The sequence below is a fragment of the Hevea brasiliensis genome, chromosome 17, assembly GCF_030052815.1.
Source record: "Hevea brasiliensis isolate MT/VB/25A 57/8 chromosome 17, ASM3005281v1, whole genome shotgun sequence".
NCBI classification, from domain to species: domain Eukaryota; kingdom Viridiplantae; phylum Streptophyta; class Magnoliopsida; order Malpighiales; family Euphorbiaceae; genus Hevea; species Hevea brasiliensis.
The window spans coordinates 56,443,541-56,515,629 of record NC_079509.1 but is presented as its reverse complement, the minus strand read 5'-3'; the positions used below and the strand labels follow the sequence as shown (position 1 = coordinate 56,515,629).

General features: G+C 31.3%; 2 protein-coding genes across 9 annotated transcripts; both read right to left on the bottom strand.

Moving 5' to 3' along the window:
* Positions 1-13,559: 13,559 nt before the first annotated feature.
* LOC131169230 (disease resistance protein RPV1-like) lies at positions 13,560-27,455 on the bottom strand. 8 transcript variants are annotated; one of them, XM_058139252.1, is made up of 4 exons: positions 26,725-27,455; positions 26,193-26,633; positions 25,359-26,095; positions 13,560-14,035 (listed from the first exon to the last, which is right to left on the bottom strand). In XM_058139252.1, the coding sequence occupies exons 1-4, from the start codon at positions 27,451-27,453 to the stop codon at positions 13,642-13,644; spliced, it is 2,301 nt and encodes a 766-aa protein (XP_057995235.1). In that variant the 5' UTR covers positions 27,454-27,455; the 3' UTR covers positions 13,560-13,641. The 8 variants fall into 8 exon arrangements, with proteins under 8 accessions (XP_057995235.1, XP_057995237.1, XP_057995236.1 ...); XM_058139254.1 differs by lacking the exons at positions 25,359-26,095; positions 26,193-26,633 and adding exons at positions 15,352-16,082; positions 16,180-16,578; XM_058139253.1 differs by having other exon boundaries at positions 26,752-27,455.
* On the bottom strand, positions 27,453-29,125 carry LOC131175362 (TMV resistance protein N-like). Its single transcript, XM_058139260.1, has 2 exons — positions 28,426-29,125; positions 27,453-27,819 (listed from the first exon to the last, which is right to left on the bottom strand). Exon 1 carries the CDS (start codon positions 28,892-28,894, stop codon positions 28,433-28,435), a length of 462 nt encoding a protein of 153 aa, XP_057995243.1. The 5' UTR covers positions 28,895-29,125; the 3' UTR covers positions 27,453-27,819; positions 28,426-28,432.
* Between the last annotated feature and the right edge of the window lie 42,964 nt (positions 29,126-72,089).

The window sequence follows — 72,089 nt, the reverse complement described above, 5'->3', positions numbered from 1 at the left end:
TCTTTCTTAGACAATTTTGAGAGTGTATGCATGCTTGCATGTCCTAATCTTCTATGCCATAAATAACTAGAATTATCAAAAGATACTAGACATGTACCATGATTAGTTTTAAAGTTATTCATGTCAAGCAAGTAAACATTATTAGATCTATTGGCGATGAACAATGTGTCATTATCTAAGTTATTGATTGTACAAAGAGAAGAAGTGAACTTTACCTCAAAACCTTTATCACAAAGTTGGCTTACACTTAGCAAGTTGTATTTCAAACGTTCAACAAGTGACACATCTTCAATACAAGGTTTGGTTCCAATTGTGCCATTTCCAATTATTTTTCCTTTTCCTTTATCTCCAAATTTCACATGTCCTCCATGTACCATTGTGATTTTTGAAAACTTCTCCTTTTCACCGGTTATGTGCTTTGAACAACCACTATCTATATACTATTTTTCACTTTCCTTCATCCCTTTGAAGCAAACCTGAAATTTAATCATTTAGCTTTAGGTACCCAAGCAACTTTGGGTCCTTGGGGGTTAGTGACCTTAGGTAAGGTTCCCTTTGGCACCCATACCTTCTTTACCTTAAGAAGGCCCTTCCTAAGTGCACAAGAACTAATCATATGACCTCTTTTATTGCAATAATAACATGTGACATTAGGCAAGGAGGATGTAAATACTTTAATGAAATGATTCTAGTATTTATCATAGTTCATGAAACCATCAAAACCAATTCCATATTTTTCATTTGAAATTCTTTGGTTTCCAAGAAGTATATCTAGAGTTTCTTTTCCTTTTGTAAATTTTGCCAAATCATTTGTCAAAGATTCTATTTTAGCTTCAAGAACCTTATTTTTCTCAATGAGCTTTCCAAGAAGCAATTTGTCTTTTGTAAAATTCATTTTCTTTATACACATTGGACATGGCAATATTTTGTGATCTCAATGATTCAATTTCTAAATTCAGTTTAGTGCACTTTCTCTTATAATTTCTATACTCATCATATACTTTAACAAATGCAAGTTCAAGTTCCTCTACATTAGGAGATTCAAGAGAGTTTAGCTCATTATCACTTTCTTCTTCCTTTTGTGATCTTTCGACTTTCTCTTCAAATGCCATCATACAAAGGTGAACAGTCTCCTTGTCACTTGATTCATTATTTGAAGATTCTTCACTGTTGCTCCATACTACTTTCATAGCTTTCTTGCTCCTGTCTTCTTTTCCTTTTCTTCTTTTTAAGCATGAACATTTGGGCTTGATGTGTCCTGGTTTGTGACACTCATAACATACAATTTCTTCTTTTGAATCCTTGAAATGTTTATCCTTGGGAGTATACTTTTTCAAAAATTTCTTGCATTTACTTCCTCCCTTCTTGAAAGCTCTTTTGAATTTTCTTGCAAGCATAGTCATTTCATCATCATCATCATCATCACTTGAAGCACTTGAGTTGTTACTTAAGTCAACTTTAAGTACAGCTCCTTTCTTCTTATCTTCATCCTTATTTGACTTGAGAGTAATGCTTTTCTTTTTCTTTTGCTCATTTTCAACTTCATCTTTCTTATATACCATCTCATGTGCAATGAGAGATCCAATGAGTTCATCATAAGTGAATGTTTTAAAATCCTTGGTATCTTGGATAACTGTAGTATTTGCTTCCCAAGATTTTGGAAGTGATCTAAGGATTTTCTTCACAAGTTCGGCTTCCTCAAATCTTTTATCAAGTGCTTTGAGAAGATTGACAAGATTGGTAAACCTTGTACTTATATCCGCAATTGATTCTCCTGGCTTCATTTCGAATAGCTCATAATCTCGGATAAGGAGGTTTGCTTTGGACTCCTTGACGACATCCATTCCTTCATAAGTGACTTCAAGCTTATTCTAAATTTCCTTAACAGATTGACATCCTGAAACATGATTGTATTCATTAAGGTCAAGTGAGCAATGCAAAATATTAATAGCTTTAGCATTTACAGAAATTTTCTTTCAATCATTGTCATCATATTCATCTTCATTTTTAGGAACTTTTGTATTTCCTTGACCATTCTTTTGAGGAGCATGTGGACCATTTTTAATAATTCTCCATGCATCAATATCTACAGATTGTATGAAATTTCTCATTCTCACTTTCCAAAATGAGTAATTAGTGCCATTGAAGAGAGGTGGTCTAGTAATTGAGTAACCTTCAGCTAGTGGTGCGGGTATATCGGCATCGTTGCTAGATGAACCAGCCATTAGGGATCACTCCAAGGTTGTGACACCTTAAGCAAGAGAGACAGGCTCTGATACTAATATGTTGTCCCAAAATAGTCCAAGAGGGGGGGGGGGTGAGGGGTGTGAATTGGACTTAAATAATTTTTCGGCCCTTGCTTGTAGCCTAATAAAAAATTATGACTTTGTTCAACTAGGTGCTCCTTTGTATATAATGAAAGTGATATGTGTTTCAATAATGTGTCCCTATATTGCAATTCAAGCTTCAATCAATATTTATAGCAATTTTTAACATAACATGCATCACAAAATATTCAATTAATTTCTCAACCTACTCAATATATCCTCAAGTGTATCAATTCAATCTATTCAATCAACATTCAATATCATGCATAGAAATTAAATTACACAAAAGTAAAGAGATTAAGGTTAGAGAGAACAAACACAATGATTTTTATAGTGGTTCGGCTTAATTAGCCTACATCCACTCTTTCAAAGAACCCTCTTTGAGTCTTCTCTCTACTATTTGCTCTTTTAAGGGCAAGAGACCAAAAGCCCTTTACAACTTTTCAACACCAAGCTTTTACCAAGGTAGCTTGAACCCTTGACAAGTGCTATCTCAAGCACTCATACTCTCAAGCTTCAATAGGTGCTTGTACAACCTCTCTTAAATGCATTTTAATGTTTTAACACTCACTCTCACTCAATACAAATCAAACTATAAAAGAAGAGATGAGTTGATTTGTCAATGGTAGGTCAAACACTTTAAAGCTCTTGAATGAAAGCAATAAATGAAAAATCAAGATTGGAGTGCAATTGTAAGCTTTCATCAAGTGTAAAATGAAGTAAAGAAAGTGTATTTACAATCCCAAATCATTTTAAACCGTTTGTACAAAACTAGTTAACCAGTGAAAATTTAGTTAACTATTTTTATGATCTGACCTGACTCAACTCTGCTGCACGACTTTTTAAGTAATAACGGCTAGTTTTTTGAAAATTAAAGAGCTGTTAGACACACTCTCCAGCAGATGTTTTTGGCAATAAAAAGCACCTATAAAGGCATCATTTACTACAATTCTAACTAATGAAAGTGCTCTTATTCATAGTGAATTTATTATGGTATTTTTAAAGCTTTCATTCAAATACTCTTGAGCTTGAGTGGCAAATGTTCTCTCTCAATCTTTTAGCATTAAATTATGTATCTGAGAGTTATTGAGAGTGATTTCTTCTACACCAAAACCTATTTAAGGTTGTGTAAGTGTGAGGACACACTTGTGGAAGGTTTTCAAGCACCTTGTGAAGCTTGTGGGAGGTTTTCAAGCACCTTGTGAAGCTTGTGGTCTTATGTGGGAAGCAAAGATGTTGTAAAGGTCCTCAAGCACTTGGGAAGCTTGCTTAGATTGTAAAGGCTTTGAATCTTGCTTGTTGAAAAGATCAAATAGTGGAGTGACTCTCAAATTGGGACTTTGGGAAGAGTAGATGTAGGCTAAGAGAGCCGAACCACTATAAACATTGTGTTTGATTCTCTTCTTTCCTTAACTCTTTAATTTTCAGTACTTTGATTCTCTGATTATATATTGAATGTGTTGAGAATTTGTTTTATTGAGTTAATACTGAGGTTGAACAATTAAACTTGCAAACTCTGAGTTTTATGTGAGAAAATACACTTGATATTAAGTAATTATTTTGTGTATGAGCTAGTATTTGTCCATAACTTGATTGATTACTTAAATTACATCCTAGAAACAGAGTTATACACATACATAGAAGTGCAAAGCCTCAATTTTTCATTAAGTCTTGAGCAAGGACTGAAAAATTGTCTAAAGTGTCCAATTTACCCCCCTCTTGGTCACTTTCTTTGGGACAACAAATTGGTATCAGAGCTTGTCTCTCTTGCTTGAGGTTTAAACAACTTAGAGAGATCCTACAATGGCTGGCACATTTAACACAGCTGGTATCCCTGCACCTTTAGCTGAAGGACACTCTATCACTAGACCACCTTTGTTTAATGGTTCTAATTATTCTTTCTAGAAAGTGAGGTTGAGAAACTTTATTTAATCTGTTGATATTGAAGCATGGCAAAGAATTGTTAAAGGTCCTGAAATTCCATTAGAATTCATGCTGATGGTTATAGAGAAAAACTAGAAGATGAATATAATGAACTTGAGTGGAAGAAAGTTTCTTCAAATGCTAAAGCTTTAAACATTCTTCATTGTGCACTTGATGCAACTGTGTATAATCGTATTTTAGGTTGTACATCTGTAAAAGAAGTGTGGGATAAACTTGAAGTCACATATGAAGGGACTAATCAAGTGAAGGAATCAAAAGCAAATAGGCTTGTTCAGGAATATGAACTATTTGAGATGAAACCTAGAGAAACCATTTCAAAATGAGCACAAGATTTACTGATATGGTGAATGTTCTCAAAGCTCTTGAAAAAGAATTCGCTGAAGAAGAGTTAGTCAATAAAGTCTTGAGGTCACTACCTAAATCATGGGAAACAAAAGTTACAGTGATCTTTGACACCAAAGATTTCTCCAAATTCACTTATGATGAGCTTATTGGTTCTCTTATTGCTCATGAAATGCTTTATGACAAGAGCAAGAGCAATGTAGATGATGAAAAGAAAAAGAGAGGAATTGCCTTAAAGTCAAACCAAGAGGATGAATTAAGGAAAACTATAGCTTTTAAGGCTACCTCAAGTGACAGCTCCAATAGTTCAAGTGATAAAGATGATCTTGCCATGATTACAAGAAGATTCAAGAAAACATTCAAAAAGGGAGGTTCGAAATATAAGAAATTCCTAAAGAAGTATTCTCTTAAAGGTGAAACAAGCAAGGATCAAAGTGAGATTAAATGCTTTGAATGCAACAAACCTGGTCACTTCAAGCCAAATTGTCCTAAACTGAAAAAGAAGAACTCAAAGGACAAGAGCAAGAAAGCCTTGGTTACAAGCTGGATGGATAGTGATGATTCCTCAAGTGATAACTCTAGTGACAAGGAGGTTACACACATTTGTCTCATGGCTCTAGAAGAGGATAAACCAGAAAGTTCCCAACAAAGAGAAATCAACACTGAGGTAAATAATTCTGACTCTCTTAGTATTGAGGATTATGAAGATGCATTTGCCAAATTATATGAAGAATACAAAGTTTATAAGAAAAAATGTTCTGCTTTAAACAAAGAAATTGCTTCCTTAAGAGCTGAAAATGATTCTATAAGCATTATTGTACAAGAAAATAAGTTTTTATTAAAATTAAATGCTCTTGTTTGTGAGTTGAATAAGGAGTTAGAAGATTCAAAAATTGCTTGTGAAAAACTCATTGAGAAAAACAGGATTTTAGAAACTAAGGTGGAATCTTTGACAAATGATTTAGCTAAATTCACAAATGGCTCACAAATTCTTGATACGTTACTTGGTTCTCAAAGATTATCAAATAAAAAATCCGGTCTTGGTTATGATGGATTCATGCACTATGGAAAATACAAAAATTTCTTTATAAAAGCTTTATCTCATTCATTATCAAATGTCATTTGCTTCTATTGTAACCAAAATGGTCATATGGTTAGTCATTGTCCCATAAGGAAAGGTTCCTCAAAAGTAAAAAGGATATGGGTGCCTAAATGAATAATTCCTAATGTCTCTAACCCTCAAGGACCCAAACTTGCTTGGGTACCTAAGAAATAGCCAATAAATTTCAGGTATGTCTTCGAAGCAAGCAAGAGTGTGAACAATGGTATGTTGATAGTGCTTGCTCAAGACATATGACTGGAGACAAAGAAAAATTCTCAAACCTTACCTTGAAAAGTAGTGGACATGTGAGATTTGGTGACAAAGGCAAAACTTACATCATTGGAAGTGGCTCTATTGGGAAAAATCCAAGCATAAAGGATGTCGCATTAGTTGAAGGTTTAAAATTCAATCTTCTTAGTGTAAGTCAACTATGTGATAAAGGTTACAAAGTTATTTTTAATTCTACACATTGTGAGATTGGAAGTTTGCATAATGATCATACATTATTCATTGCACCTAGAAGTGAAAATGTATATTTGCTTGATTTGAATATTATTGAAAATGGAAATGAAAGATGTCTTATATCTCTTGAAGAAGATAGTTGGTTGTGGCATAGAAGACTTGGTCATGCTAGTATGCATGTGATTTCAAAACTTTTAAGATATGACTTTGTTAAAGATTTGCCAAAAATTAACTTTGAAAAAGACCATGTTTGCAAGCCTTGTTCTCTTGGGAAACAAACCAAAGTTTCTTTCAAATCAAAAAATGTTGTTTCAACATCTACACCTCTTGAGTTATTACATCTTGATTTGTTTGGTCCTATTACACCTATAAGTCTTGGTGGTAAAGCGTATACTTTGGTCATAGTAGATGATTACACTAGGTATACATGGACATATTTTTTTGCACATAAGGATAAAACTTTTAGTGTATTTATATCTTTTTGTAAGAAAGTACAAAGTGAAAAAGGCTTACCCATTTCCTCCATTAGAAGTGATCATGGGAGAGAGTTTGAAAACCAATCTTTTGATGAATTTTATTCAAACAATGGCATTTTTCATAACTTTTCAGCTCCTCGAACCCCACAACAAAATGGAGTTGTAGAGAGAAAAAATAGAACTTTACAAGAAATAGCAAGAACAATACTTAGTGAACACAATCTTCCAAAATACTTTTGGGCAGAAGCCATAAACGCTGCTTGCTATATCTTGAATAGAGCAATGATTAGGCCAATCTTAAAGAAAACCTCTTATGAATTATGGAAAGGGAGGAAGCCTAATATTTTTTACTTTCGTGCATTTGGTTGTAAGTGTTATATTTTGAACAACAAGAAGGATAACCTCAAAAAGTTTGATGTAAAATCAGATGAAGGTATTTTTCTAGGATATTCAATGCATAGCAAAGCTTATAGAGTCTTTAATAGGAGAACTTTGTTAGTTGAGGAAACTATTCATGTTGTATTTGATGAAACTAACAACTTCTTAGAAAGAAAGATTGTTTGTGATGATGATGAACTAGGTAAAATTTTTGGAAGAAAAAAGGATGAGACTCAAAAGCAACAAAGTCAACCTATTGAGCCCCAAAGTGCAATTGGGAATGATGTTGTTAATAAAAATGCTAATGAGAAAGATCAAGAAGGTGATCAAGAAGTATTACCCAATATTGAAGAACTCCAAATTGATGAACCACATCATGATGACCTACCTCAAGAATAAAGATATCATAGAGATCATCCAAAGGAGGACATAATTGATAGCCCTTCACAAAAGATGATGACAAGAGCTCAACTTCGAAAATACTTTGGTAACGTTGCATTTGTTTCTCAACTTGAACCAAAGTCTTATAATGAAGCTCAAAGTGATGAGAGTTGGATTCTTGCTATGCAAGAAGAACTCAATCAATTTGAGAGAAATAAAGTATGGAAACTTGTTCCTAGGCCTAGAAATCATTCTATCATTGGTACTAAGTGGGTTTTTAGGAACAAAATGGATGATAAAGGACATGTCATTAGAAATAAGGCTAGATTAGTAGCTCAAGGATATAATCAAGAGGAAGGTATTGATTTTGATGAGACTTTTGCTCCGATTGCTAGAATTGAAGTTATTAGAATGTTGTGCGCATTTGCATTTTATAAAAATTTTATGTTATATCAAATGGATGTTAAGAGTGCATTCTTGAATGGTTATATTGATGAAGAAGTTTATGTTGAATAACCACCAGGTTTTGAAAACTATGAATTTCCTAATCATTTTTATAAACTCACTAAGGCCTTATATAGATTGAAGCAAGCCCCTAGAGCTTGGTATGAGAGGCTTAGTAAGTTTCTTTTAGATAATGGTTTTCAAAGAGGAAAAGTAGACAACACACTATTCATAAAAACACATAAACATGATATGCTTATTGTTCAAATTTATGTTGATGACATTATTTTTTGTGCTACTAATGCTTCTCTATGCAAAAGCTTCTCTAAGATGATGCAAAATGAATTTGAGATGAGCATGATGGGTGAACTTACCTTTTTCCTTGGACTACAAATTAAGCAAGTCAATGGTGGCATCTTCATTAATCAATCCAAGTACATCAAAGATATGCTAAAAAAAATCAAGATGGATGATTTGAAGAGTATTGGAACTCCTATGAGCTCCACCATCAAGTTGGAAAAGGATGAAAAAGGTAAAGATGTTGATCAAAAGCTATTTAGAGGCATGATTGGCTCACTTTTATATTTAACTGCATCTAGACCTGATATTCATTTAGTGTGTGTTTGTGTGCTTAGTTTCAATCATGTCCTAAGGAATCTCATCTAATTGCTGTTAAAAGGATTTTCAAATACCTCAATGGCACACACTCAATTGGTTTATGGTATCCTAAATGCGACACATTTGATCTAGTTGGATACAGTTATTCTGACTTTGCTGGAAGTAGATTGGATAGAAAGAGTACTTCGGGTACTTGCCAATTCCTAGGTCATGCCTTAGTGTCTTGGCATAGTAAGAAATAAACTTCCGTAGCTCTTTCTACTGCTGAAGCAGAATATATTGCTGCAGGAAGTTGTGTTGCTCAAATTCTATGGATGAAGCAACAATTAGAATATTTTGGCATAAAGGTTGATCATGTTCCTATAAGGTGTGATAATACTGGTGCCATCAACTTAACTAAAAATCCAGTCCAACACTCTAGATCAAAGCACATAAAAATTAGACATTACTTTATTAGAGATCATGTTCAAAATGGTGACATTTAATTAGAGTTTGTTCCTAAAGAACAACAACTTGCAGATATTTTTACAAAACCACTAAATGAGGAAAACTTTTGTAGGATTAGAAGAGAACTTGGTATGAGTGAAGCTATTGAATGATATTTATTGCATTTGATATGAATTTGGTGCATAAATTGGTTAAATATGTTGTTAGTGCTATATTCTGCGTACATGTGTTTTTAGTTAACTACTTTCTCACTGCAGTTGTCTAGTTTTATACCTGTATAATATTTAGCCAACTGGGTTTCAAAATTAGTCAACTAATTTTGCTTCTGTGTACATTTGAGAAAACGCCCCTGATTTAAAATTACTTTCTTTCTAACGGGTATTTTCGCTCTCTTTATAATCTATTTTGACAAATATACCCCTAAGCACAGTTATGCTCTTTTTATGTCTTTAAAGGGTAAAATTGGGTTTTGGCAAAAAGGGATTCTCGGTTTTCCATGAAACACTATATACAATTTCAAATTTTGAAATTTTTTTGTAACTGCTACATATCACTTCAATCAATCTAAAACTCCCTCATTTCTCTACTGCAAGTTGATTCTCCACTCTCTTAGAAACCCCAAATTTCTCTCAAAACCAGAAATCCCCAATTTTCCTTCTCAAAATCCCTAAACGGTAAAATCCCGTTCTTCCTCAAGCCGTTACTTCTCACTGAAATTTTTCAAGAATCGATGGCAAGGGTAAAACAAGTGGCTACCAAACCTCAAAAATTCATGGGTGATGCTATGAAAGCTACTGGCAGTTTCGAAAAGGAAAGAGAAGAAGGAACTGAAGTTGAGAACAGTAATGAAGAAACAGAGACAGTGGCAGAATGAGCAAGACAAAGAAAGGGAAAGGGTATTACTGGGTTAGAGCCTTCTGAGAAAAAGAAGAAAATGGAGAAGGCCCCTACTTCGAAACCTTTTGTGCAACAAAATATTTTCGAGCCAAGGTACATTAAATGGGATTCATTTTCTGACTTGCCTTATGAATTTGAAGATTTATTTACTTTTCAAGGGTGGATGGAATTTTCTGAGTTGAATGAATATTATTATCCTTATTTGATTCAAGAATTTTATGGAAGTATGAAAGAAGTTGTTAAAGGAGAAAGTTTTAGTGTGAGAGTTAAGAAGAAAAGTCAGATTGTTGATGTTGATTTCTTAGCCTCTGTTTTAAACCTACCAAATGATGGAAATAGGATTGGAACCTTCAAAGACTCTAGGAAGCTTGAAGGATATGATGAGAAGGCATTTCAATTGTCAATTTTTCCGGAGGGTACACCTGAAAATGAAATGACCAATATCAGTTTAGTGCCTCAAAATTTTAGGATTCTACAATCCTTCATTCGACATTTGCTCAATCTTAGAAGTGGTAGTCACTTATATGCAAATAGCCTTAATTTATGCATTATGTGGCACTTGGTTAACAAAATCAGATTTAATTTGCCATTTTTTATTTTTAAAGTGATTGCTAAGTCTAGTAAGCATAGAAGGTTGCCATATGCTATGCCTTTGACTCTTGTATTTCAAGCTATGGGAGTTGATTTGAGCAAAGAAAAGAAGTTTAGCAATCCTGTCCCCATTAAGGAGATATTCAAGGCTGATGATGGTAGGAAAAGGAGTAAGAAAGAAGAGAAAAAGCAAGAAGAAGAGACTGAGATTGAGATTGAATCTGAATCAGAATCAAATTCTGAATCAGAATCAAATTCTGAAACAGAATCGGACATCCCAATAAGCAAGTTGAAAGAGAAAAGTTCTAAGATGGATGAAGGAGAAAGCTCTACGAATAAAGAGAAAATGAAGCTAAAAATGTCAGATTTTGTGAAAATAAGTAAAGCAAATCTGGACATGATGAAGGAAATCAAAGAAATGAGTGGACTGACCTTGAGTATTTTAGAAAAATCTCATGAATTGCAGAAGGGAATTATGGCTGAGCAAAATGCAAAGATGGATATGTTGATTAATAGATTGGATAGATAAGAATGGTTCATGAAGAAGATGGCTCAAATGCTGTTTGGTGAATCTTTTGGAAAGTTTGGTGATTTTGGAAGCTACCCACAGGGTACTGCTGGTCCTAGCAATGCAAAGGTTGCTGGACCAAGTGGAGTAAAAATTTCTAAAGTGGAAGAAGAAGAAGAGGAGCATGTAGATGCTGCTGAAAAGGTGCAAGAAAAAAGTAAGCTAGTTGAGGTTGAAGAAGTAGAGAAAACTGATGAGAAGGAAGAATCTGTAGAAGAGGCATCAGAACCAGAACAAGAACCTGACAAAGAAAAATTAAGAGAATCCTCCTCATCTCATACTAAAAGCAACAGCAGTAGTGAAAATGGAAAAAGTGAAGGCATAAATGGTTCAAGACAAGAAGAGGAGAAAGAAGATGCTAACAAAAAGAAAGAAGAGTAGTCACAAGACCCATCCTCTGATGAACCAAACCCTGTCCCTACTGCCTCTCAACCAGTACCTGAATCAACCATCTCTTTACCCATGCAATACGGCCCTAGAAGAACCAAAGCACAAGCCAAAAAATCAGTTCTACCCATTCCTCCAAAAATCCAAGTAACCATACCTGAAAAAGAACCCCCAAAGAAGAAGAAACAAGCCAAACTTGTTGATCCCACTCACCTTAGGAGAAGTGGCAGGATTCTTAGCAGCAAAGATAAACCTTGAGATTTTTGAAATATGCTTTATGACTTTCAAAGTTGTGTCTTTTTGTTTTTCTTTTTAAACAGGGGAGAAAATAGGAGAAAGCCTATCTTTTTGTTGATGTCAAAAAGGGGGAGAAATTAGGAGAAGATAGGAAAATATTTCAACTGACAGAATGTTTTTAGTTAACTGGGTACATTTTTAGTTAACTAATTTTGTTCAGTGGCTATATGGTTCATATTCTGATATAGATATTTTGGACTTATTTTGGAAAGTTATTGAAAATATGATGATGATATTTTATGATTGACTTATGGTTCATATATCTTATGTATGATGATTGAATTGATCTTGGATGAATTAATCTTGGAAATTGCTTAACATGTTACTTATATTATTATCTTCAAAATGCTTTGAATATCAGATTTAGGGGGAACTATTTTGTAGCTTCTCAACATTTTTGCATTTTGAATGACTGTGTGCATACATATAGGGGGAGCTTGTCTAAAAGCAAGTTCTTGCATACATGACATATGTAGATAGTTATACAATTGAATTTTTATGATCTTCATAGATTCATTAAGTTTTGACATCATCAAAAAGGGAGAGATTGTAGGCTCTGTAAGCTATAATGAGCTTGATTTTAATGATAACAAAACTTAATGAAATATACATTAACCCTTTGTGTATAAGTATTTGAAGTGATTTTATAGGTCATGATATGCAAAGACATTAATGGAAGGACTATTCTATTGACATGGTTGATATAAAAGGAGATTATCATCTTGTATAACACAAGACGAATCAAAGTCCATGAAGAAATAGGATAGAAATTAAGTTTTTAGGTCGATTGTACAAGATTGGAGAATTTATGCTATTTAAGACCTAAAATCAATTTTGTTTTTAGATTCAAGAGTTTAGAAAGTGTTTTTATATCATTTTTAAAGTTTTTGAATGGTCAAAGTAATTTTTACAACCTTCCTTCAAAAACTCAAAATTTCAAAATTTAAGTTAGACAGTAGCGAAATTAGTTAACCCGTTGCGAAAATTAATTAACTAGTTTTGATGTCTAAAATTCTCTATCTTACAAAACTAGTTAACCAATGAAAATTTTGGTTAACTATTTTTATGATCTGACCTGACTCAACTCTGCTGCACGACTTTCTAAGTAATAACGGCTAGTTTTTTGAAATTAAAGAGTCGTTAGACACACTCTCCAGCAGACATTTTTTGCAATAAAAGGTACATATAAAAGGCATCATTTACTACAATTCTAACTAATGAAAGTGCTCTTATTCATAGTGAATTTATTGTAGTATTTTTAAAGCTTTCATTCAAATACTCTTAAGCTTGAGTGGCAAATCTTCTCTCTCAATCTTTTAGCATTAAATTCTGTATCTAAGAGCTATTGAGAGTGATTTCTTCTACACAAAAACCTATTAAGGTTGTGTAAGTGTGAGGACACACTTGTGGAAGGTTTTTAAGTACCTTGTGAAGCTTGTGGGAGGTTTTCAAGCACATTGTGAAGCTTGTGGTCTTTTGTGGGAAGCAAAGACGTTGTAAAGGTTCTCAAGCACCTGGGAAGCTTGCTGTGATTGTAAAAACTTTGAATCTTGCCTGTTGAAAAGATCAAATAGTAGAGTGACTCTCAAAGTGGGATTTTGGGAAGAGTGGATGCAGGCTAAGAAAGTTGAACCACTATAAACATTGTGTTTGATTCTCTTTTTCTCTTAACTCTTTAATTTTCAACACTTTGATTCTCTGATTATATATTGAATGTGTTGAGAATTTTTTTTATTGAGTTACTACTGAGGTTGAATAATTAAACTTGTAAACTTTGAGTTTTATGTAAGAAAATACACTTAATATTAAGTAATTATTTTGTGTATGAGTTAATATTTATGCATAACTTGATTGATTACTTAAATTATATCCTAAGAACAGAGTTATACACATACATAGAAGTGTAAAGCCTCAATTTTTTATCAAGATATTTTTTAGAAAATCTTAATCAATACTTGAAAAATTGTCTAAAGTACCCAATCAATCAAGGTACTTTTCAAGGTACTTTTCAAGGTCTAAAGTACCCAATTCATCAAGGTCTAAAGTACCCAATTCATCACCCCCTTCTTGATGGGACAACAAACTTTCAATGGGAACTTCCTCGTCAGCCAACAATCTCCCGATCTTCATATATCCCTTGTCCACCTTTGCTAATTTCTCCTTACGCATATCCCAAAGAAGTAAGCTCGGATCAAGCACAGTCTGACGCGAAGGACCCGAAGTATTCTCCTGTAGTATTACACGTGGCCGAGGACCATCCTCCAGATGCATGTGGTACCAATCATTATTGTTCATGATAATGGTTTTCACCAGGATATGCGGCCAATCCGATTGACCAGGCTGCACAACATTTTGAGGGAACGATTCCGTGAACCTAAAGCCAAAGTCATGGTAAAATGGAAATCTAATAAGCACAAAGATTTGGAATTTATTTAGTTAAGTTGAAAATGAAGGATAAATTTCTTTAGTACTCACTCAATTTTATTAATTATTTTAATTTAATCATTATATTTTAATTTATTTTAATAAAATTACTTTTTTTTTATTTTTTTTATTAGCAACCTTTCATACTAAAATTTGATAGAATTTTTATAAAATTTCTATATGTGTCTTATATGATTTTAAATTATAAAAAAAATTTCTCCCTTATAGATCATATTAAAAAATAACAAAAAATTATTTTTATACTGTTTATTATATTTGTTAATCCCTATTTTTAAATTCTTAAAAAAAATAAAAAAATAAAAACAAATTTCAATTAGACTCAGTGCATATATAATTTCTCTTTTTATTATTTAAGTCCACATAAATCATGCCACATATGAGTTGTACCAGAGATTCTCTCAAAACTTGGCCTAAATGAAATAATAATCACTAAAATGAAATAATTAATAAATTTGAATGGCTATAAATAAAATCTATCCGAAAAAAATCTCTTTAAAATTTTTCATAAAAAAATTCACTTAAGATGTTAAGATATAAATATATAAATTCTGTTTATTATACTTTCATATATATATATATATATATATAGATCGAGTTAAATCTACACAAAAATTTTCCATAAAAATAAGGTTTATTTTCATCTTATAAGAATTTATTTTTATATATATATTTTATCAGTATATTATTATTTATTCTTTATATTCACATTCAATTTATATTTATTCCTCGTATTTGTTTTCTTTTTCACATAAATTTTCACAATTTTTTTACAAGCCATTCTTAAAACATTCAGTGACAAAACTTGCTCATAAAGTTTAGGGACTAAACTTAAGTGTATTTTTATATTATAAAAAATAAATATAAATATAATTGCATATCCTTCTTTTTAAAAAACAATCCAAATTTTTTCATTTGTTCAAAGTTATAAAAAAAAAAAAAAAACAAGTCAAATAAATTTTTGATAAAAATAACCTATAATTTGTTAATAAGTTAATTTAAAATGATAGAAGAAATTACTCACTTTTGGCAAAATTTTTTAGAAGGGAGAAGAATATGGAACTCACCCTCTTAAATCAAAATATTTTGAACGCTATTTTTTAAAGCTTCCAAATATTTTAGAAATTTTCGTCAGACCAACTGAGTCCACTTGAAAGTATTTTAAATAAATTAAATATAAATATATTGAAAAAGCTATATGGTAGGCAAAAACCTAGTTAAAAATAAAAACGGAGTTGAGAAAATTACCCTTCTTCACGACCACTGGAGATGTCCTCTGACCCAAAACGCAGCCAGCACGACAGACGTGTAAGTGACCGCCCTATCCGATTCCGTTCCTCTATACTAGTAGGAACCTTTAAAATAACGTTGGAGTTGTTGCACTGCGTTATATCAAGATACACGAGTGAAGGGAGCCCAGGAATTTCAGCCGATATAGTATTAAGTGGGTTATCACGCAGAACTAAATATCTCAAAGAGGTCAAATGAAGATCCGTGATAAATTTACCATCTGATAAATTGCAGTTTGTAAGGATTAAATGGGTCAAAGAACGTGGAAGAAATGCAGATGAAAACATAGTGGATTCTGGACCTTCTCTGCCTGATAACCAAGACCAAGCCCCCCTTACATCTCTCGAGCCAAAGCTTAATTCATTCAAGGTAATTCCACCAGCCAAAAACACCTTCAAGGATTCCATCAGCACTTTGGGTAGCACTTTAAGTTCTGAGCAACCAGTCAAATATAGTTCTTCAAGTGATTTCAAATCAGAAATTGTCTTTGGAAGCTCCTTAAGTTTTACGCAGCCTTCAAGATTTAACAAGACAAGTGCCCTTAGGACTGCAATAGAATCGTCAATCTTGACTAAGTTTATACAATCTTTAAGCAGCAAACTCTCAAGACCAGGTAGTCCCGTGAAGTCAGGGGTTGTAGTGAGTAAATGAGAGTGACTTAGGTCAAGGATCTTCAAGCATGGAAAGGACTGAAAATTTAGTGGAAAAAAAAAATCGGCTTCAATAAATTGTCATATAATTTGATAGATTATAAAGAGAAAAAGACAAGAAGAGTGAGTCACACACCTTTCCCTGCCAAGCATGTTTTAGCCTGCTATGCCGCATATCAAGAACAACAAGTTTCTCCACATTTAAACACGTTGGCATAGAGTTCAAAGGGAATCTGAGCCAACGCAAGCACACCAAGTGTTTTGGAAAATCTTCATATCCTCCATCAAGCTTAACATCATTGAGCAGGAGCACATTTAATTGGCGCATGTTTGCAAATGCCTCTGTTTTTATCACATCTGCGGAGGTAGATGAGGTTTTTGGGATATTCCCAATCCGTTGGCAAACGATGCCAACAAGACGATTAACCATTGAAGGACTATCTTCACAACCAAGCACTGATTCCTCCACCGAATTTTCATTCTCTTCTCTTAACATATGCATGTCAAGAATGAGGCCCCTAATTGTCTTGGTACCCTGCATCAAACCAAGAAACACACACAAAAAGAGTTACAGGAGAAGCACGTAAAAACCAAAAACAAAGATGTGTATGAGAAGTGTAACTCACGGTTTTTTCTGTCAACACCGTAAATACCTCTTTATGATTACATATTCTACTGCGCTCCCCCGGTTCATCAGGAGATTCTTGGCGAACAACTTCCCTACCCATGTCTCTAACCATCTGATGCATCGCTAGGTTGTTTCTTTCATTGATTTCAATGAGACATCTATCCAAGAGATGTTGAACTCCAATTATTGCTTCGAAGCCACAGCCTTCTAAAATTTTAACTACAACATCTTTATCCCACCTAATAAAGAAAAAAACTATGTGAAGAAATATGCTTCGATGACGATCGTTATGTTCTAATCAAAGCTTTTTCTGAGAATCTTTTGAATTCCACTATCAGGAATTTTTTGCAGTTCCTTAATCTCACTTTTCCACTCTTTTACATTTCTGCGATGAAGAAAGGAGCCTAAAACACAAAGAGCTAATGGAAGACCATCACAAAGGCTCACTACACGTTCAGAGTGCTCATCGAAATTTTCAGGAGGATCTTCTCGTCCAAAGGCATGCAAGGCGAAGAGTTTATGTGACTTTTCAACACTCAATGGCTCAATGTGAAGTTTCCAACAACCTTCACTTAACAAACACTTCAATGGAGTTGTGACGATGATTTTACTTCCCCACGACAGCCACTCTTGCTCACCAATAATGGATTTGAATTGTTCTGAATTATCCACATTATCAAGAATAATGATAACTTTCCTGCAACACATAGCATCCTTGATCTTCATAACTCCCTCATCTACATTATATATCTTTACTGATTCCCGCTTGTGGATATCTGAAAGAAGCTGTTCTTGTAAGCTATTCATACCTTTTGGCTGTTCTGATGTTTCAGCAACGTCCGCAAGAAAGCAGCTCCTTTCAAAGTTGTCAGCGTTCTGGTTATAAACAGTCTTTGCAATGGTGGTCTTTCCAACCCCACCAATCCCGTAAAGTACCAATATCCTAACATTTGTCGACTCATCTTGCAACCACTGATTAATCCGGCCTACATAATCATCTATTCCTGTTAAGTAGGAACCCACATGCAGAAGCTTGCGATCCAATTTATTCGCAACGAGCTTGACAATGTTTTGAATGAACGGTGCCTCGTACCTAAAAGCCAAAGCCATGGTTAAAAAGAAATATAATGAGCATATGTAAGGATTATCATCCTTCTAATACAAATAAATTTATGTAATTGATTTAATAATACTAAAATGGCAGGAATTTGAGTTGTCGAAAAAAATAATAACAATTTCAACTTTAACTTTGATTTGGATTATAATTCAATTAACTGCTTCAATTCAATTAGAATTCAACACCTTCAACATCTGTGTTATTAGTATTGTAGTAGTCCTTGGAGATTGTAGTAGTTTAAATAAGTGGTTGTTTGGTTGAAATGAATTTCACCAAATTTTGTTAGCATGTAAAAATTTTAGGATTGGATTTCATAAAATTATTAAAATCAATTCTCATCAAATTTAATGAAATTTCAAATGAATTGGATTTAAATGCTCTTATATTTCTTACAAAAACATATACCCTCTCTCTTACCTTTCCTACTTTTCTCTACCATTATGCACCTAGATAATAAAACTATTTGTTAAACAGACCTCTCATATAAACTGAATTCTGCATTTTAGTGAAATTCTAGTTAAAATGAATTGTATTTTCGGATTAATTTGAACAAAACACAGAGGAGTTGAGAAAAATACTGGTCTTTTAAAACCTCCCCGCCCAGATCTGCAACTTCTTTAAGAGCTGCCCTCCATCTCTCCACCTTGTCTATCTCCTCCTTTAGTTGCTGTTCATGTCTATCAAATGCTTCCTTGAAGCTTCCTTTCTGCCGCCTGACTGCACTTGGATCGACATGGTAAAAAATTGGCAAAATATGCATACCATCAGATTTTCTACGCTCATTGAACATCAAAAGCTCATCAAGGCACCATCTTGAAGAGGCATAGTCTGGGGAAAACACTATTACTGCTACTTTTGATTTTTGTATTGCTTTCTTGAGTTCTTGCTCAATGTTTTCTCCTCTCTCTATTTCATCATCGTCTCTGAAGGTGTGAATCCCAGCTTGAGTCAGAGCTACATAGAGATGATCTGCAAAAGTCTTGCGAACGTCTTTGCCTCTAAAGCTCAAGAACGCATGATAAGAACAACAAGATGATGATGATGATGAAGAAGAAGAAGAAGATGCTTCAGCTTTTGAAGCCTTACGGGTGGTTTTGCCTCTAAAGCTCGAGAACTCATCATCAGAACAAGAAGATGAAGAAGATGAAGTTGCTACAGCTTTTGAAGCAGACATTATAGTGAAAACTTCCAAGCCAAATAGATGAGTAAGGAGATCCAAAGCAAGGAACAGAAGATATGAGCCACCAAATTTCTAAACACAAAACCATATGAAGAAAAAAGAGAACTTGTTCATGAGACTGCGAGTCTTCAGCCTCCCATAGAGCATATCATTCAAGTTAACCAAGAAAACCAAGAGCAGAACTACCAGATCAATGAAAATGGGAGGAAAGTTCTGGGAAGTTTCGCTCTAGAAAAGCCACTTGACTTGACCACTAATATTAGTGTGAAAATATATAGTAGGAAAAACTATTATTGAAAGACCACATGATTAATGGCCGAAACATTATATATATATACATATATATTTAAATCTTTCTAAGATTTTTCCGATTTAGTTAATTAAAACGCTTTAGTTTTATCAATTTAATTCTTAAATTTTATATTAATCTTAATTTTAATAATTAGTTTAATTAAATAATTTAATTAATGAACATAATATAATTATTTTCCTATATTATTACTATTAGCTAATTTTTTTAATTTTTTTTTATTAATTTTAATAATTATTTTCAAATTGATAAAATAGTATTTTACTAAATTAAATAAAAATTTATTTTTAACTAATTTCGATTAATCTTTATATATGAACTTATTTTAAGAATACATATTGTTTTAAAAATTACTAATTTTTCATGTCATTATATTCATTATACATGTTCGTGATTTAATTTTTTTAAATAAAATTTTATTATTTTTTATATATAATATAATATTATCATAATATTATAAATATTATATTTAATTATTTAAATTAAAATATTAATTTTATTTTCATTTTAATTAATCAATTTAAGATTATTATTTTTTATTTGATTATATTTTTAGGAAAGTTATGTATTGTATTATTAATATATAATATTAATTTAATTATAAACTTAAATGTAAGATAATAATAACTTTTAAAAATATAAATGGATAAAAATATTTAAAAATTAAAATAAATTAATAATAAATATAAATTAACTCATTAAATTAATTTGGTTAAAACTCTATTATTTTAATTTTTTTTAAGTTTGATTTACATATATTTTATTTTAATTTTTTATAATTTAAAATAATATTAACTTTTATAATAAGGTTGCATAATTAGATTAATGTGAAAGATAATTATTTATAAAATTAAAAATAGAATAATTTTTAAAATATATTTTGGTTTAAAATGTATTTTGGTTAGTTTGGGCATTGTCAGTATAAAATTTTTATTTTTATTATATTGATGTTTAAAAATTTTATATTATCGTATCGTTTAATATAAATAATTTTAAAATATATTTAACATATTAATTATTTAATATATTTAATAAGTATTTTTATTTTTTTAAATTATAAATTATGTTATATATGTTATAAATACATCATTGAGTAAAATATAAATATAAATTTAATTATACATTTTAAATTATTTCATATTAATCATATAAGAATACCCTTCTTTTCCTTTTTTATCTTCCTCTCATTTTCATTATTTTTTAAAATTTAAAACATAACAATTTAAAATTAAATTAAGATAAGCATAACTTCTCACATAAATATATGCAAAAATATAATTAGACTTTCTTACAATATCATAGTTCAAATTAAAAATTTAGTTAAGATTAATTAATAAATTAAAAATTAAAAAATATGATAATTCATATAAGGATATTAACAAATTATAATTAATCTACAATTAAACTAAGCAAACTCAATAAAATTAAAATCTTATACAATAACATTTAAAATGCACTTTTTTTTACGTAAAAATGATATAGATAATCCCAAATATTTTTTGATTCATCAATATTAAATATGAAAAAAAAATCAATCTATTTTAATATATATATATATATATATATATATATATATATATATATATATATATATATATATATATATATATATATATATATATATATATATATATCATTGAATTTTAAAGTATATTGGTTTTATTTAGATATAACAACGGATTGGATATTTGCAAATACTCAATCTGGCAGAACTGAAATATGATGGATTTAGATAAAGCATAATCGAATTCAATATGAGTTCAGTTTTAAAAGATTAAATTGACAAAATTAAAATGTTTGCCTATATTTGAAAAACTATGTTTTGATTTCTTTTTAATCATTTAGCCATTAAATAATAATATAAAATTTATTTAAATAGATAAAAAATTGAAATAAATGAGTATCTAAATTTTATATTATGATTTTTTATTATATTTTAATAAAAAATAAAAATTCATTTTTGTTTTAAATGATTAATTATCCAAATAGAGTCTAAATAATTTTTATGAATACTATTTATTTTAAATTTTAAATAAATTTATAAATTACAATATTTTATTAACATAAAAAAAATTATTTAAAAAATTGAATAATTAATAAAAAAATTCAGAGCACTTTTCTAATTTTATTCAAAATTTTAATTATTTTTATTCTATTTATAATTTTATTCTATTTACCTAAATTAGTCAAAACTCAAATGCAATTATAATAATTTCATTAAAGTTTTCAATAAAAGATATTTTTTAATTTACTATACTGAAAAATAATTTTAGAATATAAAAATATTTATTTTTTATTTTTAATAAAAATAAAATAAATGAAAATTTGTTTATGTATAAAAATAAATTGTAAATTTGGTTAAATTTATATTTGTATCAATATCAATAATTTTTTTAAAAAATATAAATTTGTGACTGAAAAGTAATTCTTCTACTTGAATTGAATTTAAAATTTAAAATTTTAATTTTAATATTTAGTTAATATATATAAATAAAATATATATATTCAAAAATTAAAATAAAATTTAACATTATAAGTTTTAAATATTTAAAAAAATTAAAAAATAAATTAGTAAAAGTAGAATTATTATATTAAAATATCCTTAACTTTATATTATTTATAATATTATTAAATTTGACAAAAAATAATAAAAAATAAATAAAAGTATTGTAAAAAATTAAAATAAAAGAAAAAAAAAAACCAATAGCATCATATAAACCCTAATACTATTTTATATATTGACAACTAAAAATTTTAATTATATAATAAATTATACATTTATTTTCATATAATAATTATTTATTAAGATTATGTTAATATATAAATTCATTATAATTAGGTTTACATACTCGTTGATCTTTTGTAATTTGTTAAATAATAGATCTATTATTAGGAATACCACAATAAAATATTATAGAGAAATAAAATATATTAAAAATAAATTGAATTGGGCTTTTTATAACACTTTGAACTAAAATAACATAATACATACAAAATTATGAATATTGATTAAAACCCAACATTTTAATTTTTTTAAGACTACGAATTAAAAAAATTAAACGAATTAAAAAAATTAAACAAAATAAATATAAATAAACTAAAATACTATATATATATATATATATATATATATATATATATATATATATCATAAAAAATATTATTGTGGAGTTAGCGTTATATATTACTTAATTTGATGAATATTTATATTATCATATTTATTAATTTTTGTAAAAATTATAAATGGTTTATAAAAATTAATATTTTAAAATCCAAACTATTTATATCCATAAAAATCATAATTAAAAAAATTAATTTTATAAATTGAATTACATTGGTCAGAACTTATTTTATGATTTTAATACAATTATCGACAATTAACTAAAATTGTATTAAATTATGTCAAGTAAAAAAGTCAAAATTGATTCTATTTATGTATAAGGTTATATTTTGTTAATTTGATGCTTATATATATATATATATATATATATATATATATATATATATATATATATATATATAATCAATAACTCTTACATATAAAATAATTAATAACTTTTTTAGTTTCATTTATTTACAATTTAATAATTTATTCTATTTGTATGTTAAATTATTATTATTATTATTATTATTATTATTATTATTATTATTATTATTATTATTATACAAATTTTTTCATTTATTATTTTCTATAAATTAATATATTAATGTTTATTGTTCATTAATACGAATAAAATTATTATAAAAGATTTCAATTTTAAACTTTTTTTGTTGTAAACAATTAAATGTTATTATTTAAAAAATTTAATGAAATATCTAAATTATTTTTTAAAAAATTACATATCAAAATTTAACTAAATTTTTTATTAATTATTTATAAAATATATAAATGTATTAATTATAATTAAATATCATTATTAATAATTTTATAATATTTATTTAATAGTGTAATGGTTTAACCCCTATTAAATTTTAAACCCTTATCTCTCTATCTTCATCTGTTTTATAGCCGATTCAAGTCTGAAAACCTTGGTATTTACATTTCTTCACTTTTTAAAAACTTTGTTAAATAAATAAATATATATATATATATAAATTAATATTTTACTTTAATACTAAAACATTATATTAAAATACATTTTAATCAAGAAACATAATTTTTTTAGTATCAAATTTTCAATTAAAAATTATAAAATATATTTTACATTATAAATATATTTTATATAATAAATTAAAATATTTAGATATAATTTAAATTTAAATTAATAGACTATGTTGTTAATCAAATAAAATTTTAAGAATTAAATTATAATTTACTATTAACTTTCACTATATACTAATTACATTATATAGCATTTATCATTATTAGTCATTTTATCATTAACAGAAACAAGTGCTCATAATTTTGCTAAATGCTTATGATAAATTAATTACAATTAGTTATCAATGACCAACTATCAATTATTAATAACAATTGTAACTATCAATTATCTACCCCATACAACAGTTAAATCAATTATCAATTACATTGTTTAAGTCATATATAAAAGTAAAATTTAACTTTTAACTAAATTTTAATATTATTTAAGTAATATATTTTTCTTGATAGCGTAGTCAACTAATCATATAATTAAGCACACTAAAATCCATTGTGAGAAATCTCATAGTAGCTTTTTCCATCAAAATTTCAATTAATTGAATTTTTAATTTTTAAATCAAAGTTTCAATGAAAACCCTCAGCATAGCCCAGAAACTAAAGGTAATCCTATATTCCTTGTACGCCTCTACTAATTTCCCCTTAGGAATATTCGAAAGAGGTAAGCCATGCGCAAGGAAAACCAGAAGCGAAAGACTCGAAGTATTCTCCTGTAGTACAGGTGGCCGAGGACCATCCTCCGGATATTTTAATTGGCACCAAACATTATTGTTGATGATAGTGAAATTCCCCACCAAATGCGGGCGATTCGTTTGAACAAGCTGCACAACATTTTGGCAGAACGATACCGTGAACCTAAAGCCAAAGTCATGGTAAAATGGAAATCTAATAAGCACAAAGATTAGGAATTTATTTAGTAAGTTGAAAATGAAGGATAAATTTCTTTAGTACTCACTCAAATTTATTAATTATTTTAATTTAATCATTATATTTTAATTTATTTTAATAAAATTACTTATTTTTTATTTTTTTTATTAGCAACCTTTCATATCAAAATTTCTCTTTTTATTATTTAAATCTACATAAATCATGCCACATATAAGTTGTACCAGAGATTCTCTCAAAATTTGGCCTGACTGATTGCTAGTGAGAACAAAAATTTTAAAAAAAAAAAGTAATTTTATTGAAATAAATTAAAGTATAATAATCACTAAAATAAAATAATTAATAAATTTGAGTGACTATAAACAAAATTTATCCAAAAAAACCTCTTTAAAATTTTTCATAAAAAAAATTCAATTATAAAGTTAAGATATAAATATATAAATTCTGTTTATTATATTTTCATTCATTCATATATATATATATATTTTATCAGTATATTATTATTTATTCTTTATATTCACATTCAATTTATATTTATTCCTGTCTTCTTTTTCACATCAATTTTCACAATTTTTTTACAAGCCATTCTTAAAACATTCAGTGACAAAACTTGCTCATAAAGTTTAGGGACTAAACTTAAGTGTATTTTTATATTATAAAAAATAAATATAAATATAATTGCATATCTTTCTTTTTCAAAAACAATCCAAAATTTTTCATTTGTTCAAAGTTATAAAAAAAAAAAAAAAAAACAAGTCAAATAAATTTTTGATAAAAATAACCTATAATTTGTTAATAAGTTAATTTAAAATGATAGAAGAAATTACTCACTTTTGGCAAAATTTTTTAGAAGGGAGAAGAATATGGAACTCACCCTCTTAAAGCTTCAAAATATTTTGAACGCTATTTTTTAAAGCTTCAAAATATTTTAGAAATTTTCGTCAGACCAACTGAGTCCACTTGAAAGTATTTTAAATAAATTAAATATAAATATATTGAAAAACCTAGTTAAAAATAAAAGCGGAGTTGAGAAAATTACCGGTTTTCACGACCACTGGAGATGTGCTCTAACCCAAAACGCAGCAAGTCCGACAGACTTGTAACTGACCGCCCTATCCAATTCAGTTCCTCTATACTCGTAGGAACCTTTATAATAACGTTGGAGTTGTTGCACAGCGTTATATCAAGATATACGAGTGAAGGGAGCCCAGGAATTTCAGCCGATATAGTATTAAGTGGGTTATCACGCAGAACTAAATGTCTCAAAGACGGCAAATGAAGATCCGTGGTAAATTTACCATCTGATAAATTGCAGTTTGGAAGGATCAAATGGGTCAAAGAACGTGGAAGAAAAGCAGATGAAAACATAGTGGATTCTGGACCTTCTCTGCCTGATAACCAAGACCAAGGCCCCCTTACATCTCTCGAGCTAAAGCTTAATTCATTCAAGGTAATTCCACCAGCAAAAAACACCTTCAAGGATTCCATCTGAGCCAGCACTTTGGGTAGCACTTTAAGTTCTGAGCAACCAGTCAAATATAGTTCTTCAAGTGATTTCAAATCAGAAATTGTCTTTGGAAGCTCCTTGAGTTTTGCGCAGCCTTCAAGATTTAACAAGACAAGTGCCCTTAGGACTGCAATAGAATCGTCAATCTTGACTAAGTTTATACAATCTTTAAGCAGCAAACTCTCAAGACCAGGTAGTCCCGTGAAGTCAGGGGTTGTAGTGAGTAAATGAGAGTGACTTAGGTCAAGGATCTTCAAGCATGGAAAGGACTGAAAATTTAGTGGAAAAAAAAAATCGGCTTCAATAAATTGTCTTATAATTTGATAGATTATAAAGAGAAAAAGACAAGAAGAGTGAGTCACACACCTTTCCCTGCCAAGCATGTTTTAGCCTGCTATACCGCATATCAAGAACAACAAGTTTCTCCACATTTAAACACGTTGGCATAGAGTTCAAAGGGAATCTGAGCCAACGCAGGCACACCAAGTGTTTTGGAAAATCTTCATATCCTCCATCAAGCTTAACATCATCGAGCAGGAGCACATTTAATTGGCGCATGTTTGCAAATGCCTCTGTTTTTATCACATCTGCGGAGGTAGATGAGGTTTTTGGGATACAATTCACAATCCGTTGCCTAACGATGCCACCAAGACGATCATGCATTGAACGATTATCTTCACAACCAAGCACTGATTCCTCCACCGAATTTTCATGACTGTAATTTCCATAATTTGAAATTGGGCCGACATGTTTCTCTTCTCTTAACAAATGCATGTCAAGAATGAGGCCCCTAATTGTCTTGGTACCCTGCATCAAACCAAGAAACACACACAAAAAAGAGTTCCAGTAGAAGCACGTAAAACCAAAAACAAAGATGTGTATGAGAAGTGTAACTCACGGTTTTTTCTGTCAACACCCTAAATACCTCTTTATGATTACATATTCTACTGCGCTCCCCCGGTTCATCAGGAGATTCTTGGCGAACAACTTCCCTACCCATGTCTCTAATCAACTGATGCATCGCTAGGTTGTTTCTTTCATTGATTTCAATGAGACATCTATCCAAGAGATGTTGAACTCCAATTATTGCTTCGAAGCCACATCCCTCTAAAATTTTAACTACAACATCTTTATCCCACCCAATAAAGAAAAAAACTATGTGAAGAAATATGCTTCGATGACGATCATTATGTAGAGAATCAAAGCTTTTTCTGAGAATCTTTTGAATTCGACTATCAGGAATTTCTTGCAGTTCCTTAATCTCACTTTTCCATTCATCTATACTTCTGCGACGAAGAAAGGAGCCTAAAACACGAAGAGCTAATGGAAGACCATCACAAAGGCTCACTACACGTTCAGAGTGCTCATCGAAATTTTCAGGAGAATCTTCTCGTCCAAAGGCATGCAAGGCGAAGAGTTTATGTGACTTTTTAACACTCAATGGCTTAATGTGAAGTTTCCAACAACCTTCACTTAACAAACACTTCAATCGAGTTGTGACGATGATTTTACTTCCCGACGACAGCCACTCTTGTTTACCAATAATGGATTTGAATTGTTCTGAATTATCCACATTATCAAGAATAATGATAACTTTCCTGCAACACATAGCATCCTTGATCTTCATAACTCCTCATCTACATTATATATCTTTACTGATTCCCGCTTGTGGATATCTGAAAGAAGTTGTTCTTGTAAGCTATTCATACCTTTTGGCTGTTCTGATGTTTCAGCAACGTCCGCAAGAAAGCAGCTCCTTTCAAACTTGTCAGAGTCTTGGTTATAAACAGTCTTTGCAATGGTGGTCTTTCCAACCCCACCAATCCCGTAAAGTACCAATATCCTAACATTTGTCGACTCATCTTGCAACCAGTGATTAATCCGGCCTACATAATCACCTATTCCTGTTAAGTAGGAACCCACATGCAGAAGCTTGCGATCCAATTTATTCGCAACGAGCTTGACAATGTTTTGAATGAACGGTGCCTCGTACCTAAAAGCCAAAGTAATGGTTAAAAAGAAATATAATGAGCATATGTAAGGATTATCATCCTTCTAATACAAATAAATTTATGTAATTGATTTAATAATACTATAGAATGGCAGGAATTTGAGTTGTCGAAAAAAATAATAATAATTTCAACTTTAACTTTGATTTGGATTATAATTCAATTAACTGCTTCAATTCAATTAGAATTCAACACGTTCAACATCTGTGTCGTTAGTATTGTTTTTTTAACAATGTCAAGTAGTAGTCTTGGAGATTGTAGTAGTTTAAATAAGTAGTTGTTTGGTTGAAATGAATTTCACCAAATTTTGTTAGCCTGTAAAAATTTTAGGATTGAATTTCATAAAATTATTAAAATCAATTCTCATCAAATTTAATGAAATTTGAAATGAAATGGATTAAAATGCTGGTATATTTCTTACAAAAACATATACCCTCTCTCCTACCTTTCCTACTTTTCTCTACCATTATGCACTTGGATAATATAAAACTATTTGTTAAACAGACCTCTCATATAAACTGAATTCTAGTTAAAATGAATTGTATTTTCGGATTAATTTGAACAAAACACAGAGGAGTTGAGAAAAATACTGGTCTTTTAAAACCTCCTGCCCAGATCTGCAACTTCTTTAAGAGCTGCCCTCCATCTCTCCACCTTGTCTATCTCCTCCTTTAGTTGCTGTTCATGTCTATCAAATGCTTCCTTGAAGCTTCTTTTCTGCCGCCTGACTGCACTTGGATCGACATGGTAAAAAATTGGCAAAATATGCATACCATCAGATTTTCTACGCTCATTGATCATCCAAAGCTCATCAAGGCACCATCTTGAAGAGGCATGGTCTGGAGAAAACACTATTACTGCTACTTTTGATTGTTGAATTGCTTTCGTGAGTTCTTGGTCAATGTTTTTCCCCCTCTCAATTTCTTCATCGTCCCTGAAGGTGTGAATCCCCGCTCCAGTCAAAGCTGCATAGACATGATCTGCAAAAGTCTTGCGAACGTCATCTCCTCTAAAGCTCAAGAACACATCAAAAGGACAAGAAGATGATGAAGCAGCCATTCCATAAAAGAGAAAACTTCCGAGACAAATATATGAATGACGTTATCCAAATCAAGGTACATCCATGGAACAGAAGATATGAGCCACCAAATTTCTGAACAAAACCATTAGATCCACAGAACGCACTTGTTAGCAATATGAAGAAAAAAGAGAATTCTTCAAGAGACTCTGATTCTTCAGCCTCCCATAGAGCAGATCGTAACATGTAACCAAGAAAATCAAAAACAAAACCACCAGAAATTTCTAGGAAGTTTCGCTCTAGGAAGCTATTTGACTTGAACAATAATATTTGCGTGGAAAAACTATAATCGGAAGGGGAAATGATTAATTAACTTTATCAATTTAATTATTAAAATTTTAATAATTAGTTTAATTTAAATTATTTAAATATTTTTTTATATTACCTAATCCATTTGTAACACTCCAAAATTTTAGATAATTATTTTATATATAAATTTTAATATTTTATTTTATTAAATATTTTAAAATTTTATTTAAAATTTCTGAATTTTTGAATCAAATTTGATTTCGGAAAATTATTAAACTTTGATAATTTTTAAAAATTAATTTAAAGATTACGTGGTAAAAATAAAAATATATTTAGACTCTACAAATTTTTTTGAGTTTTCTGAAATTTTCTGAAATTTTTGGACCGCGTTTTTTGTCTTAAAGCAGAGTAAAAATTTAATTTCGAGTGTTTTAAATCGAACCGGCCGAATCGAATTAGACTGGGTTGGACCGATCGAATCGGACCAAATTTCCTTCTTTTTCTTCCTCCCCATCGTGCACCTGCTGCACCTCCCTTCCCTCTCCATTTTCTCTCTCCTCTCTCCTCCCTCCTCCCCTTGCAACCCAACCGCCGCCTAGCCTTTCCCTGGTCACCGGCGCCCCACCTGGACGTCTTCTCCTTGCCGGAAAGTAGCACCAAACTCCCTCCAGCGCGCGCGCGCAACGTTCCACCTTCTCGAGCTGATTCCAGCCGATCCAGCCACCAATTAGACCGGTTATTGTCCTAAACCTCATCTACATCTCGAGAGCTTTTCATAGACACCAAGAACATAAAAATCCATCGAGCGGTTTGTTCAATTTTTGCCCATAAAATTTTAGCCTATTTTGACTTTTGGGCTAAATTGCTCGCAAACTGTGAACCCCACAAAAAATCTGAGAGTATGGGTGGACCGAGCCAGACAATTTGAAATTAGTTATATGGGTGATGATGGAAGCAGAGTAAAGAAAAACCGAGCTGAAGGGCCATCCAATGTGCCACAAATAAGTAGTATGGGTGGCAATCAAAGCCACTATAGTGGAAAGGTCAGAGGAAGCAGGAAGGCAGGCAATAAACACAAAGTTAGGGGGTTTAGAGGTTCTAACAGCGGTCAGAGTTTGGGCTACAGTAGCTCTGAGTCTGGTTTAGGATCTTCCTTAGCACCTTACACATAGTGTGAAAGAGGACATTCAGGGCTCTGTATATTAGGATGGATGGCTCTACTAAGTTTCAATATGAGTATTGGTAGAAATGATTCTACTGATAGTTCCGATGGAAATAAAGAGAATTGTAACACCATCACTTTAGCTAGTCCGTGCATTCAACTGTTTCGCTGACTAATGTCTGTCTGGACAGCTAGAATGACTGTAACTATATGTAAACGAGAGTGAGGAGTCATAAATAATCCAAATAATGGTAAGGAAAAATTTAGAAAAAATTTAAGAAATGAAATACAACAAAGTTAAATGAGCCGGTGCCCCAGTGATGGGTGATCCTAATGGGAAGTTGCTGTCTTCACAGCTAGTAACCCTAAACCCGAGGGGAATCCCATGAAATAATTTTTGGGACTTCAGAGAAGAGTCATTGAGGTTTCGATGGTATTAGAATGCCAAGAAAATGCTTAGAAAAATTTTTAAATCGGTACAGACAATTTTAGCCTTTTAAGCAAAACGAAGGGCATTTTGGTCATTTCGTATTTAGAGACGATTTTTCACCAACTTGTCCAGTTAAGTAAATAAACTATATAACATAAAATATTAATAACTATTGTTAAAAATTTAATTGAAAATGAGTAGAAAAGAAAAGAAAAGAAAATGAAGTAAAACTTGAATTTTAACATAAAATGATGTCATTAAGAACACTCCAACCAATCACCATTCAACAAGCCTTCTTAAAACAATTAAAGAGACAAAAATTAAAGAAAAAAAATCAGAAAATGTGGTATTCTTCCAACAGCCAGTGATACGGTGTGTTGTATATCCGCAAGTGTACGGGTCACAGTAGTATAGTCTTAAAAAAAAATGATATCGATCCTACAGGGAATTGTGCTTAAATTGGAAATAAAAGTATAAGCTAATTAGAGTGACAAAATTTAAAGATGTAAAATGAAATTTGGAATTAAAATTGGTATTTAAGGAATTAATGCTAAATCAAACAATTAACTAAAATTAATTAAACTAGATTACCAAAAATTAATTTGAAATTTCTATTTATGAAATTAAGAAGAATTAAATCTAAATTCAATAAAAAAAATAAAGTAATTCTAGATATTGGATTTAAATTGGAATTAAATTTAAGTTGGATTTAAATTGAAATTGCTATTTATGAGGTTTGGAGGATTTATATCTAATTTCAATGAAAAATAAATTGATTCTAGAGATTGGATTTTCAATATTGTTTGCATGTGATTTTTACCTAATTTAGCCAAACACATGAGAATTGCAATTTTGAGGGAAATCAATTCTTAAATTTTTGAAACCTTTTTCAAGCATCTCAAAGTTGGTTTTCATTAAATCAAACCCTGTTTTCACGGTATTTCAAACCTAACAAAAACCCAATTAATGCTCTAATTGATTTTTGGAAAGTTCCCCTTAATCTTCTTAGCTTATTTCTAACACCAAGAAAATAAAGTTTATTGCAAGATTATCCATCCCCAATATTCACTTTTCAGTCCATCTATTAAGGATTAAAACTTAACTTAATGAGGGCCCATTCATCAAGCAAGGCAATAAGCACACAAGCAATAAATCAAAATATAACAATCTTCATTTAAATGGCCAAATCAGTTCAAAACCACAAAACAAATTAATATTTACAAACCCATCTCTAGAATCTCATTCAACTACTCACAAATCATTGTTTAAAGACAAACCCAAATGAAGAAATGAAGAAATGATGGAAATGTAAGCTAAAAGGGGTAGAAAAACCCAGCAAATTGCAGAAGGATCTGCTGCAGAAAAGTGCAGAAACGTGATCCTTGCTGCTGCTGGAAGAAAATGCAGAAGGTGCTCCTCCTTCTCTCTTTCTCACTTTTCCGAAAATGACTCCCTTGCTCTCTATTGAAAGAAAATGATAAAATGGGTCTTTATATAGGCTAAGGGTCTGCCCTAGAATGGGTAAAAGGGGGAAGGTTCCAGAGAAAGTGAGGTAAAAAGCTGGAGTAACGGAAACGCCACGTCAATTATTTCCAGTAAAAATGACATAAGCCGAGTCAGTTGTGTCGTGGGTTGTGTTGCGGGTTGTGTCGCTCTCGTGAATATCGGAGTCGACACAACTGCGACATAAGCTAATTCGGTTGCAGGTTGTGTCGCTCTCGGCCATTTTTTTACTCAACTTCAAAATTTTTGCAATTCGACTTTAATCTCCTCCAAATGGCTACTCTGATCAAAATTCATCAAATTTCTCCAGATTTAACCTACAAAGCAAATAAATTCAAAAATTAAACTAAGAAATGTGAAAATTGTAAAATTGATTAAATATATACTAATATCTAAAATAATAGCTATGAATAAGGGTAAATTATGTGCAAGATTATACCTAAATGATGATATAAAATGCATGCATCAGCCAGCCGTCCATAATTCTCTCTCTCCCTCACCCATTTTCTTTCCTCCATTGTTACACAATTCAAGCTCTAAAACCCTAGTCTCCCACCACTAAACCCTAGACTCCCTTCATTAAAACTTGTTTACACCTCTTGGGTAAGTGTTTGGCTGCTAAGAATTGAAGAGAAAGTGAAATTTAAGCTTGAAAAAATTATGCTCACACAAGGTTAGTGCATAAAACAAGTTCTCTTCCTTCTTTAATCTGTGTAAGCATGTTAAATCAAGTAGAAATTGCATGAAATCAAAAGAAAACCATGAGTAAATAGAACCTCTAAATGTTGGCAGCCATGAGAAAGTTTGAGAATTATTGGTTTTTACTGAAATTAAGTGGTTATTTATGTTATTGATGAGCATAGATGATGGATAAAGTGATTGGTATGAGTTTGGTGTGTGTATGCCATGAATTGGAATTTTAGAGTTAGGGTTTGGGGCAAAATTTGGGTTTTGCTCATGTGTTGGTGAATAGAAGTCCTAATGGTCAATTAGTGACCATTTGGCTATATTTGACGAGGAATTGAAGTGATTTATGCCAATGGAATTGAGGTTAGGTATGCTGCCTTAGGTGACTTGCAGGGCTGGATGTGAGTCCAACAAGTTTGAGCAGCTGTAACTTGAGTGGTGTAGGTTCAATTGGTGCAAGGCCAATTGGACATAAAACTAGACACATAATGGTACAACTTTGATGAAGATACCTTACCCAGAAAACAAACTTAGGATACCCTAAAAATTGGCCAAATTCGGGTAACCAATTCTGGACTTAGTAAAAGTGACTAAATAAATAGTGTTTGTTCATTTGGCCATAACTCAGTGTAGAAATATCTAATTGACCTAAATTTTATATCAATGGAAACATTAGACAATTTAGAACAACTTTCATAAAGAACACAAACTCAAATTCTGAACCTAACTAATTCAAATTGCTACTCCAAATTAGGACACCAAATCTGGCAGAATCAAATTTGTCCAAAAAAATCTAGGTAAGGACCAATCCGGCTAGTTATGGTAAATTGATCATAGCTTGAGCTACAAAACTCCAAATTGAGTGATTCAAAAAGGAAATTAAAGAAGACACATAAAGGAACAACTTTGATGAAGAGAATTTTATCAAATTTCCACTGTAACAATGACCAATAGAACAATAATCTTAAGGTATGAAATCTGAAAATTTTAAATAACATAAAATAGCTTTGAAATGATATTGGAAATCAATGCCAACAAAAATAAAATGCAAAATGTGGTATCTTGGTGAAATTAGGTTCAATAAAGCTATTATGTATTTAAAAGTCAACTTTTGTGCAGGAATAGTTAAGTGAATAGTAACCTCAATGAAATGAATGCAAAGGACTAAAACTTAAATTGCTAATGATACCTTACTTAAATGATTTAAGGTTTGTTTAAATCATGTGATTAGTTTGATGGGATTTATAGGCTCATCACAAATAGAACTTAGGAGAAATAGTTGATATACTTTTAAATGTGAATTGTAAATTACTATAAATAAAATATTAAAGGTATAAATGATGTGTAAATAATATTTGGGGACTTTCCCTTTTTATTGAATAAAAATGAAAATTTGCTTGAACCTAGGTACATGTGAATTGGTGTGATAGATTAGAGATGAAATTGTAAATGAGCTATACAAATGAAATTTATGAACATATGTATTAGATAAAAATGAATTTAGACATTGTATTCCCACTAGGAAATAAAATAAAACCTATTAACACTTAATGGTACATGAGTGAAATTAAGAGTAATCATAAATACTTAGTAAGCAAAAACATTTCTTAAATTTCAAATAATAAATTATATAAATAGTGTAATGAATAAATGAACTATATTAATGTATGAATGAGGCATGAGTTCTCATTATTGTAGAAGAGAAAAATATTTTGAGTACAATGGTATATGAAAACCATTGTTTTGATTGTGATCATTATGGATAGCATAATGAATATATAAATTACGATGAATGCATAAATTATGTAAATATTAGACTTAGAGATTTATGTTTCTATTATAAAAAAGATTAAAATACTAGAAATTATAATTAGAACCTATAATGAAATAATGAAACTTATGAACACTTAATGGTACTATGTGCCCATGTATCGCCTAGACATGTGTGTCAGATTGGATAGATTGGTATGCCAATAGGGTATTATTTTAGCAGTACTGCATAAGGCTTTATGCCTGTATTCATGGTTTTATGGCCGCACTCATGGCTTTTATGCCCGATTATGTGTTATCATGGCCTTTTAGCCATACTGATTACATACGTGATTGAAGCTTCGCGTCCCATGGTATGACGGCCCGAGGCACCGCAGTGTTAGTGTTAACGACCCGTTATCCAGTTTAGTCAGCCTGTCATAGGTTACCTGGGCAATGTAAATTATTGAAATTATTTAAGCATATTAGCAATTAAAAACGTTAGAAAGTATTAAATAAAATGTGAAAAAGAAATTAGCAATAAAAACATAATAAAAATACAATTTGCAGAATTGTAGAGAGACCTCAAATACAATACTCTTGGAATAAAATATATATTGAATATTATTACTGTAAGGCTATAAACTCAGTACTTTCAAAGAGGAACGAATTAGCATATAAGATAGTTAATACTAGAAATGTCATTTAAATCAAATTGATACTTGAATATTTAGAATGCTTGATTCTTTCTTTATTTGTATACATTATTTCTTGTTATATTATTGCACCACTAAGTAGAAATGCTTAGCGCAATGAATTTGTTTCCTTCGCGCAGGTACTGAAGGCAAAATCCAGTAGATATTAGACTGAGATTTTGAACTCCAGATCTGCAAAAGTGTCAAAATGGTTCAAGATTGTCATCTCCTCAACAATGCATGTAGATAGGGCCCATATAAGTCATTTTATGTATTTTGCATATTATAAATATTTTGTATGTTGTAATGTAAACTAAGAATTGTAAACTAAGAATTTGTGTAACGCCCTCACCATAGGTAGTCCGTACAATTTACTGTTCCGACGACTCATATCTGTTCGGACAGTCAAAATGTCTGAAACTACACCTAAACTATAATGAGGAGGCATAAATTAATGAAATAAATATTAAAAAAATATATATATAGGAAAAATTTTGAGAAATAAAATAAAATTTAAATAATTTATTAATTGGTATAAAAAAAAAATAAAAATAATCCGATGAGCACCATGAAAGGCATTTTGGTCATTTCACCCCTAGAGGTGAATTTTGACTTAAATGTCAAATTAAAATTTGGAAATAGAATAATTAACATAAATTAATTTTATGAATTTAAATTTGAAAAATAAGAAGAGAAAGAAGAAGAAAAGAAAAGAAAAGAAAAGGAAAGACAAGAAAAGAAAGGAAATAGAATTATGAAATTTAAAAACAATAAAGTACACATAAATATATATATATATATATATAAATAACCACAAGAGACAAAACCCCCCACCAACCATCTTCTTCTTCCTCTTCTCTCTCTCTCCTTGCCGTCTCCCTTGCTCTCTCCCTCCCCACCATTTTTATCAAGCTTAAAGCTTGATTTCCCAAGCTTTTACTCACCAAAACCCATAGACCCCTTCACAAAAAATTTAGCCCACACCATAAGGAAGCTTTAGATACCCATAAGAAGAAGAAAGATTAAAGTTTGAAGTGGGTCACAAGAGGTTAGTGCACTAATCCCTCTTCTTCTCTTTATTAAACATGAAAAGCATGTTTAGCTAAGCATAAATACCATTAAAACAAAAAGAAAATCTAGAGAAAAGAACCCTTGAATTTTTGGCAGCCATGGAACTTGAAATTTATTGCTTTTAAGTGATGAAAAATGGTTCTATGAGAATGTGTAATTAGTTGAAATGTTTGGGTGTTTGATTGTGTAGTGTTTGTGTAAATTTGAAACTTTGAAAACTAGGGTTTGTATAAATGTTGAGGACTTTGTGTAAAATGTTGAAATTGATCTATTGGGATGAGATTGTTGCTTATAGAAGTGTATTACATGCAAATTGAAGTAAGGAAGTTGGAGGAGATTGAGTTTTGGAAGTGTCAATTTTCTGCAGGTTGTGTTTGTTGAGGGCAGTGTACATTTTAGGCCATAAATAAAATTGTGTGACCCCAATTGGTATGAGGCCAATTGGAGGTGAAACTAGACCCAAAATAGCCCATTTTCCATGAAGAAACCATGCCCAAATTCTGTCCAAAACTTGACCTAAATACTGCCCAAATTCGGATTTCCCTGCAACCCAACCCAGAAAATGACCAAATGAACAGTACATATTCATTTGGTCATAACTCTCTCTATACTGATCCAATTGACCTAAAATTTTAACCATGAAAATTTTAGACATAGGGCTACATTTTTCATGAAGACCACTTAACCCAGTTTTGCCTTTAACAAATTCAAATTGTTAGCACAAGTTGGGTCACTGAAACTGCCAACCCAGAAAATGACCAAATGAACAGTACGTGTTCATTTGGTCATAACTCTCTCTATACTGGTCCAATTGACCTAAAATTTTAACCATGGAAAGTTTAGACATAGGGCTACATTTTTCATGAGGACCACTTAACCCAGTTTTGCCTTTAACAAATTCAAATTGTTAGCACAATTTGGGTCACTGAAACTGCCAACCCAGAAAATGACCAAATGAACAGTATGTGTTCATTTGGTCATAACTCTCTCTATACTGGTCCAATTGACCTAAAATTTTAACCATGGAAAGTTTAGACACAGGGCTACATTTTTCATGAAGACCACTTAACCCAGTTTTGCCTTTAACAAATTCAAATTATTAGCACAAATTGGGTCACTGAAACTGCCAACCCAGAAAATGACCAAATGAACAGTACGTGTTCATTTGGTCATAACTCTCTCTATACTGGTCCAATTGACCTAAAATTTTAACCATAGAAAGTTTAGACATAGGGCTACATTTTTCATGAAGACCACTTAACCCAGTTTTGCCTTTAACAAATTCAAATGGTTAGCACAAGTTGGGTCACTGAAACTGCCAACCCAGAAAATGTCCCAAAATACTATTCCTTTGGTATTTTGTCCATAACTTGAGTTCTATAACCCCAAACTCAGTGATTCAAAAACTGAAATTCAAGTTTAAACATAGAGGAGCAATTGTTATGAAGGAATTGTGACTAAATAGACATCCCAACCTAGTCAAATTCCTAGATAAAGATAACACACCAACATGAACCTAAAGAAAGGTTCATGGAAAAAAAAAATGCTATATAGGATAATTAAAATACTCATAAGGAAAATTTAATATTAAAAATGATATGAATATGTAAAATAGGACTAATGTCCTATTAATATGAAATTTATGGTACCAATGAACAGTACTAGATAATAGTAATAGTGAATAATGCTAAATTAATTAAAAATATTTAATTGCCCATAGTATACCTAGACTTATTTATTTAGTTGGATAAATTGGTATACCAATTAGGGACTACAGATAGCAGTACTGCCTACCGAGAAAATCATGAACTGACAATATATGTCTGGTATGATTGTTCTACAGGCTATATGCCTACTTTATTTCTGGCTTTACAAGCTCGACAATGTCTCGTGCCCGATACCGCCTCGTGCTGCAGGACGATATCTTTGGATAGACATATGGCTGTCTAACCAGTATACACCCGTACATCCAGCTTTTATAATTTGTTATAGGTTTTCTTGGGCACTGATAAAAAAAAAAAAAATTAAGACTTAAAATACAATAAGTAATCATAAAAGATCCCAATAATGTTAATTATTTCCAAAGAGCAATAAAAATGTAAAATACCCAGAAATTATGAGTTGCATATATTATTTCAAATTATTAAATTATTGTTATTATAAATTATGCACCACTAAGCGTTATGCTTAGCGCGTTGGTTTTCCATCGCGTAGGTACTGGAGATCAGCCGCAGCAGAAGACCGTGAGTGCAATCGACAGAGCTTTGATCAGATCTGCCATTGTCCAGAGTCACCTCACCGGTCTGTTGTATTTTGGTAGGGCCCATGTATAGACTAGTATTTTGGTTCATTATGTTTAGTCATGATGTAATTACTAGTTTATGATGTATTTCATTTTGGACTTGTAATTAAACTTTGAGATTGAGATGAAAACTTGTAATTTATTATCTATGAATTTCTATATGAATGCAATAGATAATACTTCATTTTGAGATCTCATAAATAATTGTAAATGATATGATACATGAGAATATGATATGGAAATGTGTAAAATGAATATGGACATGTTAACAGGTGATTAGTGGAATCCACCAGATGCTAATAAAATAAGGGAGGCTCTGTCCGGGTCTCCGCAGAAATAAGATATATATATATAAAAAAAAAAATTTCTACACATAGAATACATGTTTTAAATGACATCAAAAGTTTACAATAGATATGATAAAACAAGATAGGGTGCTCCGGCACCGAATGTGGCACTTCTTGCTCGGCTATACGGTAGACGGGTAAGGGGTATCACAATTTGTAAGTAATATTTATGTGATGTAAATTAATAAATTGATTAGTTCATATGTAATTAATTTGTATATCATGTAAATTGTAAATTTATTCAATTAGTTTGCAAATTATGTAAATTAATGAGAATATGAGAATTTTAATATGTGAATGGAGTATAAAGGAAAGTGGATGGAAATGAATATGAGAATTGAAATATATAGATGATATTAAAATATGAGATGATTATGAGATTTTGTTTGAAAATATTGTTGAATTTCAAACAGGTGAATAGTGAAATATGCCAAATGATAATAGAAACAGGGAAAACTCCGCTTGTTTCTCCATAGAAAGATAATTGATATTAAAATCTATCGAAAACAAAATTTTTAAAAGAATAAAGTAAGATAAAATAGGGTGTTCCGACACCGCATATAGCACACCTCGCTTGGTTACATTATAGACGGGTAAGGGGTGTCACAAGAATAAAGTAAATTTCTTTTAAATATTCTTTTCTGTTTGCTTGACATTAATTATTTTAGAAAGTGGATGTTTATGTAGTTAAGAAATTTATTATTCTTTTTTATTTTCTTAGATTTTGTTTATTTTAGAAACGGATGGTTTCATTGTAATATCTGTCATTAATGGACAATGATAGATTTTGCATTTAAACTTAAGTGTCTTATATAGATATTAGTTTTTTAATTTAGTTGAATCAATAAAAAATTTTTTTAAATTATTATAATATTGGCCATCAAATTTTTTATTTAATTGGTAAATAAAAAATATTAATTAATGGGAAATGCAACATTTAAATATAAGCGCTAATAACAGATGTAACATTTTGACACATGTCTCTTGTATACCTTACACACAAATTTTTATAAAAATTCATTTTTTATTATTTAAAAAAATTAAAAAAATAGGCCACTAAATCTTCAATTTAGTTTTGACCAATAAAAAACCTTTTAAATTAATGGAACGTGAATTCATTAATTTTTTATTTAATTATGTCAATAAAAAAAGTCAATATTTACCTATTGGAATGGATCAATGTACTTTTTAGCTTCCAAATCTAGTATTTGACAGATGTAATAAATAGATCTGGATATCTTATGTATTTTATTTATAATTTAAATTTTTTTATAATTTTCTTATTATTTAAAATTAAAATTTAAAAAATGAGACATTAATTTTTTAATTTAACTAGGCCAATTAAAAGTAATCTTTTAAATTATTAGAATAAATTAATCTTTTAAACTTTTGTTATAATTTTTTGGAGCTACAAATGAGAGTAATGCATTTTCATTTTTAAACACTTTCAAATTAAAATTGATGGAGTTGGCACCACTCTTACTACTTGAGAGAATGAGATATAATTCCTTTTCATATTTTTAGGTTTTCTTGAAAAGTGGATTTTTATATGGTCAAATATTTTTTTTCTTCATTTTATTAGATTTTATTTATTTCAGAAAATTAATGGTTCCATTATGATAACTGCCATTGATTGGAGTTGACATCATTCCTCCTAAAGAAAATATCAAGATATTCTACTTTTCATTTTTTCAAATTTTATTGGATTTTGCAATCTATTGATTTGACGTTGCTTCACATTAATTATTTCAGAAAAATGAATAGTTTCATTGTTGAATCTGGGATTGATAGAGTTTACACCACTTCTGCTATAACCGAAGAAAACAAGATACACTTGTTTTGGTTTTCTTTGGTTTTGCACACTGTTATCTTGATGTTTGCAGCACATCAATTATTTATAAAGTTAACAACACTTATACTACAAAAGAGGTATTGTTCATTTCTGTTTTCATTTCTTATATCTTGAGTTATTTTGATTTTGACTATCCTCAAATTAATTATTTATCATAAAAATTCTATCGGTGACGATGATGATCATGAGCCCACTACATTAAAAAATGACTTAAGTTGAGATTTAATATTTACAAGGCCTTAAAAGAAAATAATTGAATCTGAGAACAATATTTTGTGTTTTCAGATATTCTAATCAAATAAAAATTACAAAAAAATTTAATAAATTTATTATTATTTAAAATTGAAATTTAAAAAATGAGCAGTCAATTTTTCAATTTAACCGGGTCGATAAAAAAAAATTTAATTTATTAGAATATAAGTCATTACTTTTTTAAAAATACGCCAATTAGAAAAAAATAAACCTTTTAAACATTTGTTATAATTTTTTAGAGCTAGAAATGATAGTAATACATGTCCATTTTTAAACACTATCAAAATAAAATTAATGGAGATGACATAACTCCTGCTACATAAGAGAATAATGTATAATTTCTTTTTCGTATTTTTAGATTTTCTAGACAAGCATATGTTTATGTAGTTAAGTAATTTATTTTTTTTATTCATTTTATTAGATTTTGTTTATTTTAAAAATGAAGTTTGCACCACTTGTACCAAAAGAAAATAACAAGATATACTTTCTTTCCATTTTCTTGCATTTTATTGGATTTTATAATCTATTGTTTTGATGTTGCTTCACATTAATTATTGTAGAAAATGGATGGTTTCATTGTTGAACCTAGGCTTGATGGAGTTGACAACACTTCTACTATAATAATAATAATAATAATAATAATAATAATAATAATAATAATAATAATATATACTTGTTTTGGTTTTCTTAGACTTAGTGCATTGTTGTCTTGTCGGTTGTATCACATTAATTATTTATGAAGTTGACAACATGTATATTACGAAAGAGGATAATAGAAAATGATTGAAATTAAGGACAATATTTTATATTTGTAGAGATGGACAAAAAAATTGCAAAAATTTTATTCTATTATTAAATATTGCTGGTTGTGCAAATCTTTGATGAGTGGCAACTAAACTTATGGATCTATATTACTGGTGAGCCTAATTTAATTCTATTTTGATATTAATTTTTTTTATCTATTTTCATATTAATTATATATTGCCTGACTTATTAATTTTTAAAGCGCGTGCGATACATGCATATTAAATAATTTATAATTATAATTTTTTATTTATAATATGTATATAATATTAAATTTAATTATTTAAATAAAAATTCTTCACTAGCATGTCCACAGATATGCTTTTCTCCTTTGATTTCTTCATTAAGGACAGCACCCTAATGGGTGTCACTAGCATCATAAAAAAATATTTACTAATTTGAATTTATGTATTTTTAATAAAATTTTTTATAAAAATTTATATGTAATTAATCTAATTAAGAATATATAATATTATTTCAATTACTAATTCAAATATAATATATAATAAGTCTTTAAATAGAAATAAAAATATGATATAATAATAAATCTTTAAAAAATATTAATGTATATTATTATAAAATATTAATTATTATATTATATTTTAGATTATATGAACTTACACTTAGCCAACAAAATAAAAAGTCTAGGATAAACAAAATTCCACTTAAAATATGATTTATCAATTTATATAAAATTAACTATATACTTTCCTTGATCGAGTTCACAAATTAGTCGTCCATTCACAATTGTCTTAATTGTTATAATATTTAAGAAATCATAATTTTGTAATATATCATATATAATATGTGTATTTTTAATATTTAAAAAAATAAATTAATGATATCTTATAAATATTATATAGATATTATCTACTAATTATATATATTAATTCTTAATATGACATTATCTTGGAATATTTATTAGACTTTATTTAAAATTTTTAAACTAAAAATTAATATAAATATTCACGTGTGAATATAAATTAATCTCCAAATGTGAACGGCTAAAATATAGGTGCACTATACCTTTGCAATTTCTGATTTATAATAAAAATTTTAGTTTATATTAAATAATTTTATAAAGATATTTTTATTAATTGATAAGTTTACCCCTTATTGGTATTTTTATAAATCCTAAAATTAAATTATAGGTATTATAATATGTTTTATTTGAGTTTTACGGTGATATATCGTTTCATTTTAAATTAAATTAACATTTTTTTAAGATAATATATATATATATATATATATATATATATGTGGATTAGTAATGATAATAAATCACTATTAAAATTATAACTAATTTTAATAGAATTCCTATTTTTATATAACTGACACTCATATACACTGCCGTGGGATACCAAAGGATCAACCCACTTGCAGATAAAATCTTTTCTGTATAAAATTTTTTCTACCTTGGGTCCTTGTTTGGTTCTTTGGATACCATCAACGAGACAGCAACAATATCCTTGCTAAGAAATTCAAGGTAAAATGATAAGACTCTTTTAATGTCTCAGAGAAAATTTTAGAACCAGCTGTTCAAGATTAACTCAAAAATCAAAACCTCCTGCCAGGACCATCAAGTTCAAATTCAAACTTCTTAGCCTAAAAATCTCGTGCTCTAGCTAAACTTACAGCGACTAAAATATAAGAATACTTTGCAATTATGAAATAACTTTTGCAAGGTAGGTCTAATTTGTTTGTAGCAGATTTATAACCCATCATCGACCTTAGTGATGAAAATGAAGATGACTGCTATGAGATCTTTTTCTCCAATCAAATGTTCTTTTTCCTAAAAAAAAAAGGAGTACAAAAGTAAAAAATGTAAGATATTGTTCCTTGTTAGTTTCTGACACTCCAAAACTACAGTCTTGACATATGAACTTTTAAAAAGCAGAAGCTTTAGGCGCATTCAACCAAGCTACTTTTTCAAAAATCTTTACTGTAAATCATTCTAGCTTTGGATTGACAGAAGATGTTTCCAGCTCGCACTCACAGACTGCGTAGTGAGCATTCATGAACTACGCAACAATTTTCAAAACTCCAAAACTACCATTCAGAATTCTTTAAAAGGAGAAGTTCCTCCATTTGGGAGAGGAGCCAAATTGAAGACAGAGTCTTGGAAAAAGTTCAACAAAACTCTGCTAAAAAAACCTTTGCTAATTTTAGCAAGCTTATGTGCTAAGCACTATTGTATCTTTTTTCTTGTAATCACCATACTTTCTCTGTAACTCCTTCAAATTCAATAAAATACAAAACTTTTTAGTAAGTACAAATTCTTTTCTCTCTTTTATTTGTGGACACCGGAGTTTATATTTTCTTTTCATTATTCATGTTTTGATTTTCATCTTCTTCATACATGCATACACCTACTGTTGATTACCCCTTCAGATCCTAAGAACTAGTGGCCTATATATATATATATATATATTAAAAATGGCATTCAATTTAGTAACCAATTCAGTCAGTTGTAATGAGACTGGTCGCAAATAGTAACTGATAATCAAATCGATTGTAAATTAATTGCTATTTGTAACTAATTTAGCAATCAAAAAGTTAGTTACTAATTAAAAAAAATATAAAAAAATTAAATTTGCAAACAACAAATAAAAAATTTAAATAAATAAATTTTCAAAAATTACTAAAATAATAAATTATTAATGAAAAATTAGTACTAAAAAAATTAATATAAAAATATTATTAAAAAATTACTAGTAATAACTATTATATAAAATATTAACAAAAAATTAAATATAAAAAGATATTTATAAGACAAATTACTAAAAAAATTACCATATATATATATATATTATAACAAAAAATATATTTATATAAAAATTTTTATTTTATATCAATGAAAAATAAATTAAATAAAAAATATAAGAAAGAAAAAGGTGATGAAAAAGAAAATAGATGAGAAAAAAATGATAAAAAAATAGATGTGAAAAAAAAATTTTAGAAAGGAAAAGATGATGAATAAAATATATGAAAATAAAAAAGATGATAAAGAAAATAAAAGAAAAGAGAAGAAATAGAGAGAGAAAAAAATAGTAATAGGGAAAGAAAATGAGTAGTGGAAAAAAAAATGAGTAGTGATTTATATAAGTGAATTAGCAATTGATTGTCAATTGTTAATTTTTTTTTTTTAAATTGGCAGAAATTTTTTGCGGAAAATTTTACAATCGATTTACAATTGATTGCAATAGCAATCGATTTGCGTTTGCAAATCAAAATTAAAAAAAAAAAGGCAAAAATTTTTTGAAGAAAAAATTGATTGCAAAATCAGTTACTAATAGCAATCGATTTGAATTGGTTGCAAATAAATAATTGGGCGAACATTTTTTGAGGAAAAAAATCAATTATAAAATTGATTACTAATAGCAATCGATTTTAATCGATTGCTGTTAGCAATTGATTCTTAAATTAATTGGAAATCAAAAAAAGAAAATAAAAAATTAGGTGATAAGTTTTAAAAGAAAAAATTTAACAATTGATTTGTAATTGATTATAAAAATCAATTATTATTTAGCAACCGATAAGGGTCCTATTGCAAATGACAATCAATTTTAGCAATTGAAAATTGATTGCTATTATTAACTAATTTTTGTAATCAATTACAAATCGATTGCTAACTTTATAGTCAATTAAATATTTTTTTAATTTAGCAATCAATTCTCTAAATTGATTGCTATTAATAATTGATTTTAGAATAAATTACTATTAGCAACAGATTTTAACAATCAATTTTTTGATGGATTGTTAATAGCAATTAATTTTAAAATCAGTTGCTAATCATATATTTAAAGTTTTCATAATCATAAATTTAGTTGATTGCAAAAATCGATCGTAAAATCAATTATTTTTTATAATAAACTTTATTCAATTCTTGAAAAATACATTATTAGGAAGAGTAGAGTTTACCTATGTACCAAATGTTATTCCATTTCTGTCTTAGCTTTGAAAGACTTAAATCAGCACTTAATTTTGGGAACGGATGCCGATCACAAAGAATTGGGAAATTTTAATGCAGAATGGGAGGCCCATTGTTTAACAATCTGGTGTATAAGGTTATTGATTTTTTTTCGGTTTTCTTTGTTTTATATTTGAATTTTTTTTTAGTAGATCTATCATTGGGTAAGATTTTGTTGTTCAAATCGCCTACTGTGTTTTAGCTCAATTTCTTCAATGGTGATTCATAGCTTTATTTTGGGAGCTAGCTTATTGTTTGGTTAATGGGAATGTGCAAGAAAAACATAACTGAGATAAATTTTGGATTTTAGACCTTCCTATTTCTATTTTTCCATGTCCTGCGATTCACAGCAACACTCGACTTCACTAAACTTTTGGTAGAATTAAATTCTTCTTCTTTGTTAATAAAAATTTTTCTTTGCCTCTTTATTCAAAATCGTTTACTTATAAGTCTTAAGATTTCTGTACAGTCTTATTAGCTCCTTTAACCTTAACATTTTGATTTTAAAGTTGTATTTGAGTTTTTAGCAGTCCTAAAATAATAATAAATAATATAAATAAATTTAATTTTTAATTTTTAAAATCAAGCTTTCAATGAAAACTCTCCGGAAAATCACAGCATATTCCATCATGATAACTCCCTCGCATACCTGTAATACTTCTGGCTTTGAAAAGACTCTGCAATGATGATCTTAAACTCCCACCATTGTCGTAAGTACACGTGTTTGAAGATCAATCGACTGATCTTGTAAGTGGCACCAAATGTTAATCGGGTCTGCCTTACTATTTTTCATGACAAAGAAGTCCACAGGCAGGAGCTTGCATTCCAATTTATTCTCAGCAACGTTCACAACTTTTTGGAAGAACGATGCGTTGAAGTGAACCTACAAGCCAAAGTCATGGTAAGAAAGAAATCTAATAAGCATAAATATAGATTAGGAATTCATTAAGTTAAAAATGGAAGATACATTTCTTTAGCACTCACTCAATTTTATTAATTATTCTATTTTAATTATTATATTTTAATTTATTTTAATAAAATTACTCATTTTTATTTTTTTTATTACCAATCATTCATGCTAAAATTTGATAGAATTTTTATGAATTTCTTGTATAACATGATTTTAAATCATAAAAAAATTATTTTCTTGCTAGATCATATTAAAAAAACTAAAAAAAGAAACAAATTTTATTTTTATGCAACTCATTATATTTATTAATTCTTATTTTTAGATCTCTAGAAAAATAGAAAAAAGAAACAAATTTCAATTAGACCTATTGAAGTTATATATATATATATATATATATATATATATATTACGATTTAAAGGTTCTATTAGATATTCTATAAAAAATTTGATTTGAATTATTGCTAGTGAACAAAAAAAAAATAAAAGATGAGTGATTTTATTAAAATAAATTAAAATATAATGACTAAAATGAAATAATTAATAAAATTGAGTGACTAAAACAAATTTTATTTGAAAAAGTTACCTCTTTAAAATTTTTCATAAAAAAGAAAAATTCATTGAATCTTATTCATTATAAAATCAAAATATAAATTCTATCTAATTTACATAGATTACACTATATATTGTAATTCAGTTAATCTATACAAGAATTTTTTAAGAATTTTTCATAAAAAAGGATTTATTTTTCTTCTATCACCCCACCTCATGATTATAAAATCATCTCATTATACAATTCATAATATAAATTCTGATGTATACACTTAACTATTCAATAATTATTATTTTAGTTAAAATTAGAATAGATCCTACTTAAAGATTTTTTTTATTAACTATGTGTTTATAAAGCATGGTGCAAGTAAAAAATTTCATGCAAGATAAAATGAAAAACCAAAAAACCTCCATCATGACTTTTTGGTTTTCAGAGTTTTTTATTATTAAATGAAGACCACATTTATTGTTGCCTATATAATTAATTAGGTAACAACTTGACATTTTAATTAATTATATTTGCAAGAACATTTTAATTAATTACATTTGCAACATGCTTCACAACAACAAAAATTATTACGAATGGCAATGGGGTGAGTTGATGGCAGGGATCGATTTTTCAGTCTTTATCTCATAGGAATTGGAGATCAGGATGGGGCATTTCTAATAGGGATGCAAGGCGGGATGAATTTTTCAGCACAAAATTTTCTTTTTATTTTAATTTATTAGTATATAATATAAATTTATTTATTAAAAAATAAAATATAAGTAGAAATATAAGTTTTACATATTATTTTAATAACATATTTATATATTATATTAAAATTATAATATTTAAATATATAAAAATAAAATTTTAATAAAAATAATAATATATTACTATACATGGTAGGTTACGAGGTTTTAAGGTGAGAATAAAGTTTTTCCATCTCCTTCCACACAAATTAGGATCGGGACAGAGTCGGAGAAAATTAATCAAATTCGAGGCGGGACGAATCGAGTTTAGAAACTTTTATTATCCCTACAAATTATTTCTTAACAATGTCATTTAAAAAGAAAAAAAAAATTGAAGTAGCAATCTATATCTATATAAATCTAAATAGATATAATAAAACTAATCTCAAAATAAACTTTACTAAAAATTTACAAATGGCACTCTATTAAATCTTTAACATATTTATCTATTTTACCCTTATTCTCAAAGTAATTTTATAATATCAACTGATGATAGACCGATAAAAAGTTTAATAATAATAATAATTATTATTATTATTATTATGATAATAATTATAATTTAATTAATATTAAAAAAATTAAGAATCATAATAATAATTAATAAAAAAATTATGAAAATGGTTATAATTTAATTAATACTTAAAAGCTAAGAATTATAATTATAAATTATATAAACTAAAGTCATCTTTTTATTGTCAACTATAACTATAAAATTATATATTTAATTTTTTATAATAAAAAATTATAAAAATAGCTACAATTTAGTTCATATTAAGAAAAACTAAAATTCATAATTATAAATCATATAAATAAATATCATACATAAAAAATTAAATTATTCATCTCCTAATATAATATAAAATACAATGTCAAATCAAAATTTTCTCTCAAACTAATCAAACGGTATTTTAGTAGCCAATACATTAGAAGAAGATGAATGCCAATTTGCACAAATATTATTAAAGCCATTTTCACCTTATAAGAATTTATTTAAATATATTAAATACAAATATATTGAAAAAGCTATATGGTGGCAGGGGTGTGCAAACGGTCGGTTCGATTTCGAATTGAATCGAACCGATAAAATTGAAAATCAAAAATTAAAAATTTTAAAAATCAAACCAAATCGATTAATAAAAAAAATCAAATTGAATCAAATCGATAAATATCGGTTTGATTTTAAATCGATCAAATTGAAATTTATAAATTGAGCATTTGATTTTCAACTGGGTTCGGTTTAGCTTTAAACCGATCTAACCTAAATCTTAGGGTTCAATTCGATTTTCTTTGATTTCCTTGATATATATATATATATATATATATATATATATATATATATATATATATATATATATATATAATTTCGGTTCGGTTCGTTTCTTTTTTTTTTATTTTTTATGAAAATAACCGAACCGAATCGATTAAACAAAATTATCAAAATTACAAACCAAACTAAACCGATTGAATTTTAAAATCAAATCGATTGAACCGAATTAATTCGATTTGATTCGATTTTTCGATTTAAATCGAAAATTGCTCTCCCCTATATGGTGGGCGAAAATCTAGTTTAAATAAAAGCATAGAGAAAATTACCTGTTTTCATAGCTGGCTAGACTTTCACGGCCACCGGAGATGTCCTCTAATCCAACACTCAGCAAGTCCGACAGACGTGTAATTGGCCTACGCTTTATCAAATACAGTTCCTCTATATTAATAGGAACCTGTACAATAATGTCGAGGCTGTTGCACCGCGATAAATCAGGATATTCGAGTGAAGGGAGGCTCAGGCCTCCAAGAATTTCAGCCGGTATAGTACGAATTGAGTTATCACGCAGAACTAAATGTTTCAAAGAAGGCAAATGAAGATCCGTGGGAAAATCATCATCTGATAAATTGCAGTGTGGAAGGATTAAATGGGTCAAAGAACGTGGAAGAAAAGCAAATGAAAACATAGTGGATTCTGGAACTTCTCTGCCTGATAACCAAGACCAAGGTTCCCTTACATCTCTCGAACTAAAGCTCAATTCATTCAAGGTAATTCCACCAGCAAAAAACACCGCCAAGGATTCCATCTGAGCCAGCTCTTTAGGTAGCACATTAAGTTCTGAGCAACCAGTAAAATATAGTTCTTCAAGTGATTTTAAATCAGCAATTGTGTCTGGAAGCTTCCCGAGTTTTATGCAGCCTTCAAGATTTAACAAGACAAGTCTCCTCAAGTGTCTAATAGATTTGCCAATCTTGACTAAATTTATACGATCTTTAAGCAGCAAACTCTCAAGACCAGGTAGTCCCGTGAAGTCAGGGGTTGTAGTGAGTAAATGGGAGTGACTTAGGCCAAGGATCTTCAAGCATGGAAAGGACTGAAAATTTAGTGGGAAAAAAGGTCGAATTCAATAGATTGTCATATAATTTGATCGATTATAAAGAGAGAGACAAGAAGAGTGAGTCACACAACTTTCCCTGCCAAGCATCTTTTAGCCTGCTATGCCGCATATCAAGAACAACAAGTTTCTCCACATTTAAACACGTTGCCATAGAGCTCAAAGGGAGTCTAAGCCAACGCCGGAACACCAAGTGTGATGAGCACTCCTAGGATGCCAAGAAACACAACATCTAAAGATTGGAACCAAGATCTTTAATCATCCAAACAAGGCAGAATTTTAGATTGAAAACCCAAGTATCAATGCAAAAATAGTAACAAGCTAAACATATTGATCATCAAAATAGGACTAGCAAGGGGTTCATGCTGCTAGAATCCAAGTTCTTTCAAGAAACATGGAAGAAACATAGAAGAAACTCAAGCTCCAGCAATGGAGTTCTCTCCCTAATGCTCACACTAAAACTAGAAAAATGAAGGCTGCCCCATACAATCTGAATATCATGGGTTATATATAGTATCTCTAAAACTCTAAAAGTGTGCCAAAACCCTAAAAGTGTGCCAACATGGCTAAAAAGACAAAAATACAAGGCTCCTTAATCAGATGGGGCATCTCCCTAGGGGGGGGGGGACCATTTGGGACCACTTGCTTTATGGCAGCCCTTTATGTAGTGGGGACCATAAGGGGGCAGCAACACTTTAGGTGGTAGCAGCCATTTTTTAATGTAGTGGGGACCAATAAAAGGTGTCAGCACATGGCAAATCCAAATAAGCATAAGAAGCTCCTCCAATCCACTTAGCCGAATGGTCTTGTGCCAAGTCATGTTGATGTGGCAAAGTCACACTGATGTGGTGCCACTTGTCAAGTCTCCCATGCCAACTTATGTGAGAACGATCCACCTAGATTCCAACAATATGCAAGAAAGTCCAACATGGCAATTTTGATCCCCCTTGTGCTCACAATGCTCCAACACCAATGCTTGCAGCTCTCTAGCTCTGGCTCTGGTGATGGGTCCTCTAAATAATGGCATAGGCACTGGTGCTTCTTCATCATCCCCTCCTCCTTTGAAAGAATTCGTCCTCGAATTTGGTTTTGCATCAATGCAATGGGAAAGATCAGTAATGTTAAAAGAATTGCTAACACCATACTCACCAGGTAAATCAATCTTGTATGCATTGTTGTTGATCCTTTCTAGCACTTTGAATGGACCATCACACCTTGGCTGTAATTTCGACTTTCTTAGGTTTGGAAATCGCTCTTTCCTTAAATGCACCTAAACAAAGTCACCTGGTTCAAACACAAGAGGCTTTCGGCCTTTATTAGCATGAGTAGCATATTGTGCATTTTTCTTTTCAATTTGTAACCTAGCTTGCTTATACAATTTCCTAACCAAATCTGCTTTCTTTTTACATCAAGACTATTAATATGATCAACAGGTAAAGGCAACAAGTCTAATGGTGTCAATGGATTAAATCCATACACAATCTGAAATTGTGAAAATCCGGTAGAAGAATGCACTACTCTGTTATAAGCAAACTCAACAAAAGGAATGCAATCTTCCCAAGATTTCAAGTTTTGTTTAACCATCACACGCAATAAAATAGTTAAGTTTCTATTCACTACTCGCTTGGCCATCGATGCAGGGATGACAAGTAGTTGAGAACAACAGTTTAGTACCTAACTTACCCCACAACACCCTCCAAAAGTGACTTAGGAACTTAACATCTCTATCACTCACTATAGTCCTAGGTATACCATGTAACCTGACTATCTCCTTAAAGAACAAATTAGCTATGTATGTGGCATCATCTGTTTTGTGACACGGTATGAAGTGTGCCATCTTAGAAAATCTATCAACAACCACAAATATAGAATCATGACCTCTCTTAGACCTAGGCAAACCCAAAATAAAATCCATAGAAATATTAATCCAAGGTTCCTTAGGAACAAGCAAGGGTGTGTAAAGACCATTTGGCATTACTCTAAACTTTGCTTTCTTACATTCAACACACCTAGAACACATTCGATCAACATCTTTCCTCATATGTGGCCAAAAGAAGTGTTCTTGCAATATGTTTAAAGTCTTAGCAATACCAAAATGTCCCATCAAACCACCACTATGTGACTTCAAAACAAGCAAGTCTCGCATAGAGCATTTAGGCACACACAATTTATTCTCCTTAAACAAGTATCCATCATGCCTATAAAATTTCTGAAATGCACTTTTCTCACAAGCAGCATATACATTACAAAAATCTGCATCATCAACATACAATTCTTTCATGAACTCAAAACTAAGCAATTTAGCGTCAAGTGTAGACAAAAGTGAATGTCTCCTAGAAAGTGCATCAGCTACAACATTCTCTTTTCCTTGCTTGTATTTAATCACATATGGAAATGACTCCAAAAATTCAATCCACTTAGCATGCCTTTTACTCAACTTATTTTGACTCTTAATATGCTTCAATGATTCATGATCTAAATGTATGACAAATTCTTTAGGCCATAAATAATGTTGCCAAGTTTCCAAGGCCCTAACTAATGCATACATCTCCTTATCATAAGTAGAGTAATTCAAGGCAGCTTCATGCAATTTCTCACTAAAATATGCTATTGGTCGTTTCTCTTGCATGAGAACCTCACCAATTCCTACACCACTTGCATCACATTCAATCTCAAAAGTCTTATCAAAATCTGGCAAACTCAACAAGGGTGTAGAACACAATCTATCTTTAAGTTCAGAAAATGCATGTTCATGTTTCTTTTTCCACTCAAATGCAACATTCCTTTTCACCAATTCATTCAAAGGAGCAGCAATTGTACTAAAATTAGGCACAAATCGCCTATAGAAACTAGCCAATCCATGGAAACTCCTAACCTCAGACACATTCTTAGGAATTGGCCAATCTCTAATGGCTTTGATCATCAACCTGTACACCTTTACTACTTACAACAAAACCAAGAAAAACAAACTTATCCAAGCAAAATGAACACTTTTTCGCATTCGCATACAATTTCTCATTTCTCAACACATCAAAACAAGTCTCAAGTGATGCAAATGCTCGTCTATGTTACTGCTGTAAATCAAAATGTCATCAAAATACACAACAATAAATTTTCCAATGAAATTCCTCAACACATGATTCATCAAACGCATAAAAGTGTTAGGAGCATTTGTGAGCCCAAATGGCATCACCATCCATTCATACAACCCATATTTAGTTTTGAAAGCAGTTTTCCACTCATCACCAATTTTCATTCTTATTTAGTGGTAACCACTTTTCAAATCTATCTTAGAAAACACACTTGCACCATGCAACTCATCAAGCATATCATCAAGGCGAGGGATTGGGTGTCTATACTTTACAGTGATTTTATTGATGGCCCTGCAATCCACACACATGCGATAACTCCCATCCTTCTTAGGCACTAGCAACACAGGTACAGCACAGGGGCTCATGCTCTCCCTAACATAGCTCTTCTCCATAAGCTCCTCCACTTGCCTTTGTAACTCCTTTGTTTCTTTAGGATTTGTTCTGTATGCTGGTCTATTCGGTATTTGTGCTCCAGGTACTAAGTCAATTTGGTGCTCAATCCCTCTGATAGGTGGCAATCCTGGTGGCAACTCATTCAGGAAGACATCTTCATATTCCTGTATAAGAGACAAAGCATCACTAGGCAAATGTGAATCAGGGTCAGTAACACATAAATTAACCTCCTTGTACATAAGTACACAAAGAGGTCTTCCTGAATGTAAAGCCTCTCTAACTTCTCTTTCCTTCACATACAAACTCATTCTTTTCTCTCCACTCTCCTTTTGCCCCGAGCTTTCCTTTTTCTCATTTGCTCTCATTTTCTTTTCTTTTGTTTCTCTTTTTCTCTCTTTTTCTTATCTTTCTTTTCACTCTCATCCAGCTCGACCTCTCTAAGTTTCTCTCTCCAAGTTTCTTTCTTTTCTTCAATGGATCTAAGAATCCTCATTTAATCTTTATGCACTTGAGCTGGTGTCATAGGAAGCAATGAATATGTTCGACCTTCCTTAGTGACCGTGTACCTGTTTTTCCTACCATCATGCACAACACTTCTGTCACACTGCCATGGACGGCCCGACAAAAGATGCGTAGCAATCATAGGCACAACATCACAAAGTACCTCATCATGATACTTACCAATGGTGAATGGCACCACCACCTGTTTTGTAACCCTCAACTTCCCACAATCATTCAACCATTGCAAACTATATGGTTTTGGATGTGTAGTAGTAGGCAAACCCAACTTGTCCACCAAGAGTGAACTGGCCACATTGAAGGAACGGAAGCGTGAAAAACACAAGTTTATACCATTGAATTCAAAAATTTTCACCTAGGGTCACATGCATCATGCAAGATTTATTTTTATCTATTTGATTTCAATGATAAACAACATATTAAAACTCTTTTAATATGTTTTTGGATCTGTATTTTCCATTTAAGATTTTAAAATTAATCAGATTAATTTTAGAACCCTAGATTAAATCAAGAACGATTACACTAACCTCTTGATGCACTGCAGCGTGTCTGCGCCTTTGAGATTCGTCTTCAGGACACCAGATGTTGTCCCTCTAGCTTGTCCACACCAAGAACACCTATGGCAGCCCTTGAACAGCTTCTAAAGCTTTTTCTATTAATTAGAAATTCAAGTTCTGCCTTTTAAGAGATTAGAGATGTAAACAGGATACTAGAAACAATTTCTAGTGTTCTTAATTCAAGAAATTGATGACTAATCTCTTTGAATTGATGAGAGATGAAGAAGAATAGATGAAAAGCCTCAAAGTGGCGTGACAAAGGAGAGGAGTGGCTGCTGGTTTTTTTTCTTTTCATAACAACACTTAAATAGCTAGGTTAATATATTAAACCCTTGCTACATGTCACCCTTTGATTAGCTCTAGGTTTAAGTGACCCAATCACATTGTGCCAAGTGTCAAACCTATATTTAATCTTGATTTTAATCATCTTACATGATTAAAAAAAACATTTGGCAAGCTTATGTGTAATCCCATATGTCACCATCTCATGATGCCATGTGTCACACTATGAAATGACCAAAATGCCCCTGTGTCTTAATTTTGAGTTCTTAATCCAAAATAATTATTTTTCTTCTTCTAATCAATTTATATCAAATATAAATTAATTAATTAATCTCTATTAATTAATTTCTCATTAATTAAATTCATATTTAAACACTTTAAATATAAATTTAACTTATACTATACATCCAATAATCTAGATTTGGTTTCAAGTCATGCTAGGGACTTTGCAATTTAATTGTAAACCAAACCTATTTAATTAATCAATTAAACTCTTTAATTAATTAATTAATTAAATCATATTTAAATAGGTGATAACTTGTGTATGTGTGTGACTTACTAGGCTCATCACTAATTGGCAATGAGACATGATATCAACTCTTAATATCATCAGAACTCTTTCTTACCATAAATGATTTCTCTAAATCATTTTATGAACCTCATAGACCATGGTTAACACCTAGCATAGCATGCCATGGCCACCCAATTAGTAATAAGGTTTACCTTAAATGAACCTATAATCATATGTTACCATGCACTAGAATCTCTCTGTTACAAAATCCCAACTCAAGCTGGAGTCATGGTTTATGTCAAACTCCATTTGCTATGAATATTATGTTCTCTTTTAATCCAGTTCTTGATTAAAAAGATTTTCTCATCAGAAACTCTTTTCTAAATAAATCTATCTGTCCTGGCCAGGAACTTGAAACATCAAGAACAATTAAATGAACATAGGATTTTATCTCTATTTACTTAGAGGAACAGATTCCATCTTGATCAACACCTACCTCCATATATAACTAGTAGGAGCCAACAGATGCCCATATACCCATACACAGTACAAGCATGAAAGCAGTATCAAACTCAAACTACCTATATACAAGATAACTGTGCTATCTCAGGTCTAAAGATTATATGCACTGATATGATTTATGACAAAACATTGACAAGAGTAAACTCCATGTGCTTGTCATAAGTGTCACTGGTTCGGCCTACTTATCATGTATAAGTGCCTATCATGTTTGTTATATGGCATGAGACTCACCATTCCATCTTATTTATATCTCATATAAATAACTTGGGAACAAACATGAATACAATCTTTCTGGATAAGTCATGTCCTTATTATGAAGTATCCTCGATTGTGAACCTATTTATGATACTTTATGCTAGAAATATTGTCACTCATATTCTTAACAACTTAAGAATAATATTTCTAACAAAATATCAATGGACCTTTTCTATTACACATAAATATATTATGTAAAAGGAAAAGTGAAAATGCCTTTTATTAATAAAAATATGTACAAGATACATACTAAATGATATGCTCTAGGGCATACTACTAACACACATTACAATAGCTCCCACCATCTACAATCACACTACACAACTTGTCATTCACCAAGAACCTAGTATGGAAGATGATCTCCCTTTGCATTTCATCACCATATTCCATACTCACTTGTGCACTAAGTGTGCGCATGGTAACAAGGATATTGCCATCCATAGGTGGCTTATCTCCCTCATTGTAGCAATCATCCTCGTGCTCATCAAAATTATGAGATTCTTCCTCCCTTTCCTCTTCACTTTCTAACTCTCCATTTTCCCTAACAACCATCACTCTTTTATTTGGACATTGTGAGGCACAATGTCCATTTCCCAAACACTTAAAACACTTCAATTCTCTAGTCCTAGTAGGAACTCCCTTGTTCTTCTCCTCTACTTTCTCCTTTCCTTTCCATTCTTCTTTCTTGAATTTGGGAACTTCTTTCTCCACCTTTGAAGGAGCAGACCAATTCGACTTCTGTGGGAGGGGGGCGTGAAGCGAAATATCATCCATTAGAATTATATAAAATGCACCAGGTAATGCCCAGGAAAGATGGTGGAGTCACAATGGTCTCACTTAAGTACCACCTCCTTAAACAGCATTTCCTAGACATGCACTTCATACAATCCTAATAGAATCAAACCACTAGTAAGTACCGTCTTCCCATAACACTACCACGGTACTAAGGATTTATGCCACGAAGGCATAGATAGACAGGAGTCACCACCCGGGTAATAACCGGGACATATTCAGTGTTTCTTCCGAGGGTCATGGATGGCAACTTACTCCTTGCAGAGTTTCCACAACCGTCATTACCATAGCCCAATGTCTAGGCTCGGGATAGTAGGTACGTAAGGGGAAGGTGTTAGGCACCCCTTACACCTGGTTTAACCTCGTTAATTCGAGTGCCAGTCCTCTACTAATGTTTCTAGAAGTCTTGTTTATTATTCCTTTATTAAACTTTATCCTAAAAAATGCAATTCTAATCCTACACACGCAAGTAATTCACAAAAGCGTTGTTGTTTACACACTATTTTCATGCACAAGTAATTCCTATCTATGGGGTTGCTAATTATTTAAATGATATTTACCAGATGGCTAAAATTAATTTATTATTGAGAATTTAATTTACAAACAAATTCAATTTCAAATAACCCTACGTTTCTATTTAACCTAATTAATTAATTTTCATCAAGTTACCCTAAGGATAATTGAACTAAGTTAATTATGTACATGTGTACTTTATTCTAATATCACATAAGGCCCAAACAATCACAACCTAATAAAGATTTCTAACATGCAAATTTATTTTACAATTACCAAGTATTAAATTAAATTTATTTACATGCCAATGTTAGTTTAATTTATAAACAAGATTAATTTTAATTTACAAAGTATTTATTTAAATTAATTACATGCAAAAGTCAGTTAAATTAAAAAAAAAGTCGATTTTAATTTACCAAATAAAAGTTCTATTGTTACTACAATTTCATGCCAATGGTTATTCGAGAAGTTTAGAGCTAATTACCTGTTGGTAAATGCAGTTGCCATTGGGGCAAGCTACCCTTAAAAAAGGGTTTTCTCTTCTAGTATGGCAATGATATCCCTGGCTTACTCCCGTTTAGCTCCATATAAGCTCCACGCAAATGCCCTCTTTGGTACTTACTAAAGGGCTACTTACCAATTTTGTTGGTAATAAAAAAAATAAAGAAACTTCCAGAAATCTTGTATGAAAATCTTCTTGAAGAAAAGAAAAAATAAGGAAGAACTCAAAGAGTCTTGAATATCTCTAAATTTCTTATAGCTCTGAATTTTCTCTTCCTCTTTCCTCCCATCTCCTTTTTCTTCCCTTCTCTAGTAGGGTATTTATAGGGTTTTGGGAGAGAGGTGTGATAGGGTTTGGAGTCTTAGGGTGATAAAGTTTAGATGACTTAAACAACTACGATTGCAGAATTCGAATAAGACTGGGATATGGGTAAGGTGTTTCAACCAATAGAAAGACAGGAAAAAATGGAAGGCACCAATAGGGAGTGAGGAAGAGGTGTGGTAGGGTTTTGAGTCCTAGTGTGACAAAGTTCAGATAACTTAAATGACTAGAATTGATGAATTTGGATGAGATTGAAATATGGATGAGGTGTTCCAACCAATAGAAAGAGAGGGAAATGGGGTGACACCAATAGGGAGTGAGGAAGAGAGTGGGGCCAAGGAGGAGAGAGATTTTGTTATTTTAATTTTCAGAACATAATTAAATGGGTCCTATTTAAAATTCCTAACTAGGTTTTCATAGGCCCATGGAGCCCAATTAAACTTAATTAGTTCCATTTAAGAACTACCCATATTAAATTTAAACAAAATAAAATTTTATTTAAATTTAATTAAATTAATTTTTCCAAAAATTTATTATTATTATTATTATTATTATTATTATTTTTTCAAGATCATGCCACGGAATTAATAATTCAGCTCCATGCCTCCAATTACATCTTACAGTCATATAATTTTTCATCATCAGGTTTCTCACTAACTCAATGCACATACTCATCACAAAATAAGGGTCTACAGTTTGCCCCCCACTTTGGCGAAAGTTGAAATCAATGCGAAAGCATTGCTCAAGTTTCGTCAAAGTGAAACTCAAATTTCTAATAAGTATGAAACATTGGCTATGAGGATCAAGTATATCTTGCTCGGTCTACATACTCTATGTTATGAGACTAGCTACGGTCTCATAACAGTAATAACTGTGTCATGTGAAAAATGAGTGTATCTTGCTCTGTCGATACACTCTGCGTCATGAGACTAGCTACGGTCTCATAATAGTGATAACTATATCATGTGAAAATTGAGTGCATCTTGCTCTGTCGATACACTCTGTGTTATGAGACTAGCTACGGTCTCATAACAGTGATAACTTTGTAATGTGAAAATCGAATGCATCTTGCTCTATCGATACACTCTGCATCATGAGACTAGCTACGGTCTCATGATAATGGTAACTCTGTGTTTTGAAATGTTGTGGATTCGTATTTAGGACCGCAGTCCTAAACTACCTACATATCACCCTCGCTATCCTGAGGAAGAATCAGACCCACTCGTAGTTCGACACTTGAAACTATGGTGATGCATGTTCTTCTACGCCTTACACACCTACAGGTGACATGTTGATGCGTGTTCTTCTACGCCTTACACAACTATGCCATGTGCCCTAAACAACGTCTAAGGACTTACCAAAAAATATTTGTCATGAAATGTTGTGGGTTCGTATTTAGGACCGCGGTCCTAAACTACCTACGTATCCCCCTCGCTATCCTGAGGAAGAATCAGACCCCCTCGTAGTTCAACACTTGAAACTGTGGTGATGCACGTTATGCTACGCCTTACACACCTACAGGTGACATGTTGATGCATGTTCTTCTATGCCTTACACAACTATGTCATGCGCGCTAAACAACGTCTAAGGACTTATCAAAAAATATCTATTTCATGATTTGAAAAAAAATTGAGATCACTGGATCTCAAAACTCTTTTTGTGATTTTTGTGCTTCTTGTATTGTCACGACCCAAAATTCTGAATCATGACCGGCGCATAATTTAAGTATTCTTAAATCATGCAAGCCTTATCATAGTATCTTAAATGAATATATTGTCACTTACTAATTCCAAAAATAGACAAAATCCAAATAAACAAAATGCTGAATAAACATCATAAATATCCCATAGGTAAACTGCGGAGTCTCTACAGATTTCAATAAAAACTTAAACTGTTCAATAAACCAAACTAATTATTAGCTCGAGAAAACATGAATTCGGGCATACCATGAGAACAAATCAAAGTTGTCCCTCTCTAGAAAATGGACTGAATATTTGGATCAGCTGCAGAATTTTACTGATTTGAAACAGATAACAGACAGAGAAAACGTGGTTTGAGCTAGATACTCAGTGAATGATAATTATAGCACACAACGGAATAGGAACAGGCAGACGCTTGATTAATTTCACAATAAATTTTCTATTCAATAAAATCATGCTCATGCTGTCAAAAATCATTAATAAAATAACTTCATAAAACATATATATAAAAGAAATTCATTCAATAAAAATTTTATGGTACAGTGCACCAGGGTGATGATACCCCACATCACCAAAGGCCAGATGGTAAGCGCGCTACCAGATATTAGATACCTTCCTCCTCCTTCACAGATATCAATGCATATGATACTAATGCAAGCCATAAACTGCAATGATGCATGACTCGATAATGCAACCTAATACCGTGATAGTCCACACTACGGGGCGGATAACGAAACAGACATCGCACAGGTACCAATTCAAAACAGAAAATCAATTTGTACAAATCAATCAAAATCAATAAAAATTTCAGATAGCAAATAATAACTGATAGTGCAATTCCAATAGTGTATTTCAATAGTTTCAGAGAGTCAATAAAATCAAATTAATCTCAAATCAATTCAATAAAATCAAATCAATCTCAAATCAATTCAGTAACACATCGGTAAATTTTATAGTCAAATATCAATCAATATAAATACATTAAAGGCCTGTTCCCGGAATCCTAATGGGTCTAATGCAGAGATAGTTGGTAAAATCAATTATTTAATCAAAATCGAGATAAAATTTAATAATAAAATAAAACTATAGAAAATCACATATAAAATCATTGTTAAAATATTGATTTAAAATTTCATTTAATAACAAACTTAATGCTAAGAAATTTTAAAAGGGACAAAAACGGTGCCATGTACTATAATTACCACTCACCTGGAACCTCCAAGACAATAGTTATTTCAATGAAAGGGAGACAATTTCAATTGACTAATTGAATATTTGAATCTCCTACATACCCAAAATATAAAAGAAAAATATTAAATAATAATAAAATAAAAAATAACTTATATATATATATATATATATATATATATATATATATATATATATATATATATATATATATATATATAAAAAAACGAGAACTGAGATAAAAATGAGAACGGGATGCGTGGGACGAGAACAGGACGAGGTATATATATATATATATATATATATATAAACGAGAACTGAGATAAAAATGAGAACGGGATGCGTGGGAGAACGGGATGCGTGGGACGAGAACAGGACGAGGTGGGATATATATATATATATATATATATATATATAATAATAATAATCAATTATTGTTCAACAACAATTATGATCAACCCAATTCAATACTAATGATCAAAGAAAAAAAAATAAATAATTTCTAGGGTAGCTGTAACAAATCAATGAAAGAAAGTAAAATCAAATTCACCTATTATTGAATAAAGAATGAGAATTTTTACCTTGAAAACAGAATCGAATGTGATGAATAGAGAAGTAAAAATTTAGGGATTCTCTGTTGAGAGTGTTTGATAGAAAAAGGAGGTGACAAACAGGTTTTGAGAGCAAAGCTTAGCAGAAGCGATGATTAGGGTATATATATATTTCAAGAGTTCTATTAGGTGTAGAATGGGATAAGAGTTATTGTTGAACTCGGTTGTTCAGGTTGCAGATATATATTTAATTTCAAAAATAATATATATATTTAAAAATAAATAAGCGACCATCTAATAAAATATATATATATATTTATAAATATATTAAATTATTGTTAGCTAATTAAAATAGAATAATAATAAATAATAAATGTATATGGGTTTCCACATGTATGCTGCTTCCTATCATGGGCATGCTGATTTTGCTAGAGATTCTAAAAAAAACTTAGTCCTCTGAGGGACCTCTTTTTGTAAAAACTTTCTTTTAGCCTCAAAATTTTTGAGAAAAATTATTCACTGAAAAGACTTCCTTAAGGTCACAATACAATTGCCCTCTGATTTCTCTTTTTCTTCTCTCCCTCCATGGTTTCTGCCTTGACTCATTTCTCTTCCATGAACTCTATTCTTTGTGCCCTAACTTTTGCTTGAAATGTCCTTTTGGATTTTCATCTCAGCGGGCTTGCTCTAACTTTTGCCTAAGTGGCCCTTTCGGGTTTTCCACCTAGCGAGCTCCTTTTTTTTTTTTTTTTTAAATTAGACAATTACTAGGGCATTCATATCAAGCACCTAACTTGTCATGCTCAGAAGACATAGATTAAATCAAAACAATGCAGTTCAATTACTTAATCATTTGATATATCCCTCAAGACACAAACATTTGCGATCATAATTAAATAAAACCTATTCCTGGTTAATGCAATAAAAGCTTCTTTATTTATTCAGGTACACCATTACTCCCTATTACATTTAGTTTTGCCAAATTTCTAACCTTTCAAAGTTAGAAATAAGCTTTATAACCTGCTGATGGCCTTTTCAGATTTTCCATCCAGATCTTCTCTCATCTTTCCTTTTGCCTAGACCACCTTTTACAGGTTTTCAATCTAGCATTTTTTTCTTTTCTTTTTTTTTTTCTTTGACCCTTACTTTCGCCTAGACCTCCTTTTGCAGGTTTTCAGCCTAGCGAGCCTGTCTCATACAAAGTACCATTTGAGCCTGTCTAAATTGACTGGTTCTTAAAATTCATTCCCATCCAGGTTTGATATTCTTATAGTAGAAAGATCTTTTTGACTATGTATGGACCATCCTAGCTTGGGTTAAACTTTCCTCTTAAATCAAAAGGGATGAGCCGAGCTTGTTTCAAAACCATGTCTCCCACTTTAATCTTTCTTGGCTTCACCTTCTTATTAAAGGCCCTTGCCATCTTCCTCTGATAAGCTGCATATGATACAAGGCTCGCATCCTCTTCTCATTAATCAAAACTAGTTCTTCATATCTTTTCTGGGCCCACTCATTTTCCAGAATCTTAGCTTCTAGTGTCACTCTTAAGGATTTGACCTCTAGCTTAATGGATAGCACTACTTTAGTCCCATACACTAAAGAGAATGGGGTTGCCCTCATGGATGTCCTTGTAGTACTACGATAACCTTAAAAAATATAAAGGAGTTTTTTAGGCCAATCCTTATATGTTTCGAACATTTTTTTTTCCCAACTAGAACCTTTCCATTCATATGGGGACCACACATTCCTGCATGTACTTCTTTCATTATTTGCTCAGCCTATTTTTCTATCACACATAAGAGTTTGTAGAATTGCCCCCCAGCTAAAGTAAATTGAGTGGCTAATCTATGAATTATTGCTCTATCTCTTTTGTAGGCTTATTACGAGTATTCTCTCACTTCCAGAGACCTTCTTATGTCTTCATATCATTTTCCTTCTCCCTCTAGGTCCACATGTGCTGCTATTAATCCTTCATAGCATGAAATTTTACTCCTCATTAGGTAGCTAAGTCAACTTTTGATCACTCTTTTTCTATGGGGACACTAGCGTGGCTTGGGAATCAGCCATCTGATTTTAAGCTCGAGGCATGTGCTTCTTGGTACTTTGTTAACAAGGCTATAAATTTATCTCTTTCTTCTTGGGTTAAATCTTCAGCAAACTTAATGTCTTTAAGATTATTTGGTGTACCCAAATTAATAGAGATCGATTTTGATGCATTAATAGAAATTGATTCTAAATGATTATGAATGCCATGCATATGCCTATTAGAATAAACATCAAATAAGTAAGCAAAAGGACTAGTCATATTAGTAATTTTTGCCTCAAAATCTTCATCAAGTACATTAGAAATGGAAACATCTGTATCACTACTATGAGCATTACAAAAGACAAACTCAAACTTAGGAGTGTAACTTTAGGTGCTTAGCTTTCCATGCAGCCCTTAGATCAATGGTCATGATTTTCTGCTTTAGCACTTTCACATGTAGTAACTCCTAATCATATGTTTAGGTAATTGCCTCTCTCTTTCAAGAACTTAGGAGGTTTTGACTATTTTTCCTCTTTAGTTGGCTCATAGCCCAAACCATACCTTGTGATCTACCCCTTCATCTCAAGAAAAACCACTAGGCCATCTATACTTTCTCCTAAGCCTATGCTAGGAAAATACTTCATCTCTTTCTTCATAGTAGCCACTTTTAGATCCATCTAATTTTCATAGATCCCAACAACTTGAAAATCAGAAACTAGTGGAACTGAACCATCTAGTTGTAATGTAACTATCTCCTCATCAGAATTAGTCCAGACATCCAAAGGACCCTCATCATAGCTAGAATTATCACAAATGTCAACAACCATTATAGACTGAGGTTCATTGGGCTTTTGGATGGGTTGGATAGGTTCACTGGGCTTTTGGATGGGTTGGATAAGTTCATTGGGCTTTTGGATGGGTTGGATAAAGTCAATAATTCTGTTAGGGTTATTTGGGGTGATGGAGATCATGTAGAGACTTGGTGTATTCAGAAATTTTGGCTAGGCATGGGGCTTTTAGGTTGATTTTCTGGGTCAATTATCCTTTTGGCATCAATTAGGTCTTAGATATCATGCTTAAGTTGAAAGCATCAGTCGGTGTCATGACTATGGGCTTGGTAGAACTGGCAACATTGGTTGATATCATAGCTAGGTGAGAGTGGATTTGGTAGTGGTCTGGGTGCTAAGAGCTACAGGAGGTCTTGAACTTTGAGATGCTTCAAAACTTCAGATAAGGGTTGGCTGAATTGGAAAAAATCTCCTTGGGGTGTGAGACATAATTTGAACCTTAATAACTTTAATGCCACTTAATTGGCCTACCTTGGGGCCTCTTTCTAAAGTTGACCACAATTGTCTCTTCTAGCTCAAACATCTTGGCGTTTAATATTTCATCAAGCACGGCCATAGTTTCTTCCATCTTAAGTAGTGCAGGTGAAATCCTTACTAGTCTCTTCCCTTCCCTAACCTAAGTGACCTGATTGAAAGTCTCTTTGGTGTGTTTTGAGGCTATGTTTTCTCAAAAAAATAGGATTTAAGGGTTAACCTAAGCATGCTATATACATGAATGCAATGCATGAATGGACAATTTTTTTCTTTTTTTCTTTTTTTTTCCTTTACTTTTATAAAACCAAAACCGAACTATACCAACTGAACCAAAACCAGACCATATAAACTGAACTAAAATCTGACCAAAGACTGAATCAAAACTGAAAAAAAAAAATCTCCAGAACTGAATCTTCGCCCCCTTATACCTTCAACTCTCACGTGCAGGGTAAGAAAAAATTCTATCCTAGGCTATGGTACACTGGACACACCAATAGGGTGTGGTCCAGGACGATCCTTCCCTCACAAACAAAGGATTTATATCCTTAAAGTTTAACCATAAGTAAGCATCCTCTTGCTTAACATGGGTTTTGAAATGGACTTGGGCCTATACATACATTGGGTTTATGCATAGGCCTAGGTTCATATCAACTACCACTAGAACTTATGGTTTGAACAATAAGGATACGAATCCAACACAACAAAAATCTACGAGGTACCTAGGGTTGAAATCTATGGCTCATGGGCTTTATTGGGTAGGAAAAGGGTCACCCATACAAGAGCTTGTCCATTAAGCACAATGGCCGGAGCTGTGGCTCTTTCATATACTCGAAGGTACGGGCATGGGGTGCTAGCATTCACCAATTCATCATAGCTCGAGTAGAACCATGGTCTCCTTAGCTAGTACTAACGAGGCTAAAAGGGTAAGGGTGATCCGTGTGAAAGTGTAGTGCAATGCAAAAAGTTTAACAAAGAAATAATATTAGACTAATAGAAACATGTTGGAGTAACTATCCATTTAGTCCCCAGCGGAGTCGCCAAACTATGGGAGGGGGTCGTGAGGCGAAATATCATCTATTGGAATTATATAAAATGCACCAGGTAATGCCCAGGAAAGATGGTGGAGTCACAATGGTCTCACTTAAGTACCACCTCCTTAGACAGCATTTCCTAGACATGCACTTCATACAATCCTAATAGAATCAAACCACTAGTAAGTACCGTCTTCCCATAACACTACCACAGTACTAAGGATTTATGCCACGAAGGCATAGATAGACAGGAGTCGCCACCCGGGTAATAACCGAGACATATTCAGTGTTTCTTCCGAGGGTCATGGATGGCAACTTACTCCTTGCAGAGTTTCCACAACCGTCATTACCATAGCCCAATGTCTAGGTTCGGGATAGTGGGTACGTAAGGGGAAGGTGTTAGGCACCCCTTACGCCTGGTCTAACCTCGTTAATTCGAGTGCCAGTCCTCTACTAATGTTTCTAGAAGTCTTGTTTATTATTCCTTTATTAAACTTTATCCTAAAAAATGCAATTCTAATCCTACACACGCAAGTAATTCATAAAAGGGTTGTTGTTTACACACAATTTTCATGCACAAATAATTCCTATCTATGGGGTTGCTAATTATTTAAATGATATTTACCAGATGACTAAAATTAATTTATTATTGAGAATTTAATTTACAAACAAATTCAATTTCAAATAACCCTACGTTTCTATTTAACCTAATTAATTAATTTTCACCAAGTTACCCTAAGGATAATTGAACTAAGTTAATTATGTACACGTGTACTTTATTCTAATATCACATAAGACCCAAACAATCACAACCTAATAAAGATTTCTAACATGCAAATTTATTTTATAATTACCAAGTATTAAATTAAATTTATTTACATGCCAATGTTAGTTTAATTTACAAACAAGATTAATTTTAATTTACAAAGTATTTATTTAAATTAATTACATGCAAAAGTCAGTTAAATTAAAAAAAAAGTCGATTTTAATTTACCAAATAAAAGTTCTATTATTACTACAATTTCATGCCAATGGTTATTCGAGAAGTTTAGAGCTAATTACCTGTTGGTAAATGCAGTTGCCATTGGGGCAAGCTACCCTTAAAAAAGGGTTTTCTCTTCTAGTATGGCAATGATATCCCTGGCTTACTCCCGTTTAGCTCCATATAAGCTCCACGCAAATGCCCTCTTTGGTACTTACTAAAGGGCTACTTACCAATTTTGTTGGTAATAAAAAAAATAAAGAAACTTCCAGAAATCTTGTATGAAAATCTTCTTGAAGAAAAGAAAAAATAAGGAAGAACTCAAAGAGTCTTGAATATCTCTAAATTTCTTATAGCTCTGAATTTTCTCTTCCTCTTTCCTCCCATCTCCTTTTTCTTCCCTTCTCTAGTAGGGTATTTATAGAGTTTTGGGAGAGAGGTGTGATAGGGTTTGGAGTCTTAGGGTGATAAAGTTTAGATGACTTAAACAACTACGATTGCAGAATTCGAATAAGACTGGGATATGGGTAAGGTGTTTCAACCAATACAAAGACAGGAAAAAATGGAAGGCACCAATAGGGAGTGAGGAAGAGGTGTGGTAGGGTTTGGAGTCCTAGTGTGATAAAGTTCAGATAACTTAAATGACTAGAATTGATGAATTTGGATGAGACTGAAATATGGGTGAGGTGTTCCAACCAATAGAAAGAGAGGGAAATGGGGTGACACCAATAGGGAGTGAGGAAGAGAGTGGGGCCAAGGAGGAGAGAGATATTTTGTTATTTTAATTTTCAGAAAATAATTAAATGAGTCCCATTTAAAATTCCTAACTAGGCTTTCTTAGGCCCATGGAGCCCAATTAAACTTAATTAGATCCATTTAAGAACTACCCATATTAAATTTAAACAAAATAAAATTTTATTTAAATTTAATTAAATTAATTTTCCCAAAAATTTATTATTATTATTATTATTATTATTATTATTATTATTATTATTATTATTATTATTATTTTTTCAAGATCATGCTACGGAATTAATAATTCAGCTCTATGCCTCCAATTACATCTTACAGTCATATAATTTTTCATCATCGGGTTTCCCATTGCCTCAATGTATATACTCATCACAAAATAAGGGTCTACAACTTCCAATTACTCCTGGGAGCCGAATGGTTGGTTGGTGCATATCTAGCCGCATTCTTCCTTTTTAGTTGCTTCTCCACTTTCAGTGCCACTTGTAGCATATCCTCCACCTCCACACAAGGTTGCAGCTCCACAATATTAGCAATTTCAGGATTTAACCCATTCAAAAAGTGAACCATTGTAGCTTCCCGATCCTCCTCAACATCAGCTCTAATCAAAGCTATCTCCATGGCCTTGTAGTATTCTTCGACACTTTTAGTACCTTGAGTGAGTTTTTGTAACCTTTGAAGTAGCTCTCTGTGGTAGTAAGGTGGCACAAACCTGTTTCTCAAGATTCCCTTCATTTCGTCCCATGTCTCCACGGTTCGTTGCCCATTTCTCCTCCTCCTACTCAACAACTGATCCCACCATACAATTGCATACTCTTTGAATTCTACAGCTGCTAACTTCACTTTCTTCTTTTCAGAATAATGGTGGCACTCAGAAATCAACTCCACCTGTCTCTCCCACTCCAAAAAAACATCTGGATTATCCTTCCCATGAAAAGGTGGAATTTGCATTTTTATACTAGCTAAATTCCCATCAACTCTCTCCTCATTCCCATCTCTATCCCAATGATCACCGAACCTAAAATTTCTGCCACCCCTTCTTCCCCTAGGCCCTCTACCCCTAGGTGGTCTATACCCTCTTCCACCATAATGGTAGTTGCCATAGTCATAAGCTTCATCATACTCATCATCATTCCATTCAGCTTCTTCATACCCTTCATTCCTATGTTCTGCCCGAAATCTACCTTTATTTCTATTCTGATTTCCCACATTTGCTCCCCCATCATTCCTCCTATTTCTATCTTCTCTGTCCCTTCTCATCTCTTCCATAAACCTGGTCATCTCATTTCTCATTCCCCTCAATACATCCAATTCATCTCTAAAGTCATTCATTTGCAAATTCATCCTTTCAAAGCTTTGTGCTACGGATTCTTTAAAAACTCGATCATTAGGAAACTCCCTTTTTTCTTCATTACCTCCACTACTACCACTTATCTCTTGGAATTGAGACATGATTTGGCTTCAAGAAAACGAAGTTAGTAAAAATGGCTCACCCTCTCAAGTGTTTAGCTCAAGTGTTTTCGCACAAATTTCAGGCTCTTACCTTCTTTTGGCACTCACACACTCTTGCCTTTTACCACTCAAGAGTTTGCTTCCCTTGTTCCTTTGGGAACTAAAATTCACAAACAAGCACAAATACTTGCTAATTTTATAAAAAATAATCCACAAACGAAACTGGAAGAAACGAAATAGCAATAACCAGAAAGTGTGACACTAGAGCCAAAGAAATGGAATACACCAAAAGTAGAAGCAAATGTGAACTAAATGGTACGATTTTTGAAAACTGTATGAGAGACAACCCAATAGAATGATATCAAGCTCAAACTTCCAATTTCATAGCCAACTTTGCACAAATACCAGCAGCTCACACAATTAACCAAAAATATGCGAAAATTTTGGTTCACCAGACAAACGAATATATTTTGATCTAAAATTTGGTAGACATAGGCAGCCCAATACTGACTAACTACTGGTAAAATTTGAGGAGTTTCTGGATGGGTTTACTAGGTGAACGAAATTTGATTAGGTCTACCACAAAATTTTGGTTCAGCAGGCAAATAATGTCACAAAACCCTGAAAATTGACACAAAAGCTACTGAAATGGAGTATAATCAGCCTATAAAGTTTCAGAGTTTTCTGGGTTGGTTTGGTTTATTAACTAAATTTGATCAGGTATGCAGCAAAATTTGGTTCGATATGCAAACAGTGGAATTTTCACATCAAATATGGCATGTGAGGTGTCTAGTAATACCCAAAGATGTTGGTAGATTATCAGGGTCAAATTCAATGTTTAACTTCACAATTCACAATTTCATCACTTATGTCAGCTTGCCAATTTTTCAGCGCAATACAACTCAGCTTACAATCCAATCTCCTTTTTTTTTTTTTTCCTTTTATACTGATGCAAAGGATAAAAATTGCAGAATCAACTACTGATACCACTCAAGTACTTTAGCAATCCAAATCAAGCTCTACCCACTAGCACACAGGCACATCCCAAGCATTAATTACCCAATTTAACATACTCAGACTTGATATCATATAACTCAAGAGGCAAATAGCTAGTGTCAAAGATAGGTTTCAGCTTGATTAACTCTAATCCTGCAGACAAACTCAAGGAAAACAAGATGAACAAGAGATTTAATCTAAGATTAAGTAAAATCCTACACTAAAATTAACACTGCCAAGTTTCAGCCAGCAAGAGTTCAAACAAAAAAAAAAAAGAAGAAAAATCAGTACCCTAAATTGCAAATTTGATTTGGCTACAAAGAACAAGGTTCCTTATGAAGAAACTAATAGATATCTAAAGGTCCTACAATGGCTGACTATTATAGTTAACCAAACAGAAAAGAAAAAGTAGTTTTAATGGATAAATACCTTGTTAGATGCCAAGGCTCTGATACCAAAATGATGAGCACTCCTAGGATGCCAAGAAACACAACATCTAAAGATTGGAACCAAGATCTTTAATCATCCAAGCAAGACAGAATTTTAGATTGAAAACCCAAGTGTCAATACACAAATAGTAACAAGCTAAAGCATATTGATCATCAATGTCGACACCATATTTTGGCCGATCCCCAGAATCAATAAACTTTGAAACCGATCCCCAGAATCAATAAACTTCGAAACCAATCCTCAGCACTAAGTCTCTCCTTGCCATTTAACCACATTTCTGATCTCTCTTCACAGAGAATTGAATCAATGCTAAGCTCTCATATCAGTTAAAGCCTTACCGGTCTATTAAGTCACTTACCGATCTCTCAAACCCATTGTCGAATCTCCTGACCAGTCAAGTATATTCCTGATCTCTTTTCACAAAAGAAATTGAACTGACACTAGATCTTTGTTACCAGTTTTATTGCCGATCTCCCTTTTAAAAGTTTAAGAACAATCAAAGGTTCTGTTCCGGTTTAATGATGATTCCGATCTTAAATGTTCAAGCCAAATTTTCAATTTTAATCAAGTCCCGTTTAGCGTTGGTTCTCTACCGATCTCATGCACATTGTGTTTTCCAATCTCTCACACTTAGGTTAATAATCACTTTCAGTTATTTCAACATACTCAGACAATCAAGTGTTTAATAATTTAGAAATTTTCCGATCACAACCATTCATCGAACAAAAGAGGCATTCCATTTCATTTCATTTCAAAAATTTGTACAAGTTATTCAGCTGGAGGATCACCCCCAGCCTGATCTACATTTTGTCCGTCTCCCC

Coding starts and splice junctions, on each gene's coding strand:
- LOC131169230 (XM_058139252.1), bottom strand. CDS start 27,453: ATGAAGATCAAGGATGCTATGTGTTGCAGGAAAGTTATCATTATTCTT. Junction 26,634..26,724: donor GGGTGTTGACAGAAAAAACC/GTGAGTTACACT, acceptor GGTTTGATGCAG/GGTACCAAGACAATTAGGGG. Junction 14,036..25,358: donor TCCAGTGGTCGTGAAAACCG/GTAATTTTCTCA, acceptor CTTTGGCTTTAG/GTTCACGGAATCGTTCCCTC.
- LOC131175362 (XM_058139260.1), bottom strand. CDS start 28,894: ATGGCTGCTTCATCATCTTCTTGTCCTTTTGATGTGTTCTTGAGCTTT.